The sequence below is a fragment of the Apium graveolens genome, chromosome 1 (genome assembly GCF_009905375.1).
Source record: "Apium graveolens cultivar Ventura chromosome 1, ASM990537v1, whole genome shotgun sequence".
NCBI classification, from domain to species: Eukaryota; Viridiplantae; Streptophyta; class Magnoliopsida; order Apiales; family Apiaceae; genus Apium; species Apium graveolens.
In genome coordinates this window covers 195,728,967-195,801,055 of record NC_133647.1, presented here as the reverse complement: position 1 = coordinate 195,801,055, position 72,089 = coordinate 195,728,967, and the positions used below count along the sequence as shown (strand labels likewise).

At 34.9% G+C, this 72,089-nt stretch overlaps 5 protein-coding genes across 7 annotated transcripts; 1 reads left to right on the top strand and 4 right to left on the bottom strand.

The window, feature by feature from the left end:
- Positions 1-789: 789 nt before the first annotated feature.
- On the bottom strand, positions 790-12,312 carry LOC141676129 (TNF receptor-associated factor homolog 1a-like). 2 transcript variants are annotated; one of them, XM_074482092.1, is made up of 13 exons: positions 12,114-12,312; positions 11,341-11,552; positions 9,575-9,686; positions 8,953-9,041; positions 8,789-8,860; positions 8,568-8,697; positions 7,138-7,296; positions 6,246-6,594; positions 5,418-5,530; positions 4,634-4,781; positions 3,387-3,835; positions 3,125-3,311; positions 790-2,461 (listed from the first exon to the last, which is right to left on the bottom strand). In XM_074482092.1, exons 2-13 carry the CDS (start codon positions 11,519-11,521, stop codon positions 995-997), a joined length of 3,456 nt encoding a protein of 1,151 aa, XP_074338193.1. In that variant the 5' UTR covers positions 11,522-11,552; positions 12,114-12,312; the 3' UTR covers positions 790-994. The 2 variants fall into 2 exon arrangements, with proteins under 2 accessions (XP_074338193.1, XP_074338194.1); XM_074482093.1 differs by having other exon boundaries at positions 8,792-8,860.
- Positions 12,313-34,548: 22,236 nt separating this feature from the next.
- On the bottom strand, positions 34,549-35,163 carry LOC141714790 (uncharacterized). The gene has a single exon (XM_074518290.1). The coding sequence runs from the start codon at positions 35,161-35,163 to the stop codon at positions 34,549-34,551; it is 615 nt and encodes a 204-aa protein (XP_074374391.1).
- A 17,020-nt stretch (positions 35,164-52,183) lies between these two features.
- LOC141676103 (ethylene receptor 2-like) lies at positions 52,184-55,379 on the top strand. Of its 2 annotated transcripts, none has more exons than XM_074482090.1 (3): positions 52,184-52,288; positions 52,580-54,528; positions 54,758-55,379. In XM_074482090.1, the coding sequence occupies exons 2-3, from the start codon at positions 52,750-52,752 to the stop codon at positions 55,298-55,300; spliced, it is 2,322 nt and encodes a 773-aa protein (XP_074338191.1). In that variant the 5' UTR covers positions 52,184-52,288; positions 52,580-52,749; the 3' UTR covers positions 55,301-55,379. The 2 variants fall into 2 exon arrangements, with proteins under 2 accessions (XP_074338191.1, XP_074338192.1); XM_074482091.1 differs by having other exon boundaries at positions 52,200-52,288; positions 52,775-54,528.
- Positions 55,380-62,349: 6,970 nt separating this feature from the next.
- LOC141676087 (UDP-glucosyltransferase 29-like) lies at positions 62,350-63,963 on the bottom strand. The gene has a single exon (XM_074482088.1). It carries the CDS (start codon positions 63,826-63,828, stop codon positions 62,500-62,502), a length of 1,329 nt encoding a protein of 442 aa, XP_074338189.1. The 5' UTR covers positions 63,829-63,963; the 3' UTR covers positions 62,350-62,499.
- Positions 63,964-64,642: 679 nt separating this feature from the next.
- On the bottom strand, positions 64,643-65,122 carry LOC141714783 (uncharacterized). The gene has a single exon (XM_074518283.1). The coding sequence runs from the start codon at positions 65,120-65,122 to the stop codon at positions 64,643-64,645; it is 480 nt and encodes a 159-aa protein (XP_074374384.1).
- Positions 65,123-72,089: the final 6,967 nt, after the last annotated feature.

Sequence of the window (72,089 nt, the reverse complement as noted above, 5' to 3'; positions counted from 1 at the left end):
TTATATCAACACATACGTACTCTTAAGTCTTTACTAAACTCTTGAGTCTTTACTAAAAATTTATGCATTATTATTTTGCCATGTTTAGAGTAGCTATAGTCACTATTGTCCTTTAAATCTCTTGATTGATTATGCTTTAATGACAAACTGGTCAGATGAGAAGTGTTTAATTAATTCAATGAACGAAGATTTTTACAGCATAGTTAAGTTTTATGTGAAGAAAATTACGGGTCAAGGTATTATCTCACTTATTTTTATTTTTTATGTACTTTTGTGCATCATTGTATATCACCTTATACCTAAAATACACATATTTGTGCACACACAAATAGAAGATCAAACCGAGGGTCTTTTGTGTAAAAAATCCTTAATATACCCAATTTTATGCGATATATACTCGATACGGTTGATAAAGTGAGAGAAGCTAGCAACAAACTTACTTTGGCACCAAATTATTTCTAAACAGTTTTTAAAGGAAAAAGTTATTTCCAAAGTTGTTTTTTAATTTTCAGAGCAACATTAGTTTGAAATGACAAAACTTCCCTTCCTGCATTTACAATTAAAGCCCTGAAAATATGAATATAAGGGTAATTTGGTATTTTCGCAATTTTTTTGCTCCGGAAACAAAAAAGAGCTCTGGAAATAACATTTCCCTTTTTAAACGATGCAAACTACTACGAGGCTAATGATATCACATTCCCACAGTTAAAAAGACCTCGTCTTCTCCATTAGCCCTAGTGATCGGAACTAATTTTTGCCAAGAGCATCAAAGAAAAACAAAAACCAAAATAACCTAAAGTATCCATTTGTATATTTGCTAGCAAAAGAAAGAAAATCAAAATCATCCTTTACATAATGGTTCCATGTAAAGAGGTCGCAGCCCCAGCTCCAAATCTAAACCAACACTTTTTCCTCCGAATTACATTATTTATATTCATTAAACCGGAGTTATAAGTCTACTTCGTTATGACGAGCTCTAATACAGTTAAGTTTATCAATGTCCCCTAGAGGGCCGGAATACATTATAACCATTAGCACCACATACCAAGTTAGAATACTCTGGAATATGATACGAGAAATTGCCATTCCCTGAACTTCTCATGCTTGGATAAGATAGATCAGGATTGCCAGCCTGCCACTGGTTTGGTATCAAACCATCGGTTCCATTCTGATATGGTTGTAGATTAGCTTGGTGAATCCAATTTGAGTCAAAATGATCAGAAGCAAAGTTGTAACTATGATAATATTCGTCATCATGGTAACTCTGAGTTTGCTCAAATATGGAGGAGCTGGAAGACCCAAAATCACCAGAAAGGCCAATATCACCAGGGAAAGTGTACCCCTGCTGGTTCAGATGATGAGGCCCGTTGCTTAAAGTCTGAAAGCCTGAACTTGTGGTTGCAGGCATGAAAATCCCATTTTCGTCATCAAGCAAGTTGTTAATGATGTCTAGATGTGGAAAATCATCACAAGATGCACCAGGAATCGGGCGCCTTGATGTAACAGCGGGAATTCCGAAAGGAAGCTGATCTTGAGATCTACATTGTACGGACCTGGCCATATCAAAGTTTTGAAAGTCATTGTGCACAGAACAATCGCTATTTACGCTTCTAGTATCCTGTTGATGGTTTTCCATCCATCGAGGCACATTCTGTATTGGATGACTGCAATCACTTCTGCTGCTGTCCATTCTATGGCTCTCCATCCAGTGAGGCACATTTTGCAGTATATCATGACTTACCATTCCGAATTGAAGGTCTGATCTGATTGGTGTAGATATCATAGCAGGATGCAAGTAAGTGTGCACCGAATTTTTTTCTGAATTTGACGAATGGGTGAGAGTGCTACCTGTTGAACTTGCAGTATATTGGCTTCCCATCATAGCATTGCGATACGACTGAGGTACATGACTAGTGGTTGCAGGTGATTGATCACGGTTCAATCGGCCTGCTGCACTCACTGAACGGGACAGGGACTGTGCTGTTTGGACCATAGGAACAACAGGTGTGCATACCTCGGTCGCTGGAATTAAGGGTGCACTTAAAGGCCTTAAAATGGCTGGTTGGGTTGCTGTGGGCTTCTCACTTTTTACTGGAACCCGCTGGGCTATGTGCTTTTCAGTTGTGCCTGACGGTTTCTCAAATTTTGACCTGTCAGATGAGAAAGGAACTTGCTGAGAGATTGGATTCTCAGTAACCTTTGGCATTGCACGTTGAGATGGAATTGCTGGAATGGCCATTTTATCAGTCTTTTGATCTCTAAGAGAAGATTGTTTACTCATCAACACAGTGTCAATGGCAGAAGCAGTCTTCGACTGTAATTTCGAATCAACAGCCGATGACAGATTCTTCAGTGGACGTCTAGAGGAGGATTGGGTTGATGTCGTCTTCAGTTTTATAGGTTTTTCCATACCAACCTCCTCTATAACAGTCGATTTTCTATCCATAACCACAACTTCCTCCTGTCAGGTAAGGTAAAAGGATCACATATTTTGATAAATACGAAAATAATGGAAATTTAAAGTAAAACAAGTCTGCGACTGATTATAAACAAGTAATGACAATTTTGAAAAGCATATAATTATATATTTAATACAAATGATAAACTTGGCAGCTTCAATATCAAATTAATATATACAAGTTGCCTGCTACCTCTCTACTTGGGGAGTACTACAGCCATAAACCTCACAATTTTTATATGTCCTTGATTACTGGATTAAAGTTTATTATCATACACCCATGACTCCAGTGAGGCTTAAAGCCTCAACCTCTTGTAACCAAGAAAAGAGCGGTATCAACTAGACTAAAATGGTACGTGATAATTTTCATGCAGGAATGTTGTGTTCTTTGACATCTGGCTCAGCCCTAAGAACTTGTTCGAAACTACAAGAAAACGTTTATAGCATATTTGGGTCATATGACTTTATATCTAAGTGATATGGGTACTTCGACCAAAAAATTCAATGCTATGATACAATTATTTAGAAATGAGCCAACCAGAACTCATTCCAGTTCTGATATCAAAATTTACAGCATCTTACAATGGTGTGTAAAAGACAGCATTTATTACTGGGACATAGATTAAAATTTTAAGCTCAAAAGGGATGTATGATGTATTATCTCACCTTCTTTGCCACCTGCACAGTCCGATGCTGTAATAAATTTGAGACAGCCTTCTCTGGTTCAGCTACTTTGCAAATTCCTGCTGAATCAATTACCTGCCCCACGTCAGAAGAAACATCTGATAGCTGGATATTAGTGTCATTTACTTGTCCATTTGCTCTAACAGCTTTAACCCTCTGATTTTTTCCTCTGAAAATATTAAAGACAACAGTTTAAGTGAAGCTGTAGCTACAATTGACACAACAATAGAGAGAAAATTACTACCTAGACAATGATTTTTGTTTTTTTTGTTTTACAAGTGAGCTTCCATTACTAGGCCCATTAGCTATTACTGATGGGAGTAAGTCTGTTGAGCTAGTGGATGAACTATCATCTATTACTGGACATTTTCTTTCTTCAATTTGAACAGATGAAATACCACTGATCCCACTGCTATTGGCTACTGTGATAGGATTAAGTTCTGAGGTGTCAGTATCCCAATTGACGGGGCTAGATTCTCTATGTTCAGAATTGGCCTGCGGTAATTCAAGAGAACAATCTATTGAATCTGACACATCAGAAACATCTTCAAATCGATGGGGTTTGCTAACAGGTTCTGCATCCACAACTAATAAGTCATTTGTTATACTTTCTAGATTGTCCCCTAGGACAGTATCAGGCTTTTCATATCTTCCTTTGTCCTTGACCTTGCGACTATTTTTCTTTTGCTTTCCCTGTTTGCAATCAAAAAGAAAAGAAATAGATGAGATGCACTCTTTTCCATTTATAGCACATGAAGTATCTCAGAAAAATATGAAAGTGAAGTACAGGAATCGGATTGTGCATATAATCACCATGTCCTGTCCATCAACGTAGATCAGTACCAAGGCAGGAGAATGTGGGAAAACATAACAATGAAATTTACATTATCAAGCGTATTCAGATCTCAAAGATCACAACTTTAATTCAAATTGAAGATAATGGTTTATCAGTTATATCTTATAACCTACAACGTTACTTTCATGAGTGTTTAAAATTAAAAAAAAAACATGAAAATTATACGTGACGTAATGGCCAAGGCAGATATTATTCACAGAAGACGAGGAAACATCAACACAGAAGTGTAGTCAGTTCCTGCTTTCTGTTGGAATCGTGCATCATGATGTCTTAAAAAGCTATTGCTATACAACCGAGAACAAAAAAAATTAGTTAGATGAAACCATGTAATTAGAGAGACAAACACGCCAATATTACTAGTGATACAGAGTACAAACATGCCTATTATGAAAGTAGGTGTTTAACGTTTTCTCCTAGATCTTGGCTATTCCAAAAGGCAGACTGAAATAATACCAAATTGCACAGCAGTAAGAGGGGAACACATGACCATAACACAAACACAACATATGTAGCATTTAGCAAAGGCAGCTATACCTTATACATAAACTGTATTACCTTAATCTACTTGTATATTAAGAAAAAAATATCTTATATATGAAAATCTACTTTATTTGACCATGCAAGTACTGTCTAACCTGCTTTTTTTTCGATTTTTTTTCCTTATCAGCTGTACCGCGTCTCATTTTCTGCTGACTTTCAGCTAACCAGGCTGCCTCCTCTTCACGAATGAGCTCCTCTTGTCTCTTCAAAGCAACAGCCTCCTGGTACGCAACTTCAATCTTACTGTTGCAACAATAGAGAGATTTATGAAACCGAAACATGAAGGCAACAACTCGGTGTTACTAATCAAACATCAAAAAGAATAAAAAAATAAAAAACGGATCAGAATGACACGATTATATTGAATGATGATGATTTAGTCAAATGATAGTAAGTCAGTTTCTTTGGATGATGAAATGATAATTTAGCAATTAGAAGCAACATTTGGATGGTGCGCAGTGTCTCTGTGTGTAGGTTCACATCCCACATATGTAGAAGCTTGGACACATGTAGAAGCTTGGAGTATCCCATTGATATTTAAATTTCATTGTGATGATATTCAGGATAATCCAAACTTATAGCGGTCATAAAAGCAATTTGGCTAGTTTTGTATAACTTATCTTGAAAGTAGCAAAACAAATGCACCATACCATCAACTACTTTATTGGGACAATATTTCCCAGCTGTTCACTATGAACTATTTTAACAAGCCAACAAAATTTACAATTCTCAAAGCAAAAACCCTTTCTTCCTTGGGAGCAGTGGATAGCTGTGCAAGAAAATTTGAAATTGGAAAAAGGAAATTGACACTCTTGGCAGAAAACTTAAACGCAAGATGATAAATTTATAAGCAATGACTCATTAAAAATTTACAAGTACCTGAAAATATGTGCTAGGACAAATATTTCAATTGTCCAACGACCAAGTTCAGTAAGACGCCTTTCATCACGCTCAATGGAATCTTTGGAGAAGTCTTCCCCATAACCACCATCCTACGACATAAGAGTAAAAAAAATTAGAAGGGGGGGGGTCACACTTCTTGTTCTTAAATTGGAATCGCTTAAAAACTGGTAATGGTTTTCATAAGAAGAGAAAAAATAAATCAAAATAGAGGAATATATATATATATGGCATTGCAAAAAAGAAGGGAGAAGTACAAAAAAATTAGAATAACACTAACAAATAGGTAACCTTTACGGGAGATGTCGACGGGACTGATAGTAAGTAGGTGTCAACAGTTTTACGGTATTCATTATTCAGAAGCTCTAGGTTGACCGAAGTGTTATTATCAATTTATCATGGCACCTAAACCCCCCAAGTACAACCACCTTATGTTTAGTTCAGCATTATGTATAGGGATAAAAAATAAGTTGTAGAAAGTGCACGGGAATACGGAACATAAGCAGGCTCTGGGAAAGGTCCCGATGTATGCATCTTTACCCTTATTTTTTATAGACGCTGTACCAAGGTTTGAACCCGTCAATTAGATTTTTGAACATCATGTTGCCAGGCACGGCCTTCATCTTATATATTGGAATATAATATGTAATGAAATTGTGATTGTTCTATTTTTTATATGAAGAATATCAATCAATTAGATAATCTTACAAGAAAACAGGCCATATATCAGAATCACTTGTATAATTACTGGAAACGGCAAAATTTTAATGTAAAAGAAAATATCTAAAATTTAGTTGGATATCATACCTTCGTGCGGTTCTGGGGACCTTTCTCATCTTTCGGTGGCAATGGTTCAACAGCAGCCCTCGTAAGTAGCAGCAAGACATCGTCCACCAAAATAAATGTGTCTTTCTCCACGCGAACAATTTGAAATGGTTGTTCTTCAATATCTAGATATTCTCCCTCAGCTTTCTTGCTCTTAGTTTGACCTTGGAGGGCTTTCAGCCCACTGTGCAAGGAATCCATGACTAAAGTAGATGTGACTTCCTTTTCTATAAAGAAATGTTTCACAACTACTTTGAGAACTGATTCTTTTTTCTCTCCAGACATGCGACGCCTAGCATTTGGATCAAGTCCAAGCCAAAAAGCACAGAAGCTGAAAGAATTGATATTAGTATGCAAAAGATGAAGACGTGTACTCTGAAAGGAGTATAATGCAAATAGTTGAGTTTTAGACATTTAGTTATGTCATCTATTCATTTTTACAGCGTAATTCTAGAACAGAGGATGTGTTGCATTACATAGGCAGGTCATACTGACAGTTTTAAAAACAAGAAACATTACGATAATCCCTTTATATAGCAGCAGCCTGCAGATTAATATATCCCATTTTGTTCAAACCTTTTGCATCTATGTTGTGCCATAAAGCGATAGGACACATCCTTCATAATAAAACTCCACAAGATTTTACTATGGTGGTTGTATTGTTTTAAATCTAAAATAAATTTACAGTGAAATGGTTTATGGTCTGAATTCCGCATAAGAGTGTGGTTGTCATGTTTATGTTGTCCTCCAAGTTCCATCCAAAAAAATGTTTTTACTATCTGCTTCTTATACAAAAAAAATCAACAGCAAAGTACCGATGTGTATTTCATACCAAGTGCATGGTCAACAAGACGTAAGAATTGACATTGTTTACCTTGACCATCGAGCTTTATCCTCTATTAATCTTATAAGTTTGCATCTTCTCTCATCCACAAAATGGCGGCAAATTTGCTCTACATTTGTCAGATATACGCGAACAAGTTCTCTCCTATATTGGCGATCAAGGCACCGAAAGGGACGATCTGCTCTTTCCCTATAAACAAATAGATTCAGTCAACATCAAATATCACAAGAATAGTTTTGTCTAGGTAAATCAATCGGATTTTATACTTTTAAAATCAATCAGGAAATAGAGTACTATTTGTCATATATCCAAGACTGGTTCGTGATGTAAAGAATAAAAGGAAAAAAAGAAAAATAACAACAGAGGATAATATAAAGGATTAAAAACTCGTAAACTTAATCAACTGGTTCCATCTCTTTCTGCTTCTTCATTTATAATGCTGCTTTGTTTAGGCACGTGAATTAGTAACATCATAGATCTGGTCTTCTGAGTAAATTAAACTCAAAAATACCAAAAAAGTAGTACATAGACAAATAAAAGTAAAAAATATTTAAGGACAAAAAGGCCTGTCGTTAGTTATTAATCCCTGCCATGCATTTGTTTACAAAAGAATTTATTCCCAAATTTCAATAAAAGGAATATTATACCTACTTATTATCGATAACTGACATTTTTTAGTTTTTAACAAAAATTATCACCACGCATTTTGAACCCACAAAATCATGAACAATGCCTATTGCTTGCTTATACCAAGGAATACATAATACTCAATGTGGGCAAATGAAAAAACCATCAGCATACACTCCATAATAAAGAGACTTAAAAGGAAAATTCAGTGGAGACACATATTGATTTCAACCGAGTTTTATCACATAAATCAATGAGAAAAAGAAATGGTAAACTAAAAAATATGGTCGCATTCAACCTAAAATATAATTACTATTACAAGTTTAACTGAGGTTAGATATTAACAGGTGATATGCCTCAACAAAGTGTGCTTAAAAATGATATAAACAATTAGTACATTAATTTATTTCACATTTTGGTTTCAGTTTGATACTATTGCGAAAAACATCACCTCATTCATATACATAATTAAATATAACTACTATTTCTGTCCTGAGCTCAGTAGCATAAATATGGTTAAGCATAAATTAGAGGTTAGTTACTACTATTTAACAAGTTTGTAATAGAACAGGGGACCAAAATGTAAGAGAAGAATAGAGAAGACTTTTAATAATAACAAAAAAATGTAGGATATAGTTAAGTTGAAAGATATATTACTTTGCAAGGCAAAGAGAAAATCTTTTGGCAGAACTAATATTGGATGAAGTTCAAATTTCAAAATGCTGAAGCATGCAATAGATGTAATATTTGATAGAATATTTATATAATGCATCTGCAATGCAACAAGCCAGCATACAGGTCATAAAGACATGTAGGGATGATAAGTATCAGACCTAATTACTTGGACCTGCGCCTTAATAATGAGAGTGTCGGCATCGACAAACCCATCCAAAACTTTTGACAGCTCCATAAATTTTTTCCATCCCCAATCATGCTCCTTCTTCCAAAACCGATGTAATGTATCTGAAAATAGTAACAAAGTGTAAGCAGTTAATATGAAAAAAAGAAGAAGTAAATCTGGTTACCACTGAAGAATATCTAGACAAGCACGAACTACCCGAATACTTAGATTTCTTTGGATCTTTATTCACAACTGCAATTGTAAACTGCGCAAAATGGCTCCATCCTGTTTTAATAAAGTTAGAGACCATAATTAGTATGTAAGGCATAAAAACAATATCAAAGCAACTACAAGGACACTCTATCCTGTCATTTTACCTGGAAGAAGCTTGTCATGATTGGCAACACAAAGAAACAAAGAGAGATGATTGCAGACATCACAGCCTTGGGGGTAAATCAAGATGTACCTGCCAAAACAAATAGCGATTAAATTATTTTTTCAACAAGATTTACTACACCAATGTCCTAAAGCATTCCAAATAACTTCTATTATCTGAAGTTGACATCAATTGTAACAAAAATAAAATCTTCAGCATGCTGCATGAGTCGTGTAACATATACCACCAGAGTCAGAAAAGAGCAAAAGATTTATTGTTATTCAATAACATAAAGTATTATAGAGGGCCATAATCTCTCTCTCTCACTCTCTCTCTCTCTACGTAAGTCCTACCTAATATTTCCGGAGGTCTTCTAATTTCCCTCAAAATTACTCATCTCTTCTTCACTACATTCAGTTAGAAACCTCATTTCATACAGTCCAGTAAGAGAGTTAACCTATATTCTATATGTGTATTCCTTCAAAACATCTACACCAATGCACAATAGAATTTGTTTTATGTATTGTAAACAATGTGAAGATAACCAATATACAAGATCTTGTTATAAGACTATAAGAGTAGGTAATATTTCTATAAATATAATTTGCTATGACAAAGCCTACCATTTGTAGCCGCCAACCTCAAATGCATTGCTACGAAGCTCCCTCTTGTTGATTTGAGAAAACTTATCTATCTTCCATGTATACCTCCCATATAATTCAGAAGGTTTTTGGCCTGCAATGCAGTAAAGGAACTCATAACTGACGCCATGCAGTAAAGGAACTCATAACTGACCATGACAAATATATTACAGAATTTGGACCAGAATATAGCAATAACAAAGGCAATCATACTAATTTAAGGAATGTGCTTTCAAGTTGTGCTTAAAGGTCAATTTAAGCTGTCTGTATAAGATTAATCGTATATCATGCTTTAAACAAACTATCTTGTGTAAAGATGACCTGCAGACCATCATAGAAAAATCTATCTAGGGTTGATATTTAGCCGATTAGGATTTCAGTATCATTAAATTTATGTAAAACCTAAATGGTCTTTCCAATCCAAAAAGGAACACAAAGTTACATATATTGAAAAGATTGGAACCGAAGTTCAATTAGTCCATCATTGAATAATAATACAAATAGTCTAACTTAAATTATTAGTAATACAAATAGTCTAACTTAAATTATTAGTTTTTCAAAACAATAATATATTTATATTAAAAAGGGAGCTATATTCACAGTAACAACTAATTAAATGACTATGAGAGATTCTAAAATCTATAGAATATGAAGAAAAGGAAAACCCATAAGTTTAAGAAAAATTATTTTGCTTTAAAAGTCTAGAATATATTTTATAAAAGTTTAAAACATATAGGGGCGATGTTGCTATTGCAAGATACTTGTTCATCCATATACAGATGAAAGTTTAATTAAAGGACTGCTAACAAAGTACGACGGTAACAAAAACAAATTTAGAAGTGAAATTTGTTATCAATTTGCTTTGAACACACAAAAGAAAGCTTGTACAGTTTTAAGAGTTTCGAGAAAATTGAGAAACCGAATAACATCTGGCTTATATGGTCCTGGAGGATATGCTTGGATTTAGTGGCCCATAAATAAAACTTCATTTGGCAAAATAACAGTAAAGAACTTACTGGAAAGTCGAATTCACTCAAAAAAGGAAAAATTTCTGCATAAAAGCAGGAAGTACTAAACTGGTATTCAGTATGTGATGCAGGAAATATTGGAATAATGATTCTATCTACTAAAACATTTGTAGATAAAAAGAGACAACTGTTTAAGAGTTTCTTCTAACATCAAGTACACGTGTTATGCAAGATTCTTATGATTCAGTGCAACATATGGCATTCAAATATGTAAGCATAAGAATGCATACTTTAATGTGAAATAATTAATCCAATCTTGTTGGCATCTATATTTGCAGAATTTTCGAGGTTCCACAACATTAGGCAATAAAGTATATATTTGCAAACGTTTACGTACACGGACCAGTTCTATCTTGTCAGTATCTGTTAACCTAAGCATAGAAAGTAAAGTACTTTCTAGGGGCTATTCGACCAATGGAACTTATTTCCTATGATCATAATAATATTGCCCTAAAACATATAAATTAAAACATGCAAGCTTCTCAAATATATAGTATATTCACAGCCATTATCTTAAATAAAACAACATAATACAAATATAGAAATATTTTATTGGCTGGCTTTAGTGCCTAATGGAATTATACGATGCTCATACTTTATAGAAACTAATGATTCACCAGAATCAGTGCCCAGATTCCAGAGTGCAGTCAAAAACCTATAACATAAAAGAAAGAAAAGATCACGAACTAAGTATTGCTAAAGTAGACAAATTTGACGTACCATAGTCATCATTATCATCAGTGTCCCAATAAGGAGGTGAAGTCGAAGTTAGTCCATTTTCCACTTGCTCAGAAGACCTCCACTCAGCCAATGCTTCACTTGATTGGCACCGCTGCTGCCCACTCGATAATTCCTGGACCGAGCTTCCACCTCCGGATTCTTCACTTGCAGTCCCAGCCATTGCCACTCAAACGCCCCCAGAATAACCACTCCTACAAAACACAACATCAACACATCAAAAATAAATCCAATAAACCGAATTTCCATAACAAACACATAAATTCAACAAACCAAACAACATTATCTCAATCCCCATCAAACACATATCTTTAAAAAACTACCTTTTTAATCTCTACACAATTTCCCAATTCTCGAAAACAACAAATTCAAAGTTCATAACAAACACATCAAACAATACTAACTAATTAATCATCATTCATCACCAACAATCACAATCACAAACACCAACAAACACTAATCCCAAATTTACCAATCAAACTACCCACAATTCAACCAATCACATTAATTCAAAAAACACAAAAACTCACTTCTAAAATCAAACACAAAAACAAAAAAACCCTTTTCATCAAATTCAATTCCAAACAAAACCCATATCACAAAAATCACAACAATCCAATCAAACCACTCAATCACACTACAAAAACACAAAAAACCAACAAAAAATCACAATTAAAACTAAAACTAAAACCCCACAAAACATACAATAAATTCAACACAATTCAACAAAAAACAGATCGAATTAGACCACTAACCTGAACCAAAGAAGAGAGATTTGGATTGAAGCAGAAGTAGCTTAGCAGAAGCTGATATAAAATTATATGTATAATGCAAATTAAAGCTTTATATAATGTAAATTAATTAATTATATGTATATATAAGTCTGTGTGTATGTATTGTATGCGTTTATATAAGGATGTTTGGGGAGTTCATGTACATCTAAGAACAGCTCGAGCGGATATGTACTAATACTAAACTCGAGACATCCGAGAATTAATTAGTTTCCTGTTTTTTTAAAGAAAATTACCAAATTTTTCTTTTTTTTTAAAGTTCGTTTTTTGACATTACCATGTTTTAAAAAATATTTGCAAAAATACCATAGCAAATAACGGAAGATGTAATATGTTTATGTTTTTTGAAAATTAACTGAGAGAGGTGTATTCAATTAAAATTTTGAAGAATTTTTTTAGATTCTTGAAATTAAGAGATATTCAATTAGGATTAAAAAAAATCTTTTAAAATATGGTGATATTCAATAATGATGAGAAAAAGTCTTTAAAAATCTGAGTGTATTCGATTTAGATTTTAAAAAGTCTACTAAAATGTAGCGATATTCAATTTAGATTTTTAAAAGTCCATCAAAATATGATGGTATTCAAAAGTCTGTGGATTTATTTTATTTGAAAACCTTGTGGATTTTGATGGATTTACTAGTTCATTATTAATTTTTTTGAAATCTATTTAAAATACATGAGATTTTGAAGAATTTCTGAAAATTTCACAAAATGCTAGACTCTGCAAGATTTTTTTTATCAACTCCGTCAAAATCCATGAACAATTAAAATCAACGAAAATCTTTTAAAATCCATGAATTATTATCAATCCTTTAAAATTTTAAATGAGTACACCCCTCTGAATTTTTTTAATTGATTGTGTTCGAGGTTGCGTCTGTTTGTATCAAATTGCAAAATCTATTTTTTTTTACCAAAAAATGATAGAATAGCTTAAAAATGTAATTTTATAAAAGTAGCGATTTATGTTTTGTTTTGAAAATTATTTTAGATATAAGATTGATAATTTGTTGTTTTTTACGTAAAATTGAATTATTAAAAAAAGTAACTATAACTCCCTTGGCAGGTTATATAGTGCCCGTTTGGGAAAATTTTAAATAAGTAACTTATATCTTAAAATTAATAAGTGGCTTAAAAATGATAAATATATAATACTTATAAGTTAGTTAAGTGTTTGGTTAATTTTACTTATAAGCCAGATTTTTTTAACTTAAATGAACTAAAATAAATAATTTTTAAATATAATTATCTTAATTCATGACTTTTAAATTAACTTAATATTTAAAAATATAAATTTAAAAACTAAAATTAATAAAAAAAATTAAAAATCAAAATAAGTTGAGAAAAAGTACGTCGTTAGTAACATTCAACTTATCAGCTTATAAATTATAAAATCAACTTATAAGTTGGGTTGACAAACATTAAGCAATCGAACCAAAAATTTAGATGTTGACAGTTTGGAAATCAAATCAAATTTGAAGTTATAAAATGGAATACAGGAATGTGTGTCAAAAATAATCTCAGAAAAATTCTCTTATTTTTCAGATGTATAATGGGTATTTTTTGTAGAAATTGAAAACAAATTTGATACCGGTACAACTTGTGATAATAGATTTGGTCAAGTTTTTTAGTAGTTTTCTTTCGTGTTTTCATTCCTTTTATTTACCAAAATTTAATTATAATTTTCACAAATATTTATTAATATTATAATCAATTAGAAATTTTGACATCATAATACAGTATTTACAATCAATAAAATAATAAATACTTGAAATATATATATATATAAACTAAAATATTAGTTTATATATTTGTATCATAAGTTAATAAGCAAGTGCAGAAAGAAATGTCCTATAAATTTGCTAAAACCAAATAAAAAAATTCGGCTTCTTCCCCTGCTCTTTCCAAATCCAAAATCGTTTTATTCTCACAATTATCTTCACTTATAATTTAACATATTAAAGAAATTCAATGTTTCTCATGAAATAAATTAAAAGAGCCGTATTCAATTGAGATTTTAAAGAATTTTTTTGGTTTTGAAAATCTTAGGATATTCAATTTGGATTCTAAAAAATCCTTTAAAATTTGATGATATTTAATAAGGATTGAAAAAAATATTTTAAAATTAGGGATATTAAATTTAGATTTTAAAAAGTCAATTAAAATCTGGTGGTATTCAACTTAAATTTTAAAACATACATTAAAATCCAGCGGTATTCAAAAGTCCATAGATTTTTTTGTATTTTATGAAATTGTGAATTTTGATGGATTTGCTAATGTATTTTATGTTTTCAGAAATTTTAGCAAAATTAAAGAGATTTTGATATATTTATAGAAATCACTACTCAAATCAGTAAGACTCTATGAGATTTATTCAACAACTCCGCTAAAACTCGCGCACAATTAAAATCAGCCAAAATAAAAACAATCATTCAAAATAAATGGATTATTATAAATCCTCTAAAATCTGAATTGAATAACCCCTAATAGTCTTGAAATTTTGATCAACTCATAAATTTGAAAACATAAATTTTCTTTTATAATTTAAATAGAGATAACACGTTTGAATTGTATATCACTAATGATTTTCAATCCCCGAAAACTTACACAACCCCCTCTTTTAATGAAATGTAAAATTTTCCATTAAATAATATGTAAGGTTAATTTCTTGGATAATTTTATCTAATTAATGAATTATTTTTAATAAGTTGCTACAATTTTTTTACAAGGAGGCCCAATTTGTTATTATGCCCATGGCTCAAAAAAGATCGGGCCTTGGTTAAGAACCAAAGGCACCAAGCCAGGAAATCCGACACCATTGAACTAGTCTTGAATCCTAATATCCTATAAACCATCCCAAGAATCATATTTCTCTGCTTCAACAACTGCATAAGCAATGGGATACATGCAGTTGTTTGGATCCACCCCACTGTACTCTAAATCTGATCCTTAAAGTGATTTTTAATGTGATATCCATCAAAATTCACCACCTTCCTACAACCTAGTTTAAATCCATGATTAAGGCCTGCTAGACAAATATAAATCCTCTTGAAACAAGTCCATTGAAAGAGATGTGTCCTAAGTCCAATCATGTATGATGATTTAGGAATAACTTTTATGTAATCTGTTTGATTTCATTGATATTAATAAAAGACTTGTTTTGGTTTTATTGTGGACTTTATCTATTTAAGTGTTTAAATAAGATATACCATAGTTTAGAGTAAAGCTTTTTATGGATTATGATGAAATCATAATAATGAGACCTAAAAGATGATAACTCTAAACTTAAATATTTCCTGGTCGTAGGATTACTAACTGGTAATTAGTAATCCGCAAAGATCGGTACATACTATGCTTGCTTCATTATGAAGGATGTCTGTTCTCATAGACATTTGTGTGGTGACACTATAGCTAGTATGTAGGTGCTTAATATAGAATAAGTTCACTGAACATGACTCACACAGCTGAACAACTGATGGAGTTCACTCACATGTCAGCAGTTGTTCACATAGTGATGGTTGTACAAGTATCCTTAGACTTGAGGTCATCATAGTCATCTTGTGTACACTGAACTATGTTTTGGTTTAGTTCTTAGTCTCCAGGGACAATTATAAGGGCTCTACTGGGTATAGAAATTTGTACACGAAGATAGTGTATAATCAATAAAGGATCTACCTTCAAGTGAAGGAAGAGAATGTTCAATTCTGATCCACTTATGCTAGTTCAGGAATCTCTGGCCAGAGTGAATGAAATTAGAAATGAGTTTCTAATTTACATTAAATAGAACTAAGCATAGTGAATGGGAAATCAAATGATTAAATAAGATAGGCTTGACACAAGTTCCATGCCTTGTATTTAATTGTGACATTGCAGGGTAGAAGGAATTGATTGTACGTTAACTACTCACTGAATAGGTTCTTGGTATTCTAAGCAGTGAATTCGTATTATCCGGATAGTCGTGATATGCTGAGAAGTATCCCTCACGATGTAGAATAAATATGATTAATTTATTAATTAATCATATTTAATGAATTAGAGAATCTATATAAATAACGATAAAATAGTTTTATTATTATTTATTTCTACTACCGGCTTAATATTGAACCTACAGGTTCACACCATAAAAGAGAATGATTTAGTGGTGGAGGAATTAATTAATAATGGCTGGTAATTATTTATTTGTGAAATAAATAATTAATTAGCAGATTTAATAATTGATTAAATGAGATTTAATTAATTCTTAATATTATTAATTAAAAATTTAATTTTGGAAATTAAATCAAGTGAGAGAATTATTTTTCTAAAGTGTTTAGAAAAGGGATTAATGATTAAAAGGTGTTTTAATTATTAGTTAATTGGTTAATAAGAATAATCAATTAAAGGGTTAATAATAATAATATTTTATGGAAAATTTTCAGCTGAAAATTTTGCCTATAAATATACTATTATAAACCCTATTTGCGAAAAACCCAAATAATTAACCCTAATTCTAAAGTAGAACAAGAGGGAGGCAACTAATTCTCTCAACCTCTTCCTCCTCCATCACATTGTACTCTTAGTGGATACCGGTGGAGTGCTTCACACTTGAGGAGCAGCTGCTAGGGATTTCCGTTCATCGTTCTTGGATCGCTATTAAAGACCTCCATATTTCCATTAACGTAAAGCTTCTTAAGGTAAACATACTGAACTACGAATTAAATATTATTTTTCGCATGGATCCTGCGGAGGGTTTCAGTTTTTTTTTTAAGATTTAAATTTACGTTTTCGTTGCGTTTATGTGCTAAAAACCCTTCATCCATTGCCTACATGTGAAATAAAAACATTTAAATTATTTACAGTCACAGCTATTTGAAACAAATGAAATATAAAATGTTGCATACCTTCAAAGAACTGCATTTTGACAGTAGAATCAAGATTCCTTTTTAGCAGCTCATTCTTGTAATCCTATAGCTTGGCATATTATTCTTCATTTGTCCCATTGATAATTTTTATGCACTTTTTTTTTGCTCTTCTTAGTACATGGGGCTTGAATGAAATGCTTAGATCTTTTTGTTAGAAAATGGAAATTTTGAGAACACATGTAATATGTCTTCTTGATGTAATTTTCGGTTAATAACAAGTGGAGGTTGTTCCTTACTATAAGAACATAAACTTTCATATTTGGATCTAAGACATTTTCTTAGTGAAATCCATGAAGAAATAAGAGCAAGAATGCTTATTTGTATAAGAGTTGTTTCGGTTCTAGCTGAGAAGCATATTGTGAAATTTATGCAAGGTTCAGGACCTGAGGCTAGAGGTACAGGGCCTGATGATGTGCTGAAATAAGTTTCTGCAATGTTCAGGGCCTGAGGTTGGAAGCTCAGGACCTGTGGTATGCTGAAAACGTTTCTGCAATGTTCAGGACCTGAGGCTAGATGTTCAGGTCCTGAGGTGCTGAAAAGTTTTGGTTTGTTTAGGGTCTGAGGCTTATGCTCAGGCCTGAACTGGAAGCCAATTGCTAAAACTATATAAACATGTTTTGTATAAATAAGTATATTATATATTAATATTTGAGTGAGAATTATTATTATTTTAATAATAATAATAATTAGACTCTTATATAATATATAATAGATCAGATTACCTACGTTACTTTTGTAGAGAAGAGCAAAAGTTGAAGTGTGTGAAAATCTGAGAGGGAGATAGATTGGGAAAAATAGATAGAAACCCTAGAACACCATCTCTCTGGCTCTCTCCCACATATACATACATATATTCATTGATTTTCTTGGTGAATTGAGGTGTTGGTCATTTTTGAGCCTTCTCGTATCTGTGAACGGATCGCTCTGAGCTGTTTTATCCTGGAAGTGATATTGCGGCAACCCATCACAGTGTAAGTGGGGCAATAACTCTTCAAGAACAGTCAAGTCTTCTCGAGGGCTTGGCGACTCAGCTGATTCTCTAATTCTGATAAAGCTTCATAGAGCTAAGTGATTTTCTCTAATTTCTTGTCAATTCGGTATCTAATTATATATTTTTTGTGTCTTCGTGTTGGTTTCGTTACTTCGTTGGATTTGCTTGTTCTTGTTAATTTGTTATATATAACTGTTCCATTGTTGCGCGTAGTGTTAGTTCTATTTAGAATTATACCCAACAATCTTGAAGAGATTATCTGTGTTATATATTAATTAGCAAGATGGTTAACGAAACTGAAGTTCCTAAGGTTGTTGAAATTGGTTCTGGTTCTGGTGGTACTGTTTCCATTGATTGGACTACGTACCGTTTTCCCCAGCCAATTGATTTATCGGGTATGCCTGATAAATTCGGTGGTGGAGTTTCTTTTTCTCGTTGGCAGTAAAAGATGAAGCTCTGGTTAACGGTTAAGGGTCTATGACCAGTGGTACAGTATGATCCTCCTGTGTTGGATCAAGAGAAAGTTGAATATGTTAAAGCTTATGTTTTATGGGCTGAGAAGGATGGGGTGGCTAGGGCAGACATTTTGGCAGCCTTGGAGAACACTTTGTTCGATGTTTATTCATCAGATGCCTATACTGCTAAAGTCTTATGGGATAAGCTGGACCAAACCCATAATACTGATTCTCAAGGTCTTGAGAAGTATTCTGTGGCTAGGTTTCTTGATTTCAAATTGGTGGATGGGAAATCCATGACTGAACAGGTTCATGAGTTTGAGATGTTGGTTCATGCTTTGGGTGAGTCCGATATGGTCTTGCCTGAGAAGTTTGGAGTGATGTCTGTGATTGAAAAGCTCCCTATGTCTTGGGAAGAGTTTGCTCTCTCCCTGAAAAGACAGAAAGGAGAGATGACATGGACTAACTTGATGTTGGACATCTTTGTACAGGAGCAGCACAAGTCCAAACAGGGACATGTGTTGCCTGTGGAACATGAGAACTCGAAGGTGAATGTAGTGACTGTAGGACAGAAAAGAAAGGTAGTCACTAAGAAGGCTAACACTAACCTGACAAGAACAAGTCTAAGAAACCAAAGGCGAACAAACCATGTTGGTCTTGTGGACAGGTTGGTCATTGGAGCAAGGACTGTCCAAGTAAAAAAAGCTAAGAAAGTTGGAGCGGTAGCTCAAGCAAATACCGTGCTTGGACTTGGAACCACGAGTGGGCCAGCAGCTAACATGGTCATTGGTGAGGTTGTTGCCTCTGGAACCGATGACGGGTATGTTACTTACAACCCTGAACTACTTTCCACTTATCTGTCACATGAGTGGTTGATTGATACTGGAGCTAATGTACATATTTGTGCTGATATTAGCTTGTTTGTATCTTATCAACAAAGTCATGGAGTGACAGTGACGATAGGGAATGCTAGTGTTGCACAAGTGCTTGGAATAAGGAACGTGGACCTGAAGTTTGCTTCTGGGCGAATTCTATCTCTCACTAGAGTGCATCATGTTCCCTCTATTCGTAGAAGTATTATAAGTGGAAGTTGTTTAGTTAAAAATGGCTTTGAACTTTTTTGAAGTGTAATAAAGTAGTTATTACTCATACTGGTACATTCTTTGGCAAGGTTTACTTGTCTGATGGTTTGTTTTTAATAAATGTTGAACCAGTTTTGGGTGGTTTTATTAATGATAGTGTTGCACCTTCTATTAATTGTATAGAATCATCTGATTTGTGGCACTTATGACTTGGCCATTTAAATTTTGGTGCTCTAAAGAATATGATGAATTTAGAGTTGATTCCAATGTACGCCATTGATAAGAAATCTAAGTGTCAAGTGTGTGTAACTGCTAAACAAACAAGGAAACCTTTTCATAATGTTATTAGGGATTCAGACTTGTTAGATTTAGTGCACTCAGACATTTGTGAATTTGGTGGTGTGTTGACTAAGGATCACTATAAATATTTCATTACCTTTATAGATGATTGTATTAGATATTGTTATGTTTATTTGCTTAAACATAAGGATGAAACACTAGATAAATTCATTATGTATAAAAATGAAGCTGAAACACAAACTGACAAAGTATTTAAACTGTTGAGGTCTGATAGAGGTGGTGAGTATACGAGTACCTTGTTTAATGAATTTTGCGTAAACAATGGTATAGTTCATGAGGTTACTCCACCATACACACCTGAGTCTAATGGGGTGGCAGAACGAAAGAACATAACTTTTAAAGACATGATTAACAGTATGCTAATTAATTCTGGGTTGCCTAAGTACATGTGGGGAGAGGCTCTGAATATGGCTTGCCATATTCTGAATAGAGTCCCTCTGAAACATATGGACAAGACACCATATGAATTATAGAGAAATCGTAGGACAAGGTTGAGTTATCTTAGTGTGTGGGGGTGCCTTGCTAAGGTGCTTGTCCCTGAACACAAAAGAAAGAAACTGGGTCCGAAAACTGTTGATTGTATCTTTCTGGGCTATCTTGAAACCACAACTTCTATGAGATTTTTAGTATTAAAATCTGACATAGATGGTATTGTGGAGAATACGATAGTTGAGTTTCGTGATGCAACTTTCTTTGAGGAAGTATTCCCTATGAAGACTGATATACCTTTGGGTAGTTCTGAGGATGATCCCACTCACACATTGAGTTCTATTCCTGATCATCTGGAAAAGATGACAAATGTGGGGGTGGATCCTAGTAGTAGCTCTACTCCTAACGAAGTAGAAAAACCTAGAAGGAGTAAGCGTGCAAAGGTAGTTAAGGACTTTGGAAGTGACTTTATTACTTACAATGTCGAGGATGAGCCATTAACTTTCTGTCAAGCCATGGATTCTTCGGAGTCAAGGAATTGGAAATGAGCTATAAATAGTGAATTTGACTCAATTGTTTCAAAGGAACATGGGAGTTAGTTGATCTCCCTCCCGGGTGTTCTACTATTGGATATAAATGGATCTTCAAGAGGAAGCTAAACCCTGATGGCTCAATAGAAAAGTACAAGGCTAGGCTAGTTACTAAGGGCTTTAGGCAAAGGGAAGGCATTGATTATTTTAATACATATTCTCCAGTTTCCCGAATGACAACAATCGGAATGCTTATTGCATTGGCTTCCGTACATGGTCTTATCATCCATCAAATGGATGTAAAGACAACTTTTTCTCCATGGTGACCTTGAAGAAGAGATTTATATGGATCAACCTGAGGGATTTGTTAATTCTGGTAATGAGATGAAAGTATGTAGACTAGTTGAAGGGTTTTTAGCACATAAACGCAGCGAAAACGTAAATTTTAATCTTAAAAAAACCGAAACCCTCCGCAGGATCCATGCGAAAAAAATAATATTTAATTCGCAGTTCAGTATGTTTACCTTAAGAAGCTTTACGTTAATGAAAAGATGGAGGTCTTTAATAGCGATCCAAGAACGATGAACGGAGATCCTTAGCAGCTGCTCCTCAAGTGTGAAGCACTCCACCGGTATCCACCAAGAAAACGATGTAATGAATGAGGAGGAGATGGAGAGAATTAGGGTTTTGTAAATATTTTTGGTTGAGCCAAAAATAGGGTTTATAATAGTATATTTATAGGCAAAATTTTCAGCTGAAAATTTTCCCATAAAATATTATTATTATTAACCCTTTATTATTCTCAGTAATAATTAAAACACCTATTAATTATTAATCCTTTTTCTAAACTCGTTAGAAATAATTCTCTCACTTTATTTAATTTTCAAAAATTAAATTCTTAATTAATAATATTAAGAACCTTTTCTTAATTAATTTATAATCAATTAAATCTCATTTAATCAATTATTAAATTTTCCAATTAATTATTTATTTCATAAATAAATAATTATCAGCCATTATTAATTAATTCCTCCACCATTAAATCATTCTCTTTTATGGTGTGACCCTGTAGGTTCAATATTAAGCCGGTAGTAGAAATAAATAATAATAAAACTATTTTATCATTATTTATATAAATTCTCTAATTCATTCAATATGATTAATTAATAAATTAATCATATTTATTCTACATCGTGAGGGATACTTCTCAGCATATCGCGACTATCCGGATAATACGAATTCACTGCTTAGAATACCAAGAACCTATTCAGTGAGTAGTTACCGTACAATTAATTCCTTCTACCCTGCAATGTCACGATTAAATACAAGGCATGGAACTTGTGTCAAGCCTATCTTATTTACTTGCTTTCCCATTCACTATGCTTAGTTTTATTTAATGTAAATTAGAAACTCCTTTCTAATTTCATTCACTCTGGTCAGAGATTCCTGAACTAACATAAGTGGATCAGCATTGAACATTTTCTTCCTACACTGGAAGGGGTAGATCCTTTATTGATCATACACTATCTTCGTGTACAAATTCCTATACCCAGTAGAGCCCTTATAATTGTCCCTTGAGACTAAGAACTAATCCAAAGCATAGTTCAGTGTACACAAGATGACTATGATGACCTCAAGTCTAAGGATACTTGTACAACTATCACTATGTGAACAACTGCTGACACGTGAGTGAACTCCATCAGTTGTTCAGCTATGTGAGTCATGTTCAGTGAACTTATTCTATAATAAGCACCTACATACTAGCTTTAATGTCACCACACAAATGTCTATGAGAACAAACATCCTTCATAATGAAGCAAGCATAGTATGTACCGATCTTTGCGGATTATTAATTACTAGTTAGTAATCCTACGACCAGGAACTATTTAAGTTTAGAGTTATCATCTTTTAGGTCTCATTATTATGATCTCATCACAATCCATAAAAAGTTTTACTCTAAAATGTGGTATATCTTATTTAAACATTTAAATAGATAGAGCCCACAATAAAAATAAAACAAGCCTTTTATTAATATCAATGAAATCAAAACAGATTACATAAAAGTTATTCCTAAATCCTCATACATGATTGGACTTAGGACATATCTCTTTCACTAGTCAAGTCCATATATGGCCTTAAACAAGCACCTATAGACTGGCATAAAAAGTTTGATGAAACTGTTTTAGACTTCTAGTTTTTAGTTAATGAAAGTGACAAGTGTGTCTACTATAAGATTAGAGGTAATGATTGTGTGATCGTGTGCTTGTATGTAGATGATATCTTGTTGTTTGGAACCAATATTGAAATTATTAACGAGACAAAGAGTTTCTTGAAGAGGCACTTTGAGATGAAGGATATGGGTAAGGCTAGCATGATTCTTGGGATCAAGTTGACTCAGTCAACTGATGGAATAACTTTGTCATAGTCTCATTATATAGAGAAATCTATACGTCAGAAGTACGGTTATTCAAATTGTAGAATCGCTAGTACATCATATGATTCAAAAGTTGCCTTAGTCAAGAATAGTTCAGGAGTTCCTGTGACTCAGTTAAGGTATTCTCAGATTATTGGGAGTTTGCAATATCTTGCTAATGTGACTAGGCCAGATATTTCTTATTTTGTGTCTAAGTTGGCTAGATATACAAGCTGTCCAAACAAGACTCGTTGGGAGGCACTGGATAGAGTTCTTAGATATCTGAAGGGAACTATTTCCCTTGGCTTGCATTACCGGAGATTTCCGGGCGTACTCGAGGGGTACAGTGATGCAAGTTGGATAACTAAGAAATCTGGTTCCAATGGAGTGACTGGATATGTGTTTACCCTTGCGGGTGGAGCAGTGTCCTGGAAGTCTTCTAGATAGACTTTGATTACTCGGTATACTTTTGAGGCTGAGTTGTGTGCACTTGATGCCACGGGGACGGAGGCTGAATGGTTACATGAACTCATGAGTATGTTACATGTAGTAAGCAATCCGCTTCCTGCCATTTTTGTTCATTGTGATAGTCGTACAACTATCGATAAAGTCAGAAGTGTAAAGTATAATACTAAAATAAAGAGACACATCCAAGTTAGACTAAAGTCTATAAGGATTTGATAACGGTTTTGGATCAGGATTTGATAAATTCTGATGGACCAAATACAATGTCAGAATTTGTAAACTCTGAATGGGTTCAAGTCGAAAGACGAGATGTTAGCAATACATCTTTGGAGATGCCCAGCTAAGCGAATGCAATTGTGTGGTCGCAATTAGAGGAAAGGGTTATTCCTTGAAGCATTCGACGGACAAGATCGAGACAAGACCATAACGTCTCAAAGCCGTAGATCTGGACCATAGCCTTTTGACTTGTCGTCGTCTATGGAGTGTGGTTACACCAAACGGATAGAGATTCAAGGTGAAACATTCCATCTATATCTGGTAGCCATTGAAGTAGGGGACTTAGGAGGGTTCAAACTCGAAAGGGTACCGACTCTGAAAAATAAGTCATGATAAAATCTGATATGCATTTCTGTATGGATTTGCGGGGGATTGTTTGAAAATAAAAATTTTGAGGACACATGTAATATGTCTTCTTGATGTAATTTCCGGTTAATAACAAGTGGAGGTTGTTCCTTGCTATAAGGACATAAACTTTCATATTTGGATCTAATACATTTTCTTAGTAAAATCCATGAAGAAATAAGAGCAAGAATGTTTATTTGTATAAGAGTTGTTTCGGTTCTAGCTGAGAAGCATATTGTGAAATTTATGCAATATTCAGGACCTGAGGCTAGAGGTTCAGGGCCTGATGATGTGCTGAAATAAGTTTCTGCAATGTTCAGGGCCTGAGGTTGAAAGCTCAGGACCTGTGGTATGCTGAAAATGTTTCTGTAATGTTCAGGGCCTGAGGCTAGATGTTCAGGTCCTAAGGTGCTGAAAAGTTTTGGTTTGTTTAGGGCCTGAGGCTTATGCTCAGGGCCTGAACTGGAAGCCAATTGCTAAAACTATATAAACATGTTTTGTATAAATAAGTATATTATATATTAATATTTGAGTGAGGATTATTATTATTATTATTTTAATAATTAGACTCTTATACAATATATAATACATCAGATTACATACGTTACTTTTGTAGTGAAGAGCAAAAGTTGAAGTGTGTGAAAATCTGAGAGGGAGATAGATTGGGGAAAATAGATAGAAACCCTAGAACATCATCTTTCTGGCTCTCTCCCACATATACATACATGTATTCATTGATTTTCTTGGTGAATTGAGGTGCTGGTCAGTGTTGAGTCTTCTCGTATCTGTGAACGGATCGCTCTGAGCTGTTTTATCTTGGAAGTGATATTGCGGCAACCCATCACAGTGTAAGTGGGGCAATAACTCTTCAAGAACAGTCAAGTCTTCTCGAGGGCTTGGCGACTCAGCTGATTCTCTAATTCTGATAAAGCTTCATAGAGCTAAGTGATTTTCTCTAATTTCTTGTCAATTCGGTCTCTAATTATATATTTTTTGTGCCTTCGTGTTTGTTTCGTTACTTTGTTGTATTTGCTTCTTCTTGTTAATTTGTTATATATAACTGTCCCATTGTTGCGCGTAGTATTAGTTCTATTTAGAATTATACCCAACAATTTCATGACAGTACTCGTAACTAGCGTTCAGTCTCGTATAAATGCTTCAATTTTTTTAAAGATATTTATAAATAATCCAACCGTACGGATGTTAAGATCTATATATTTTAGTGATATGACAAAAAATTTAGAAAAAAATAAATGTATCTGGTTTGTTATTTGAACAGTCAATCAGTGTTTTGACCTATACTTGTAACTAGTGTTTAGTCTTGTATTAATATTTTAATTTTTTAAAAATATTTATAAATGATCCAACCGTACAGATGTTAAGATCTATATATTTTAGTTATATGACAAAAAATTTAGAAAAAAATAAATTTATTTTTTGTGCTATTTTGACAATCAACTAATGGTTTGAACAGTACATGTAACTAGTGTTTAGTCTAATATTAATATTTCAATTTTTTTTAAAAATATTTATGAATGATCCAACCGTACGGATGTTAAGATCTATATAATCTAGTGATATGACAAAAATTTTAGGAAAAAAAGTATTTGATTTGTTATTTTAACAGTCAACCGGTGTTTTGACCATAATTTTTCATTTCAGCTCGGCCCGGTTCGGCTCGTTTTGATAGAGAAGGCTCGTGTTTGGCTCGATTCGACTCGGCTCGATTTTGTTCGATAAAAGCTCGTATTCGGCTCGTTTGGTAACGAGCTCGAGCTCGAACACGGTTTTCTGTTCGTTAAGAAAGCTCGGCTCGGCTCGACTCTGTTCGTCAAAAATAAAATTAAAGCTTGGCTCAGTTCAATAAAAACTCGGCTCGATTCGGTTCTTGAACAAGTCCAGTGAAATGATAGCACAATACGTGCCATTTTTCTTAAATCTACGCTAACTATTTTATCATTAGACGGTTTAGAAATCGTATGTTAACTACAATGTACCTCACACACGGTCAGCGGGGACCAGACCCTGTGAGCCCAAAATTAGAAGCCAACTGGCCAAGGGCATTTTAGGAGTTCAAAATCAAAGGTCACAACATAGATGGACAAGACATACATGCAGCAACCAAATAACAAAAGTTCAATTGATTCTTATTCATTATAAGAGTAGTACTACCAGTGCTAGTAGCTTCCCATGCATGACTTCCCTTCATATCATTCAACAACATACATAGTATGTATAACCATGCAAATAACCTCTATATATTCCTGTGTACCTAGACTTCTCTACATACAGCTGACTAACCTTGCTTTTATAATAGTTAATAAGTTAAAGCTCTCTGCTAGCTTTGTCCAAACACACATGTAATAATGAAAATTATCACAAACATCAAGAATTTGTGTAAAAGAGACGGCAATGTGTTACACTGTGGGTAAACCCTGCAGTTTCGACTAAAAAACCTACAAAAGATGAGACCTATATGTAGAAAGGCATGGTCTCATCTAAATGGCCACTAGTCTTTTACTAAATCTTGAGCTAAATGTGGAAGGATCTTTTGTTTGTTCTGAAAGTCCATGAAATATTCACTCACTTTTTTATGTAAACAAAATCTTGGTTCACTGAATTAACCTTTGTATTTCAAATCTAAGGCTACTTTAACTTTTATGATATGAATGAATGAATGAATCTATAAGTTTGATAGAGTCTGCCAATGTTGGTGATGACAGAGTCACCAGTGCAACAACTGCGCTCCAATGATGATTACATGCACTAGTGATTGATTTCTCTTGTGGATTTTCCGAACAAATTAATACTCACCCTGCTCTTTTACTTACTTTTTCTACCAAGTTAAAAAGATGTTTAATTTCAAATATTAATTTTAATTTTCTTTAAAAAAATTAATTAGGCTAAAATTCAATACCCTACTCTTTTACTTACTTTTCCTACCAATTTAAAAAGATGTTTACTTTCAAATATTAATTTTTATTTTTCTTAAAAAAAGTTAGACTAAAATTCAATACAAAAAATATACAAAAAGCGGAAGTTGGGAGGTACGAGTTAGAAATAAATCCGAACTAAATGTCATAAATCAATTAGGCTAAAATTGACCGCTCTTTAAACCGACCAATTCTTGTTATAATTGATCATTTCATTTAATTATTGGTTGTCATATATGTACAATTCTCATTTCAATTATCCCTTACTTTTATGTATGTATATATGTGTTAGTATAAAATCAATAAAAAAAATTCTCTATTTTTCTCTTTATCTTTTGTATGTTTTCTTGCTATGTTATAATAATATGTTCCGATTATAAATAGTTCAAGTTGATGATATATATTAGAGTTAATTGTACTTTACATCACCTAATTTTGATAAAAAATAAATGTGAATCAAGTTTAAGAAAATCAGATTTCACCCCTTAACTTATATCTTAGACGAGGTTCGGTATATATAAAATTAAAAGATAAAAACATTTGTTGTGACATAAAATCTAGTAGATGCAATTGTACATTTGCATTATATGTACTTGTACTATACACACACATACACAATTATTATTACAAATAAATACAGTAGGGAAGTGTAATGATTCAATTTTCATTAAGACTGGGGATAAGAAATTCAAAGAGAAGTAAAGGGAACATGCACTAGATTTAGTAAAAAGGTATAATCTGGCAGAACGAGGTGCTACAAATAGCAACTAATGGACAAACCTTGGGAGCATTTGCAGCTCAACCATCTTCCCAATGACCTTCAAATTTGATGTCCTCTCCTGCAAAATTCTTTAAATATTCCTACACTCTCACACACACATAAACAATCATAAAAATACTGAAGTCATCTATAAAACATCACATTAGTCATTAGCTTGTGTGGTTGAGTTCACTCCTCTCTTTTAACTCTTCATTTTTCATTCTTGATCTTCCAAGGTTCAGACTCCTTCTGAAGTGCATGGAGAGAAATAGTAGCTCCCGAAATCAGAGCATCTATCGCGGCACGAAAGATAGCACCAGCAGCAACAACAACAACAACAAGGTGTTGATGAGAGAATCATGGAGAAACATGAGTAGCATGGGTGAGAGAAGTCATGGTCCTAGAGAAGATCTGTTCCCATGGCCTCCGAGATCTTACAGTTGTAGCTTCTGTAAGAGAGAATTTAGATCTGCTCAAGCCCTTGGAGGTCACATGAATGTTCATAGAAGAGATAGAGCAAGGCTACTAAGACAGTCTCCTCCAAGAAATGGTCAGTTTTCCATCTTAAACCTTAATCTTGACCCTAACCAAAACCTTAACCCTAACCCTAATCAAAATCCTAAACCCATTTTCTCATCATCTACTTCATCAATCTTGTTTCGCCAGCCATTCACTTCTAATCTTCCTAATTCCATTTCTTCGTCTTCTTCTCTCGCAAATCTTTCGAGGCCCTCATCGACGTCTCAAATCAAGAAATGGGTTAGGACTAAAGATCAGTTGAGCATAAATAGCGGTGATCATAATGTATCAAATAAAAAGAGCACTAAAGCCTTTTTGGGGGTTGGAAAATTTGATGGTTTTTGTATAGATGGAAAAGAGAGTGCAGCAGAAGTTGTGAGGTTGAACTTGGAGATTGGAATAATTAGTGATCGCAAGAGTGATTTGGATCTGGAACTTCGTCTCGGGCAGTCTTAGATGAAGGCTTTAATTAAGTTTTTAGAACCCTAGCTTGTTCTTTAATTTGGTTAATGTGATTAAAAAAACTTTTATTTAATTAAGCAACATATTAAATCAGTTGAGATGCTGCTTTGTTAAGACTGCTCTTCCTTAAATGTGGAGAATAACTACTCAAAATGCCAGAAAATTAATCAAGTTTTATATATGTAGCTATATATTTTAATTAGCTAAGATATTAACTCTTTGATGTCACATTGCTTTATCTCTTTCCTTCACACAGGCTGCTTAAAAAATATTTACCTTGTGTATATGTTGATGATGTTAATTACAAGTAATAGCTAATTTAATTAACTGCATGAACTCTAATACAGAGTTTCGCTTCTTTGATTATTAGTAATCATAGTTATATATCTTTGGTTGAGCTCTGGTAAGAGCTCTGGTGTTTGCTTCTATAATGCAATAAAACTGATGCTGCGCAGCTGATCTGAGCGCATCACAAGTTTACTTTCGTATATATACAATACATGCTGTAGAAAAATCCCGTTTTTCTTGTAGACAGTCCTTCTTGTAACATATATAAGTTGATTTTAAAAAAATGATTAATTGTGTAAAGCTAGCATACAGTTAGGGAAATGATGAAAATTGTATCGGAACAGGTGCATTTAGGTGAAAAACATATAGTACTAAAAGAAATTAAAGCACCATATATGATCTTTTTTGATGCTCTTACTGATAAAGTTGTTACTTTCATGTACTACTCAAACTGAGTTGCCCCTTGACTAAATTACACTTTTCTTAATCACAATTTTTCTCTAAAAATTGTTACCCCCTCCGTCCTTTTGATTTGTTATCAAAAAGATTGAACACGGAAATTAAGAAATATGTATAAAGTAGTGAAAAATAGAAAGAAAAGTGGGTGAAGTGGCGGACCAATTGATTTTTAATGTATAAAAGGGAGATAGTGGGGTAAAATTAGTGTGAAAATGGAGGAAAAGTGAGGAAATGGAGGGACACATTAACTATTTTGTGTAAGTTTTGAAATGTAAAGAAATGGATGGGACATCCCAAAAACGAAAGTGTAAAGAAATGAAAAAGAAAGAGGGAGTACTAATTAATCCAGATTTTAAACGATTAGATTTAAAATCCACAATATTTTTAATTTTTTTTTTCTAAATAAAAGTTTTATGTTTAAATTTTTATTAAAAAAAAAAATTAAAAAAACATTACGAAACTATACTTTATAAAATTCTCGAAATACGTGAAAACAGTGCATGTATATAATACATTAGGACGGAGGTAGTAATTAATTGTAACAACCGATATTAGGCCTTTTCCGATCCCTTTTAAGGTGTAGTTATGTATTATAATTATTTTATTAACTTATTTTGTACCTCCATCATTTTCCTTTATTTTTTACCGTAAGACATGTATATGGATTTTGACAATTTCAACTTTTTTTTATTAGAGAGAAATTATGCATATACATATAGATGATAAGTCAAGAATAAAATGCAGTACATCAATAATCAATCAACATGACAAACGATTCTGTCAGCCTTCAAATAATTTTTTTATTTAATTTTGTCATGTTTGCTTTGGCAAACCAATCTTACAGTACAAAAGCATCAAATGCATATTCATGTAAACTTCTGTCAAATGGTAATTGCCAATAAAAAGAACAAACGGTGTCCATCTTTTCAATAAAGAAAAAAAAATCAAGTCTGGTGCAGTCTATGGATATGTATGTTATATTTCGGATAAAAAATTTGTATTTTGAATTTTGTCCCGTCTTTACAAATCGTTATAAACATTAAAAAAACAGGGTCATTTCCGCCGACCGTTCCGTTCTAAATACGACCGGACAATCAGAAGACAAAACCGACCGCCTGTCATGATAGTCGGTTGTAATACGAACCAAGAATCCGACTGAAGCTTGCTGTGGTCCACTTTTAAGCCCTCTTTATTTAATTTTAAAAAATCGATGAAATCTTATTAGTATTAATAGATATTTAAGGGTGGATGTTTTGAATTCCTGATTCCACCCGGTGTGCATATACATACCCTCTCAGTTCCAAAATACAATTATTTTTGACTTTTTACGCGTACTTTAAGGTGTATAAAAGTTATAATTCCGCATATTTTTTTTAAAAAAAATTATTTTCTTAAATTAGAGTATAATATGTATACTTTTATTCAGAAAAAAAGAAAATTTGAAAAATTATTTATGAAACTATCCTTTTAATTCACCTTAAAATATGTGTATGATGGTATCAAAATTACGATTAACCTACGGATATGATCGATAATATCTCAATGCTACGTAGTTTTCCCACCATCCCCCTCTCCCGTGTGTAATGCCTCTGCACGACATGTCACCCGATGAAGGGCCTACGCCTACCGATGGCATGGCTCGGTAGCCGTAGGCCCCTAACATTCGCAAACCACATGAACACTGAAAATTGTTCACATAGGCGTTATTTCCGTAAGCGATTGGTCCCACATCACGATCTTATTCTCTAACATTACACGTGTCATTCACTTGGGTACCAGTCATCTCCTTCCATTTTTTCTGTCTTCCACTGTCAGTAGCGTATAACAGTCACCTATCTACTAATCTAGTGGACAACTTGCTAGTAATATGGGAAATAAAAAGGAACAAGGAGGAGAGAGAAAGAGAAACACAACCGGACAACTAATAAATATACTCTCTACGGATAATACTCAGAAACTACAACCTACACCATCAGCGTAAAAAGTCAAAGAACTTGTATTTGAGATGAAGGGAGTATTTTTTTAAGCAAACAAGAGTATCTATGACTCATGTCCAAAGATTGTGAATGAAATCTAGTGAGGATGGAGGTTCTGATAACTGATGGGGGGGTTGCATTTCCTAAGTCTGATAGTTTGCATGTTCCCGACAATGTCTGGGTGTCAAATGCTATGATGGCTTTACCTTAAACAGAATGAAGATGCGTTTTCATTTTGCTGTTTTGGAGTCTCAATCAAATTATTACATTTACTAGTTAGGTTACAAGTACTGTTAATACCCTCATTTCTTTCCTGGATTAGCACTATGGGAATTCACATATTTGCCTACACTTCCCCACTCCCAACCTCTTCTGTCACCCACCATCCATCATTTAAACCAAATCTTTCTTCTGTGTTTTACTAAAATTCCTTCTATTAGTTTAAAGTGAGAGTGTTTCTAAAAAAAATATTTCACAAATGATATATGAAAGTCATGATTATTGAAATTGGCCGAATTTATTAAAATCTCCGATAAATTTTTCAAAAATCGGTCAAAAATATTTCCGATTTGACCAATTTTCGATAAATTACTGAAAAATCATGTGATTTTTAAATATCGTCTGATAAATCGAAAATCGATACATCAACCGAATAGTTCCGATTTCTAAAATCTACAATCATGAAAATCAGTATTTAAAGTTCTTTAAAACACTACCAGTTATCTGAATAATCGCTTAACCGTAATGAAAATAAAGTTCTAACACATTTTTGTATTTAAATTTCATTATCATTTCAGTTAATCGGATTAAATTCCAGAATTCAAAGGGATACATAATTAAGCTCCCATGATCTAAACGGACACGTATTTAAGCTGTAAGGTATTTTTGCGTTCAACTCTCTTATTCGAAATGGCAGATTCATATTTTGAGCAAAAAAGACCTTCACACTATCGAGCAGGTTTAAAAAGAAACGATCAAATACCGAATATACAGTAAAAGTTGTCAGCAGTACCAGTTTGTGTTAACAATTAAATCAAATTACTCCACTGTAAAACATGATCAAATTTTTGAAGCAGAAAAGATACTTCCATGTCAAAAATATAAGTCACTTTGTTTCTTTTACATGTATTAGGTGTAAAAAAATCATAGATCCACATATTTTTTTCTAAAATTTATTTTGTTGAATTAAAATTTAACATGTATATTTTAATTAAAAAAATAAAATTTGAAAAATATCTTGTAAATTTATCATTTTTATTGACCTTAAAATACACGTAAAAAATTAAAGGAACTTATATTTTGGGATGGAGGAGTACAACTAAATTTTGTGTAGAATTGGTTGGACAGGAAGTCAAACAGAAGTAGCTAGCCTGGTATATCAATTATTACTTAGGGATTGCTGTTAAAAATTGTTGTGGTGTCTGAAAAAAGTGCTCCTGAAAAAAGTGTTTTTGTAAAAATCAGATGACTGTTTGGTAATTTTTTTGATAAGTATATGTTTTGATGCAAAAAATTAAAAATAATAAGGCTTTTGGTAAGATTTGATGGTGAAATCAGCATCAACTTCCCACAACAGCTAAAAAACAGATTTTTCTAAAAGTACGAGGCACTAACTTTCACTAATAGCAGCTTTTAGGCCAAAAATACTTTTCCGAAAAGCAGCTTTTAAATTTTACCAAACAGTATTTTAACTGTTTTTCAGCAAAAAGAAAAGCCGCAGTTGCAGTCCCACAACACCTAAAAAACAGATTTTTCTAAAAGTACGAGGCACTTACTTTCACTAATAGCAGCTTTTAGGCCAAAAACACTTTTTCGAAAAGCAGCTTTTAAATTTTACCAAACAGTATTTTAACTGCTTTTCAGCAAAAAGAAAAGCCGCAGTTGCAGCAAATAGCAATAACAAAGCAAATAGCAATAACAAACACACTCTTAGAAAAGCTAATTAGCTCTGTAATTAATAGAGAGTTTTATTTGTTTTATTATTTTGAGTTTCCGATTTGGACAGTTCTTTCCGTAATAATCTGAATCGCAGTACTTAGTAGGATCGCATAACTTACTCTTTCCATGTAAAGTCCAGAGGAACTGAATGGCGATAAATTTAATACGCCAGTTCACTTGCAGAATCACATTATTTTGTGTCATCATTTTACTACTGCATAGTAGATTTACACCTAGATTTAGGGATGACTTGGATCATCATAACTCAACTCCGTTAATGGAAATACGAATAAAACTTCAATACATTTTCATTCCCGTTAATTAGGTTGAAATCTCATGGTTTCCATCATGTCATTTCGATGAATGCAACTCCTTGTATTTTCTTTTGCATGTTTACCAGAATAAAATTATGTGTATATAGCTTGTTCTTTGATCTATTAATCAGCTATAATATTTGGAAAAATTGTTGGTAAAAAAAAATTATCCAATCAGTAATTCGCTGCAGAACTTATGCATGGCGAATAACAGTTTAAACATATATGCAATAAAAATTAATGGAAAAAAAGATATAGAATTAGTCAAGAATCCAAAATAAGAATCAAATATTTTCATCATAATATCTAATTAACAAATATTAAACAAGCTTATATGTACTCTAAACAATTCAAAGTGCATCAAATGTAACCAATGTTCCATGCAACCGTCTCTGTAACCTCGTCTCCGCAAGCCTGACCTGATCATACTCCATTTTAACATTAAACTTCTCCCCAATTTTCTCGATTTTTCGATATGAATCTCTCTATACGGAACAATTTAATCAAGGATCATGTCCAAGACGAAGTTCCAAGTCCACTTCATGTTCAATCCTGTCAACTACTTCCTCTGCATTCTTCTCTGTCGAAATTTCCAGACTCAAATTTGTCTGCAGAAGCTCCTCTTGCATCTTCGAATCCTGCGAACTCGCGACATTCTCAATCGAATCAGATAGATAGTACGCGTACTGTGGAGGGCAGTTATTTACCGACAGTGGATGATAAAACTGATAGTTCATTAATGTTCCCCCCATATTTGCTTGATAATGTGCTTGCTCATTAGTAATAGGCACCACATACATTGAAGAATTTGAAACCTGATGATCATAATCACCCGAGGACCGGTTTAACGACGGATTAGTTGCTAATTTGGAGCAATTACTAGTCTGATTAGTACTTCCACTCTTTGGCTTGGACTTGGCCTTTTCTTTTCTGTGAATGTTCATATGACCCCCGAGAGCTTGCGCATTTGTGAAACCTCTTTTGCAAAATGAACACTCGTAAAACCGACCGATACTTGTCCCTAGTTTGTTATCGTCTTTAAATCTTTGCGACGAAGCCTTGTCGTTTTCGTCGCTCGAGGTTTCCGAGTTGTTTTCTTGTAATTTTCCGTAATCCATAATCAAGGATCGATATCTAGTCAACTTAGACACAGAAACAAATTTGAATGTATGAAAGTGGATATTTAAACAGATGAAAAGAAGGTGTTACGGAGAGGGTTATGTAATGAAATGGGAGTAGCTAGATAATGGCAATTACTATACTACAACTATACTTTATATAGTTTGCTCTCCATGCTTAGCTAATTCGTATGATAAAATTAATTGTATTAGCGGCCGGCGCTTTTATAAAGGCGAATCACATGCGCATTATATATGCAAAGAGTTCAGTACCAGGACATACACAAGGAGAAAATTGATCATCAATTAGGACAAACATCTTTTTTGGGTTAGGTTACTAATTATGTAAAATTTTAAGTGTCTCTTTAAAAAGTTGTAAGTTATGGTTTTTTAAAAGAAAATGTTATACATCCCAAATTTTTATCTCAAAAATTTTCTCAAATCTGATGTGTCAAATTAATAGTTGGTAACCTTCTGATAATAAAATGATAAAAAATGAGACCCAGCGTGCATTATTATGCGCCCACGAATTAGAATAAGTCATGTGTCAACCACGTCATTTGACAAAAAAATTTGGTAAAGATATTTAAGAAACCTAACACTACTCTTTTTTAAAAGAAAAATGTTGCCCGTACAAACGTGGGTAGAAATTTATTCGCAAAATTGTATACGTTAACTAAGTTTTGATTAAAATGCGCCCCTATATTCACATAAATAACATAAATTAAAACATGACATCTCACTTGTCATTTCGTTTTATACACAAATTTGTATCCGATTTTATACATGTAGTACTACTCTTTTTAAAGTCTCAAAATTTGATACTGATAACTAGATGAGAAAACTGGGCCTGAGGATGTACTCGGGCAACTTACTTACCGGAGGTTAAGTCCATTATGAATTCTCCATATAAAATTGTAATGGCAAATTTGTAAATATAAACACAACCCCCCTCATTTACAAAAATACCCTTATCTTACAATCATTTTCTTTTAATCTCAGGTAACTATCCTGAGGTCATCCTCGGGCACATCAATACCTAATTAAATTTATCATCTTTTTCGGAATTTATTTTTAAAAGAACTTATTCAAAATCTTAAAACCGATATTATGATTGTTAAAAAAATAATGTTTATCTTGAAAAGTGAAGCACCTTAAATATTCCGAATATAAAAAATAAAAACATTGTATTAATATTTTTATATTTTTTTACTAATTAAACACACACAAATGTCCCATGTTCAAACTCTCCATATTGAGACACTGTTATATCTTATAAAACCGAATATTTCTTATGTAACGGAAATGGATGGGACGGAGAGAGTTAATATACCTCGAATTGATGTTAAAATTAGAACATGACAGAAGACATGTTCCATCTTCCTCTCACCATGTCGCTATTGGCAACACATAGAGAAAGAGAAAGCAGTTAGAAAATAGTTTAACTTTAGTAACAAGAATTTATCCAATAATTAACATAATTAAGCAACTCTGCATGTTTTCATTATATTCCATACGTCTTTTAGTGTGGCAATGTATTAGCTGGTTGTTTTGAGATTAGTAGACGGCCATTACAGTTAAGCATTCCAAATTAACAGTTAATTAGGTTGAATAATTAAACTGTTAAGTCATTGACTTGACCATGTCTTGTGTTAAAAAATTATTAACAATTTTGTGAAATTCTTGGGAAGACAAATTAAATGTTAGCGACAAATGGAAGTATAACATCAACAATTAACAATTATATGAGTAGCATTATGCTAATATTAACGTTCTGTGATATTATAAATGTGTGCGTTTGTATAGGCAAAATTGTTGACGCAGTTTGTTTGAGGGGAAGGACGCAATGCTGACGAATGCATGACTTAATAATTTTTTTATATTTTTTTCTGAATAAAAGTTTAAGTATTATATTTTTATTCGGAAAAGGAAAATTTTAAAAATAAAAGTTATAAAACTAAATTTTCTATTTATTTTTTAAATACTTGTCGAACACTATCTCAGAAACGATTCAAATTGGGAGGGACGGAATAATAAATTGTTTTCTAATAAATTTTCTAAGTTTTTTTTTGCGATTTTACTATCTTCTGATTTTTTTTTTTGCAAAAATACGGAATAAACCAAAATTAACTACATATGCAACTAGTTGTATAAAGTTTTTTTGGTTGATTTGAGGTTACATGTAATTGTAGAAACTCGTCAAATGTTACATGCAGTTAATTTCAGTTACCAAAAAACCGTATTTTTGCAAAATTTTTTGAAAAATAATATTTTTGTAAATTAAAAAGTACTTTTGCAAAAATTTTAAAAAAATGACAGTATTTTTACAAAAATATTTTTAGTCTTGAATATTTTTAAAAAAATCCATAATTTAAAGGAGAGTAAAAGTATTGAGTTCACTCGGGGCAGCTACTTCAAAAATTGACCTACACAGCTCTTGCGTGATTGTTTGCATATGACTGGGCCGATTAAAAACGGGTATAATTAATATTTGGGCCCAAGCCCAAAAGTAAAGCCCAGGATCTTATTCCAGAAAACGGTGTATTGCTTTTTTTAAAAAAAATCAGAAGCAACTACGTGCATTCAAATCAACCACAAATATTACTATGAGACGAATATACGTTTTTGGACTTTAAAAAAAAAATAACTCGCCTTAATTAAAAACAAGATTTAATTTTATTATTGAACAATCACACGTTATGTGTTGTACCAGGACAAGACGGTCCAAAGGAATTATAGTTAGAATAATCACAATATATTATGTAAAGCCCAAGAAGGCCCACATTATAAGGATTGAGCCCATTTGAGACTTAGTATAAATAAAGGACAACAATCCCATTTGAGGGGGTTGGCTAATTAAGCAAAGAAGATCATCTCCTAAAACTATAGACTAATAATAATATTATTGGTACATCATTTGGCGCTAGAAAGAACTTTGCTTTAACAAGATCCAACCAGAAGATGATTGTAGAAGAGCTTGATCCGGGAACCGCCGGACCAACTCAGGTAAAGGAGTTGACGGCAGAAGTAGCCGCCGACCCCTCGACCCACGACGATCGCGAACTTCCAAAACAACCGGCATTGAAGCCGAAGTGTTTGTTCCCTCCACTTGAGGCTCCTCCAGAAGATCAATTTCTAGGATTGAAGGACTCACTCCAAAGGGACATAAAAAGAAAAGCTGTGTCAGACCAGCGTTTTAGAGTTCAAACATCTAAAGGAAAAAAGTTCTCTCGAGCGACGTTCGGCTACATTTGGAAAAGAAAGAAAGGCTAAAAGCCCAAAACCAAGGAAATCCAAAAGATTCGCTTGATTCAGATGAAGAACTCGAGTTTCTAGAGCGCGAAGCTCAGAGATTGCAGGCTAAACTTGAGCGAAAACGCGAGATTCACCGTCTCCGTCGAGAGCTCCAACAAACTACAATTCAAAATGAAGGACAAGATGATGAATTTTATGATGAGGATGATGCGGAGTACGAATATGAGCCCTCAGCGGAATCAACATATTCGCAACCTCGCGAACGTCGACAGAGGACGGTGTCATCTGCCGATGTCTCACATCAGACAGAATCCACAGAATCTATATCTCACGAGGAGTTCGCTAAAATGCAGGAGGAAATCGCCCAGATGCGTACCTTGATGAGAAATCAGGCAGGGTTTAAAACCGTTTCTGAGAGCCCCCTATCATTAGTGCTTGAGAAGGCGCGCATCGACAGGACGTTGAAAACGCCTGCTCTCGATCATTTCGACGGATCCTCGGACCCGTTAGCATTTCTAAATATATTTGACGGTCGCATGGCTTTCTTCGGCCACTCGGAGATCGCTAGGTGTCAGTTCTTCTCTACTTGCCTTCAAGGCACGGCTCTCAGATGGTACAGTAACTTGCCACCTCGGTCAATCGACTCGTGGACAACTCTGAAAAGCAAGTTTCAAGCCCGATTTTCCAGCAACTACAAAGGAATCAAAGTTACTGCATCCTTGATGACAATGCATCAACGCTCCGGCGAAAGTCTCAGGAGTTTTCTAACCCGGTTCAGAGAAGAGATAGCAGAAATTCCAGACATAATAGAACAGATGGCAGTCAATTTCCTGACAGCGGGCATCGATAAGTCTAGGCATGGCCTCCTTTTAGAAGAGATCTTTGAAAAAAGGCCGAAAACACTACAGGCTGCGTTCCTGATTATAGAACACCGCATGATGCTTCAAGAAGCGGTAAGCTGTATACAATCTCCACGGAGGTCGTCAAAGTACGAACGACGCCGAAGCTACAGTCCACGATCCCCTGCGAGGGAAAGGCGCCGAGAGCGACGTAGGTCGCCCCCGCCTCGCACATCGGACCTTCCCCCGAGGGATAGAAAAGAAAGGGATTGGCAGCCCCAAAATCGATCTGAAAAAGAGTTCACTAAACTCAACACTGAGAAAACGACAATTTTGGCGGTGTTGAAAACGGAACCGGACTATCGCCCTCCAAGACCCATGAAACCAGGAAGACCCCCAAGCTCCAGATATTGTGAATATCATGAAGACACCGGCCATACAACAGAGCAATGTTTTCAACTTAGCAATCTCATCGAAGGAAAAATTCGTCGAGGGCAACTAGTCCACTATGTGCAACACGATGATGAACCCAGACGTCACCATCGAGGCGAAAACGACCGTGTAATCGACGTTATTTTTGGCGGCGTAGCCGCCGGGGGCCTCTCCCACAACTCTCGCAAGATTTATGCTCGAGAAGTCTTTAATGTCAATCCCTCGACAGTTAAACGCCCTCGAGTGAATCCCTCCCCCGTCATCTCTTTCTCTGATGACGATTATCGTCTCGGTCTCATCGAAGGCCATCAAGATGCTCTCGTCATCACAACACGTGTGGGAAACAATATGGTTAAGAAAATGTTGGTCGATAATGGTAGCTCCGTCGACGTGTTATATCACCATGCTTTTTCCCGAATGGACATAGGAGATCGAAGACTCGAAAACTCCCGAACCCCGCTATACGGGTTCACAGGCAATGAGGTTCACGTTGTAGGAACCATCGATATGCCAGTGCTTTTCGGTTCCCCTCCCTGTCAGATTTGGAAAATGGTCAAATTCCATGTGATTAGAGCTTCCTCAAGCTTCAACGCCATTTTGGGACGAACAACGATCACCGCGCTCCGAGCTATAACATCTATCTCCCACTTGAAAATGAAGTTTTCCACAGATTTCGGCGTGGGAGAAATGATTGGGGATCAAGTAACAGCAAGACAATGCTACCTAACCACCGTTTCTCCAAGAAAAAAGACAGAGGAAGAGCTAGAAGTCAATCAAGTACTAGATATCGACCCAAGAGAATTGATTGACTCATCCACAAGCAATTCATGCTCCCCTCTCGAAGAAACAGAAGATATAGAAGTATTTGAAGGAAACCCAGATAAAACAACAAGAATTGGCAAAAACCTCTCATCAGATCTCAAAAGAGATATCACAAGCCTCATTCGGGAATTCTCCGACATTTTCGCTTGGGTCCCGAGGGACATGCCTGGCATCCCAGAGACCACTGCTCGACATTCGCTGCACATCAGTAAAGACACCAGGCCTGTGCGACAGAAACAACGCATATTCTCGGCCGAGAAAAGAGCAGCCATCGACCAAGAGGTCGACAGACTCCTCGACGCCGGCTTCATCGAGCCCGTGCAATTCCCCACATGGATATCAAACGTAGTTCTGGTTAAGAAAAGCAATGGGAAGTGGAGAATGTGCATTGATTATTCAGATGTGAATAGGGCGTGCCCTAAAGATTTTTACCCTTTGCCCAATATCGACCAACTCATCGACGCCACAGCGGGAAACGAACTCCTGTCCTTTATGGACGCCTTTTCGGGGTATAATCAAATTAAGATGGATTCCCATGACTGGCAACAAACTGCTTTCATCACTCATAGAGGGGTCTTTGGATACAAAGTAATGTCCTTCGGATTAATCAATGCGGGTGCTACTTTTCAGCAGACAATGGATAAAATATTCTCTTCGCAGATAGGAAGAAACATGCTAATATACGTCGATGACATGATCACAAAGTCAAAAGCTACCTCCGACCACGTGACAGACCTTCGAGAAACGTTCACCAATGCAAGGGCAAATAACATGCGACTGAACCCGGCAAAGTGTTCATTCGGCCTTACTGCAGGTAAATTTTTGGGGTTCCTTGTTACCCAGAAAGGCATCGAGGCCGATCCAGCTCAGACAAAAGCTATTCTAGAAATGAGCAAACCAAGATCCATTAAAGACTTATAAAAACTCACAGGGTGTATAGCCGCACTTCGAAGGTTCATTCCTCAATCTTCAAAGAGATGCCTCCCATTTTTCTCTGCAATGAAAAAAGCTTCCAGATCATCACAGTTTGAATGGAACGAAGACTGTGAAAAGAATTTCACGGAGTTAAAGATGTTTTTGACAAATCCTCCAGTTTTAACACGACCCTTAACAGGTGAGCCGCTACGGGTATATCTCTCAGCTTCCGACGAAACTGTCGCGGCAGTATTGGTCCGTGTCAATGAGGGAAAAGATATTCCTGTATATTACATCAGTCACTCACTACGAGACGCGGAAACAAGGTACCCTCAAGTCGAGAAACTCGTATACGCTCTCGTTGTCGCGAGTCGTAAGCTACGCCATTATTTTCAAGCGAGAGAAATCCATGTCCTGACCAATCTTCCTCTGAAAAGAATCCTGCACAAGCCCGACATAACAGGCAGGCTCGCAACTTGGACCATCGAGTTAAGCCAGTTCTACATCGAGTATAAACCTCGAACGGCGATCAAGGCCCAAGTTCTCTCAGATTTTGTCGCCGAATGCCAGTTCCAATCCAAGACGCACAAACCTGAAGAGGACCAGTCTCGTCCGTGGCTTCTGTTCGTTGATGGTTCCTCGACATCCGGCTCTGGAGGAGCAGGGGTCATATTAATCAGCCCAGGAGGATTCAAAATTCAGCAGGCTCTCAAGCTCGGGTTCTCCGCCACAAACAACGTGGCCGAGTACGAGGCACTCATTGCCGGTCTAAAACTCGCATCCGATCTCGAAGCAGAGGTCATTGACATATTTGGGGATTCTCAGTTGGTTTGCAAACAGATAAGTGACGAATTTAAGACGCATAATGAAAGGATGGCCCGATATTTAACAAGAACACAAGAGCTTCTTAGCAAATTCCCTTCATGGAAAATGTCAAACGTCGACAGGGAGGAGAACCAGTGGGCAGACTCTCTAGCCAAACTAGCCTCTTCCAACCTCCCCACTAATCTCAGCCCAACATACGTCGACATTTTGGAGACCCCCTCTATCGACGAAATATCAGTCAATCAAATCCAGGCTAGGCTCGATTGGCGCCAACCCTTCCTTGAGTACATTATCGACAACAAGTTGCCTGAGCATAAGTCCGAAGCCCGCACCCTCATGTTCAAAGCCAGGAACTACTGTGTCGTGGGTTCGGAGTTATACCGACGTGCCCTCTCTGAGCCTCTGCTCCGTTGCTTGTCTCCAGAAGAGGCCCTCCAAGCGATCGTAGAAATACATACGGGAATCTGTGGAGAACACCTAGGAGGGAAAACATTAGCCCTCAAAGTTATCCGACAAGGCCTGTTCTGGCCTACAATCCGGAAAGATTGTGAAGATTACGTCAAGAAATGTCAAGCATATCAGCTGCACGGAAATGTAAACCGTCGACCCACAACTGAGCTGAACTCTATTCTCAGCCCATGCCCCTTTTTTTAATGGGGAATAGACATTGTGGGTCCCTTTCCAAAATCCAAAAATCAGTGCCAATACATCGTAGTCGCTGTGGATTACGCAACCAAATGGGTTGAAGTAAAACCACTTGCTAAAATTCGAGAAAAAGAGATGATAGAATTCTTTATGGAATACGTTGTCTTTCGCTTTGGGATCCCCAGAATCTTAGTTTCTGATAACGGCACTCAGTTTGTAGGAAAGCAATTTGAGGAGGCCCTGCTCGAATTAAAAGTCCAGCACATCAAAGCATCTGTAGCATACCCCCAAGCAAATGGACTAGCAGAGGTAACAAATAGAACCATCCTACAAGGCCTGAAGAAAAGAATTGAAGAAGTACCCCGATGTTGGGTCGACGAACTACCGAATGTATTGTGGTCGTATAGGACGACTCCCCGAAGTGCGACGGGCGAAACTCCCTTCCGACTTGCATATGGAGTCGACGCTGTCATACCTGTCGAGATAAGTCTCACCTCACCACGGATCGACGTATTCGATCCTGCTCTATCTCTCGTCGGACTTCGCCTTCACAATGATCTGTTAGAAGAAACAAGGGAAGAAGCCCGAATGAGGATGGTTGCCCAACAAGAAAAAACTGCAAGGTACTTCAACAAAAAAGTCAAACCCAAAGACTTCAAGGTTAACGACCTTGTCTTAAGAGATTCCGCAGCATCACAACCCACTGTCTCAGGAAAATTCAAACCAGCTTGGGAAGGCCCTTATCGGATCTCGAGACTTGTAAGCACGGGGACCTATGAGCTTGCGCACCTCGACGGGAAACCCATCAAAAATGCTTGGAATGGAATTCACCTCAAAAAGTTCTATCAGTAATTTAATCTCAGTTGTAACTTGTTATCTTGAGGCAGTAAAATGCCATTTCAAAAACAAACCCTCGATGTAATAGGAGTCGTTACGAGGTTATGATGAACAAATTCCTTTAACTTGGAAAAAGCACAGACTCTCACTTCCTTCGCTCCTTACTTAAACTAAAAATAATCATTCATTTCTAGGCAAATGTTTATACAACCACTTCACGACGACAGTCTGGGCAATAAAATTTCTCTCATAATGTAAACACTCGACTACGAAATTAACAAACGGCTTAATGTTTCAAACTCGAGAAAAATAGATAGCAAAACCAGCCAATACGTAACTGCTTACAACATAGAAATAAACTTAAACAATGGATCGCATACCTTATACTTCCTACAAATCCATCATCCGGTGTTATCAATAAAGCTCTTAAACACTTAAAAATGTTCAAATACGATTACAAAAATCACAGGGCATACCCTGCCTTCATGCGTTATTACCCTTCGATGCCAGGTCACGAAGATAGTCATCAAAGGCATGACCCTCGACGGCAAAACCAGCCTCTTCCATCCGTCGAAGACATCGTCCATAACCGTCGCCCAGAGCACCAGCGATATCTTCAACGGCTTTCTCTACCTCTGTCTTCAAATCTTCATTTTCTTTCACGATCAACTTGTAGGAGCCATCCATTCCTTCGACCTGTCGAACCAAGCCTTGGCGCTTGCCTTTTTCCTCTTCAAGCTCCCTTTCCACCTCGAGCAGTCGACCCTCGAGTTCTTGTATCCTCCCACTCGACACCTGCTCGGTAGCCTCCATCTCAGCAACCTTTTTCGACAGTGCGGAATTTGCCTTAGACAAATCAGCCACCCTGTGCTCGAGTTCCGCAAAACCCACCGCAATCTTCTTCTTTTCCCCCTTCAAGGCAGCAACTTCAGCTTCGAGCTTGGAACAAGCCTCACCATCAACATCAGCCTTGTAATCCTCCAGTATATGCATAAAATCGGAAAGAAACTGCAAAAAAAAAAAAAAGGGACATGAAATCAGGGTCGGCAACTATGACTATAAACAACCATGACCGAACATGAAAACAAAGAAACATGCACATTAAAAAGAAAGAGAAGGGAATGAACGTACCCTACCAGCCCGGCTCTTACATCGATCAACAAGGTCCTCACGCTTCCTCCCATCATAAGCAACCAAATCCTGAGGTAAGTTAAAGAGGTTAAGTGCCCTCAAGGGCACAGTTGATCCCCCCGTCCATCGCTCCGTGGGCTGAATCTCGACCCTCATCACCTCTTTCTTCGATCGAGGGTCGACGGTCTTTCCATAAACCCTTTCCCCGGCAGTGGCCACATTTTTGTTCACACCCTCGACCCCGCCCCCCCGTCCTCCAACAGCTACTTCATCATCCTCCCTCCGAAATCGCTTTCGAGGGTTACCTTCCACGCGGATGAGATCTGAAACAACCCTCTCATTGTCTTCAATTACCTTGTTTCCCTGGTCATCAAGCAATTCAATTGAAACTGAATGAGGAACCCCCGACGGTCCAGCCCTGGCCGCATCAGCAGGCTTCCTCGCAGCACGCTGCAGTAACAACATCATTGCCTTGTCCATTCCTCCTCGAATCCCTCCGTCTAAAACCTTTTTAAGTGAGGCGCCTTCCACTACAAAGAAACAAACAAAACAATAAGTCAGCCATCCTATATATAAGCACTTACGAAAATTAAAATAAGCAAGAGCCGACAATGACAAGTACAAAAACTAAGTACGTAAACAAAATAAGGGCAATAACAATTAATACATCCCCCTTACAATCGTGCATCCCTAAAAATCCAGAGTCCTTCAAATCTAAGTGCGTATATCATGTCCTCGACCCATGAAACTCATCGAGGTAGGCAGTATCGTGCTTCTCCATGTTATTTAAATAATCAATCGTGCCCTGGCTAACTTTCCCGCAAGGCTTTACAAATTCCAAGTCAGGACCCCCAACGTACAACCATTGCGAGTGATAACCAGAATTCGATGACCTAACACTAACAATCTTCATCCGTCGATGTCGGGAGTCGAAATATACTTGGCCACCATAGTACCGCACACCATAAATAGAGAAAAACAATTTCAAAGTCGGTGATCGACCCTTATCACAGCACAGCGCCACGAAACCACTTAACTGAGCAACAGAATTTGGTGTCAGCTGCCCTAAACCACAACCGATAGCCTCATACATCGTCAGGAAGAACAGATGCATGGGCAAACGAAGACCAAACTGAAACATTATCATCGCAACCCCATGCATCCCGAACTCGGGCATCATTCAAACCCTCTCATCTGCTGTCGGCACTCGGTACCGGTAGCCGTTAGACAGTTCGATGTACTTCTCCAACTTACTCGCAGGGGGGTCGACGGTGATGTAATAACTAAGATAGTTTAAACTAGGTTTGCTCTCAAATTCGATCCTACGTAGTCGAAGACTTTCCTCGACCGTTCTATTCCTAAGTTCCAGGGTACGAGGACTTAAGGGTGGAGAGGGCATAGAACCTGGAGGCACCCCCTTCAAAAACTCATCGCTCCCTAAGAAATCAAAAGATCCACACTGACCTAGGTCCGGGATCTCTAGATTATCCAAGTTCAAAACAAACTCCTCGTCACCCTCCTCTAACGGTCGCTTCCCGGGGTCCCGGTTGGTGGCACTATGCGACGACGACGACGAAGGAAAGTCGGCCATTATAAACCGGTAAACTATAGATAAACACGACCGACCCGCAGATAAAAAGGAAAAGGAAGAGAGAGAGAGAGTAGAAGACTTACAGTGCGAGCCCAGAGCGCGCAGCAATCCCCTTTTAGATACCTGGAGAGGAAGTCGAAGAGGTTAGCCTGGAAACCTGCAAAAACAAAAAAAAAAACCTGGAAAAATAAATTCAAAAACACACATGAACGGATATATACCTTCAAAAAAAAAAAAGCATTATGTTTAATTCCTTTCTTTTTTCGGACACACACATTTGACTCCTATCTCGAATTAACAGTTATTTCTTATTTTTCTTTTGCTTCGTTCGTTCGTTTTTTCACTGATTTTTCCCTTCATTTCATTATCCTGTCCGGTCACTAACTTTATTCAGGTATCAAGACAAAAATCTCGGAATTCAAAACGCAAGGGTGGAGAGCACGAAAACGCAAATCTAAAGATATCGCGCAAAACAAGGAGGGGGACTAATGTTGGACCAGGACAAGACGGCCCAAAGGAATTATAGTTAGAATAATCACAATACATTATGTAAAGCCCAAGAAGGCCCACATTGTAAGGATTGAGCCCATTTGGGACTTAGTATAAATAAAGGACAACAATCCCATTTGAGGGGGTTGGCTAATTAAGCAAAGAAGATCATCTCCTAAAACTATAGACTAATAATAATATTATTGGTACATCATTATGATATCCTAATAATTTAGATATCGTAAAAATAATAGTTACTCCCTATATCTCATTGAGTTCTATACGAATGAAATGGACACGGACGCAAACGTACATTCGCACAATATATACCAGTATACCATTACCACCCAAGTATAATCAGCCCACAGCATATGGCTTGTACTACGTTCTTACCTAATTCGCGATGGGGTTCCAAAACCGAACATCATGTTACCATTGTCTCCTGCGGTTGGGTACTTGGGTTTAAATTCTATACGAATGGTCTCACAATCAAGATTGTAATTATTTGTTTATTATAAGTGTTTATTGATAAATTTTCTTGTCTGCGTAACCTCTTCTCGTATTTGTGAAATTTATGTTAGAAAAAATGTAGAAAAAAGTTAGTGACCCTATAGATTAATGTGAATTTTTAGTCGTACTAAAAATTGACTTTAATTTAGAGGGTCATGAAAAGAGGTTATGCTGACAAGAAAATTTGTCAAAATATAATAATAAAAATTGACATTAATTTGGAAGATCACTAATTTTTTTCTACATTTTTTCTAAAATAAATATCATAAATGTGAGAAGAGATTACGCAGACAAGAAAATTTGTCAATAAGCACATTATATAAAAAAACAATACAAAAATATCATCAAAATAATTTAATTTTCATAAAAAATAATTTTTTAAAATTAGAATCACAATATTAAACATTGTAAGATTAACTTATGCAACATAACATAGATTTTTGATTTAAATTAAAAGTTAAGTGTAACATAAAATTCCTTACAGAATCCGGTATATATCTTCAATATTTTTTTGTAACAATTAATTATGGGTATTAATGATATATTTGATCATAAATTATTTATTAAATTCAATTTTTATTAATCAAAAACAACTTTTTTTGGTGTGAAAAATAGAATTTAAATATGATTTTATATGTGATTTTATGGGATTTTTTTATATAAGAGTGTTATTCATGTTACAATAGCCATCAGCTATATATAGCACACACTCATGCTAATAATAATTTTTTAACCCTGAATCTGTAATGAAATTTAGAGGAAGTGAAATTATGATATAAATAAAAAATTATAATAAAAAATAATGGGAATAAAAAAATTACTACATTTTTAATTAGTTAAGAAAAAATATATAGTGCACCAAGAGAATTTAGTAACGGTCACTAAGACACGCGCCCCCTAAAATAAAATATTAATTTTTTTTACCATTCAATTTCTTCAAAATATATGAAAGTGACCGTCAAAAATTCGAAAATATAAGATGTATTCACAAAATATGGTCTGTTTCCCCGAGTTTAAATCCTCAAGCTGTCCCGTATACACTACTACAAATTAAAAAGATAAAAGAAAGAGACTGCAGCATGCAAAAATTGACAAAGAAGAGATTACGTCCGTGAAAGTTAAAAGTTCAATAACTCAACGAAATTTTCTATTTTATGATGAATGAAATTCTTTGTATGTGTGCAGATCTATGATCTATCTACATGCATATATATATAAATATCGTAGGATTCAAGTTCATGAACCTACCAACGTAATGGTTTGACGTAGCTTAAGGTTCACACCAAACGAGCTACTTTGAGATGGCTTTAATCAACAAAATAGAAGAAATGTTATATATGATACCAAGAGTATTGAGAAAAATGGCCCTATATACACTTGAAAAGTTATACAATTTATATTATACTCTAATAATAAATAGGGTGAAAAACCAAGATACCCACTATTTGGGGGTTTAGTGCCAAAAATACCATTTGGCGGAACGGAGTGCCCAAATTAGCTGTTGAATACGCATGTCCAACATGTGAAGTTTGTTTTTAAAAAAATTATAAAGGATACGCATGTCTGACATGCGTATTCAGTTTTTTGTTTTTAGTGAATACGCATGTGACATGCGTATTCCTTGTTTTTCAAAAACTAAATACGCATATCACACATGCGTATTCTTTACAAAAAAACTGAAGGTTGTATACGCACTGTTATAATGCGTAATCTGTCGGTATTTTGAGCCGTCCGCGCGCATCCGGGTATTCAGGGCATTCTTTTTAATAAATATGTAAAATTCTAATCTAGTTGATGCGATTACAAGATTACAAGTATATTTAAGGCGAAAACATATTCGTAGGGATGTAATTCGGGTCGATTCAAGTTTAAACTTATCAAAATTGAGTTTGAATTTTTTATTATTGAGCCGAGTCGATTTCAAAAATAATGGATTCTCAAAATTATGTTTGAACTCGACCCGTAAATTAAACGAGTTAAGTTTGAACTGTTCGCGAGTTTTCGAGTTTATCCTGTTTTTATCGAGTTTTCGAATTTTTAAGAGTTTTTAACTAGTTTTCGAGCTAATTGAGTTTTAACCAGTTCGAACTTATCAAATTTTTTTAACAAGTTGTCCGGTTTACCGAGTTTTAGAGCATATTATAGTTATTACTGAGTTTTCCATTTTTCGAGTTTTGACTTTGATTTCAAGAATTCCATTTGATTATATTATATTATTATTAAGTTCAACCTAAAAATATTATTGCATTTAAAATGATTTGAAAGTAATACAATTAATGTTTTCAGTTTTCTACTTTTTCAACTTGTACAATATTATAATATCATCTATTCATACATATATTAAAAATGTATTTTATTTTTCTTATGAATTAAACATCTTAAATAATATATGATAATAATAACAATAATAAAATTGCAATTTTAAATTTGATTTTTACTTCTTCAAAATTGACACCATAAACCAGGATCATTACTAATTTTATAAATTATATATACTAGCCTATGGCCCGTGACATGCACAAATTGTGTTTAACACTTAAATGATTTTTAATAATATAATTTATCTTAAAAATATTTATATTTTGATATATAGTTTTAATAGTTGAAAAATAAATTGAAAAATATAATAAGTTATAATAATAAATGTTTTGTGATAATTTGAGATTTGACTGAAAATAAATAATATAATGTAATATATTGTTCACGGGACTCGACCCTAAATCTATAGAAATTGTTAAAATAAAGAATATAAAAGTTTAATTATAATAAGTTATTGATGGGTTCGAACCCTGAATTCATGATAGCTATTTAAATATTAATATCATATTATTTTATTATTGCATCCAACGCTTTCCATCTATCTTACTTTAGATCCGACAGTTGTTATTTGTCGTACCAAACAACTGTACCGAACAGCCGACCAACAACTACCAAATATAGAGTGTTTTAGTTATAATATAGTATGAATACTATGATAATTTGTTGGTAAGTTCAACCAGGGGTTACGACTTAATAGCAAATTCGAGTGATTGCTGAATCGACCGGTCAAAAAAGATTAACCAAAGTAATAACTGAGATATCGGATACCGATTTTAATTATTAAAAAAATATATTTTCATTATAAGTTATATTATAATTTTAATATTTAAATTTAAGTATGTAAAAATATTTTATTTGAGTTATTGATCCATATGTACGTATAAATATAACTATGTAACTATTATATTCAATACATAATTAGCTTAAAGAAGTTAATATAATTTGATGATTAAGTATAAAACAAATATTTGAGAAGTGTAATTATTATGTAAAGAAATAAAAGTTTAATAACGGAAGTTAATATTAGGGGTTGGGATAAATAAAGATATTAAATAATTTAATTTTAAAAAGTTACCAAATTTACTAAAAGTATGATATATGAACAATTAGAAAATTATTTTATAAAATTATTTTTACTAGATTATTGGAAGACATGAACTAGCAATCACATATATATAAATATTTGGAAAATATGAACAAGTTCGGAGTTCGAGTTTATGAAGTCGAACTCGAGTCGAACTCAAAAATACTCAGCTCGACTCAAGTTTTTAATCGAGTCCGAAAATATGTCTAAACGAAAGCTCAATAACAAATTGAAGTCGAGTCAAATCGATTTTATCGAATCGAGTTCGAGGCGGCTCGATTCGAAATACACTAACCCGTTATCATCTTTCAAGAAGGTAGGGAGAAAAAGCACGTGCCGCTTATTCGATTCAAAGAATATTGAAAAACAATATGGCACCGTATCACCAGAAGTATACAGTTCGTACAATAAATTGACCATCTAGATATTTTATTTCAAAATTTCAAGTCCTGGTTTTCACAAAATAATGGTACAGTGGACTTTTGCAAATATTATACCAAGTCTTACATTTCAATTCTTAACAATTCGAAAAAATGAAATAAGTTTAAAAAAAAAAAAATAATCTTACCCGAGTCTTAAATTTCAATTCTTAAACAATATGTTACATGGATGACTTTAGCTTATTAAAAATCAATTAGATGATTTTAATTAATCTTTTCCAAGGTCTTTTTTCACTTTTGCATTTTACTAAAGACGCCAACTAAAATTAAAAAGTACTCCCTCCGTCTCTATTTACATGTCCATTTTATTTGTTAGTAGTCAAATTGACCAATTTTTTATTTAACATTAAAAATTATTGATTAATTATTTTTCAAATATAAAAGTTATGTTTTAAAATAGATTAAATATACTTTTCAATGATATATTTTTTATTATTTTTATTGTTTCGGTCAAAATTTGATCAACTTAACCGGTTAAAAGTCAAAATGGTACTTCATCCGTCCTACTGGGATGTTTAAGTTATTATTCGACACGTATTTTGAGGCTTTTATAAAGTATAGTTTCATAATGTTTTTTCAAATTTATTTTTTTTGAATAAAAGTTTAAACATAAAACTTTTATCCAAATTTTTTTTAAAAAAAAAATATTATAAAACTATATTTTAAACGACGAGCATTGAAAAATGTGCCGAAAAATAACGTAAACAATCTTGTGGGACGGAGCGAGGGAGTATGAATTAGACACAAAATAAACATAATAATAAAAAGACATAACACAAGTCCGTCTAAGTTCTCTGCATGTAAGATTGTGGGTTCCACATCATCATCCCTCGTACAAACACACTATATAACTTTTCTTCTTGCAATAGTTATACCATTTACTATAAAACAGCTGCTTTGAAATATTCTCCCTTTCCTAAACAACACCCCTGTTACAATCTTTACCTAGGCGCTTCATGTTCTTTGCTACTCACCAGCACAGTGAAAGCAGGTAAATTATCTCTTTGTTTTACATAAATGTTAATTAGTTTTTTTAGTTGATTTCTTGGTATGTTATGTTATTAAGCTAGTTATTAAGCTTGATTAGTTTTTGTTGAGATTGATACCTTTTGATTGTTGATGATTTATTGACTTGCCTTTGATATTTTGCATGATACTTGTGCTAATGATCCATCAATGTTTAACATGTTTTTTACTTGTTTTTGGAATTTGGATAGAATTAAAATGGTTATGTAAAGTGGTTGGTTTGTGAGTTGTGACCACTTTGAATTTCTTTTGGCAGGCAATGAATGCCAAAAGCAAGTGAATGTATATGCAGTTTTTAGGATTATTGTGTTCAATGCATCTTGGTATAAAAAGAGAAAAAGAGAAGTCATGTTATTAAAAATAAAATAAAAACAGGGTTGCACCTAGACATCGGTTTTGAAAATTTTAGATACCGGTGAAGAACTGATGTTTATTGACCCTTTTCCTGTAGTGTTGGGGGGTTTCACAATGTCGAAAAGAATTGTAACTAAGTTGTTAATTTTGTGGTTTCTTTTCTCTGTTACGGCTGCTGGGAATGACTTGACTGATTGTAATTGCGACGAGGAAGAGGGATGGTGGAGTGTAGAAAGTATAATGGAATTTCAGAAAGTGAGTGATTTCTTGATTGCAGCTGCATATTTTTCGATTCCTGTTGAGCTGCTTTACTTTATTAGTTGTTCGAGTGTTCCGTTCAAATGGGTAATTGTGGAATTCATCCTCTTCATTGTGTTATGTGGGATGACACATTTGCTTAATGGCTGTACTTATAGCCAGCAGAAGTTTCGACTAATGTTTGCTCTAACGGTTTTCAAGTTTCTCACTGCATTAGTCTCTTTTGCGACTGCCATAACCCTCATCACCCTTATTCCTATGTTGCTGAAAGTGAAATTTAGGGAGTCAATGTTGATAAAGAAAACTTGGGATCTTGGCCGTGAAGTTGGAATTATTAAGAAACAAAAAGAAGCTGGTTGGCATGTTCGTATGCTCACCCAAGAGATACGAAAGTCACTTGATAGGCACACTATATTGTACACAACTTTAGATAAGTTGTCAGAGACACTAGATTTGCAGAATTGTGTGATTTGGATGCCTAATGAAAGTAAAACTGAGATGAACCTTACACATGAAGTAAAAGGGGGTCATATTTCTGCATTATATAACCTTTCCATCCCAACTACTGATTTTGATGTTAGACATATTAAGGGAAATGATGGAGTGAATATACTTGATCCTCAATCATTACTTGCAGTTAGAAGTAGCCGAGGTACTGCTGATCCGGGAACTGTTGCTGCTATTAGGATACCAATGTTGAGAGTTTGTGATTTCAAAGCAGGAACCCCGGAAATAATTCAGGCTTGTTATGCTATACTTGTTTTGGTTCTTCCCAGTGGACAATTTAGGTGTTGGGGAAATCAGGAAATAGAGATATTAATTGCAGTTGCTGATCAAGTAGCTGTAGCACTTTCCCATGCTGCGGTGCTAGAAGAGTCACAGCTGATTAGAGAAAAATTAGCAGAGCAAAATCGAGCTTTGCAGCAGGCAAAACAAGACGCAATGATGGCTACCCACGCGAGGAATTCTTTCCAGACTGTAATGAGTAATGGGTTGAGAAGACCTATGCACTCAATTATGGGTTTGCTTTCTGTTATGCAAGATGAAAATTTAAGCAATGAGCAACATACTTTGATTCACACAATGGCTACGACTAGTGATGTCCTCTCGGTCTTGATAAACGATTTGATGGATACTTCACCAATGGAAAGTTCTATATTTCCATTTGAGATGAGGAATTTCAGTCTCCATTCAATGGTAAAAGAAGCAGCCTGCCTTGCTAAGTGTTTGTGTGGGAAAAAAAATTATCTGTTTGCTATTGAAGTTGAGAAATCGCTTCCGGATTATGTTATGGGTGATGAGAGAAGAGTTTTCCAGGTAATTTTACATATGGTTGGGAATCTCTTAAAAGGTAGCAACACATGGGGGTGTTTAAGCATAAGGGTATTTCCAGAGAGCGGTGGAAGTTTGGGACGGAATGATCAACAATGGGGAAACTGGAGAACAGATTCATTTGATGGCCATGTTTATGTCAAATTTGAGATTGGAATAAATAATAATGGTGCAAAAATTGAGAGTTCTAGTGATGAAAGATATCGGGACATGGGAATTGAAGAAGGCCTAAGCTTTAATGTATGCAAGAATCTAGTTCAGGTTTGTTCTGCTTTCTGTTTTTAGAATAATCAAGTGACATAACTCAAAAGTTATATTTTAAAATTTAACCGGCCATTTTGAGTAAAATTTTTTTGATGACTTTCGAAATGACAAAAGATTTAGCTACTAAATGTATTTTAGTTTTAGTTTTAGGAAGTTCTAGTATATATTTTTCATTTTAAGTTTTGGTTGTTTTAATGTTTAGTTTCTTCTTACATTTCATTATCAGATGATGCAAGGTAATATTTGGGTAAATCCGAATCCAGTAGGTTTTGATCAAAGCATGGCCTTTTTTCTTCCTCTTCACCTAAGGCCCTCAATTGCAGTCGGTACTGCAGAAACTGGTGAGACGTCTGAGCACCCAGATTCGAGTTCTCTATTTAGGGGGCTGCAGGTCCTATTAGCGGATCATGATGATGTGAACCTGGCTGTAACAAGGAAGCTACTTGAGAAGCTGGGATGTGTAGTTTCTATTGCTTCATCTGGTTATGAATGCCTTGGTTCATTGGCTCCATCTACCTCAACTTTCCATATCATTCTTTTAGATCTACACATGTCTGATCTGGACGGATATGAGATTGCTATGAGAATTCGGAGGTCTAGGAATACTAATTGGCCACTCATTATAGCAATGTCAGTGAGTGATACTGAAGATGTGTGGGAAAAATGTTTGCAGGTAGGATTTAATGGACTTGTTCAAAAACCAGTTCTGCTAGGAGGCATAGCTGATGAGATGAGTAGAGTTATGTTTGAAGCAAGTAATGTTGTATGATATCCAGAGAGCATCAAGATATGCATCTGAGACAAGTTGTAGACTTGATATCTTATTAGTGAATGCATAATTGAAGCTATTAGTAAATTTAATATCTTAAAGCTTTAGAAAGTTTATTATGTAATTGAATCATCATATGCTATGCAGTAGAGAAATGTTTCGTCTAGAACCCCATGTTTCTTGTAGTTTTAGATATAGACGATATCTAGGCAGGTCAAGTGATGGTTCTAGACGAAACATTCTTCTCCTGCATGTCGCTTGACAACGTGTCCATGAACATTGATATTTACCGGGATCTTATATTATTATTCTAACATCCTTGTCAAATAAATATTTATGAATGTACTAGTATTAGATGAATGTGACATTGATGCCAATGTTTGGTAGAGTAACTGAGGTTGGTGAGTCCTTCTGAACACCAAATGCGATGGATATTCTCACCTATATACACAGTACATCTTCACTCTCTGTTCCCCTCCGTTCTATTCATTTCCATATAGTTTTCTTTTTGAGACGTGTCATTCAATCGTAAACATTCCAAAAATAGGAAAAATTTATAACATAAAAATAAACTATATTCACTTATAACCACTAGTTTGTCAAGGAATCAGTTACTCTAAAATCTCAATGTTTTAGATAATGAGCCTTTTCAGTATTTTATATTATTATTCCACTACACCCATAGCCTAGAAGCCATGCTACGGTTGTTTTAAATATTTATTATTTTTATTTTAAATCGTATTAATTATAGTTGTTAAAAGGTTAAGTAAAATTTTTTTTAACCCAATATTATTATATCGACCAACGAATTATTTTTTAGTAATTTTTTTATCCCGGTTCAATAGTATAACTATTTTGATATCGTCAGTAGTATTTATTATTTTATTTTAGTTTGAACATTGTATATATCTACTCAAACATTGTCTTCTACTTACCTACTGTATCTGGTTATATATAACTTTGTTTCAGGGTTTTATAATTTTTAACGATAATATTATATAAGAGAGTTATGTAAAAATAATAAAGTAATTAAATGAGGGCAATTATGTAATTTTATCAAATACCGACTATCAAATTTTTAATATTTTTTCTATTATAATATAGTATAGACCGATCGACTACTAAATCTTATCAACTGATAAAAGTTTGTCCCAAAACCATAAAACTTTGAATTGATGCACTTGTTGAACAAAAATAGTTGTCTAATTTGATAGAGAACCCATATATATAGCTGAGAGACAGGTCCGTGCTTATAAATTATAAGACTATTGATTTTAATTTATTATTATTTTTTGAATAAATTTTATAAAATTTGAAGGATTATTTCGTAAAATCAGTGTAAGTCAAAAAATCGATACCGAAAGTATTTCTCTGTCATATAATAGTATATAGTATATATAAATAATCATCATTCATCGTCCCCGTAATAGCTAGCCGTTTGCTCTTTAATATGAACCTTGTGAATACCATTTAACCTATATCAGAGGACTTATCAGTCTTTCCCATGTACGTTTGAAAATAAAAGATAGTGATTTTGTCATAATAAATTTTAACACCGATTAGAATATATTTTAATATAAATTAAGTAAAAAATACATAAATAATTAAGCAAGCATAATTAAGTAATTTCATCAAGTATCGATCGACCGACTACCAAATTTTTAAAATTTTGTCTATTATAATATAGTATAAATATAAATAGATAATTTAGTATATATAGATAGATAATAAATCGATAGATATATTAGATTATTATTTAAATGTTTGTTTTAGGATTGAAAAAAAAGTAATGTGTTTAAGTTGAAGTAGATAATTTATTAAGTAAGAGTAATTATTTTGATTATTATAATATTATAAAAATAGTATAAAATAATTACATATCAATTTAACAGAAAAAGATATATTTAATTTTACTCTCCTTTCAAGTAAATTACGAACTTCATTAGTTTGTCATGACAATTGGCAAATATGTTTAACATGAATTATAGGTTAGGCTCTGAAGCTCTAGAGTAAGAGGGCTCTCTCTCGTGCTAGCATAAAATTTTCTCTAATTACTTGCTGAAATTTCGGTCAAATATAATATTTTTTGATTCAAATTAAAATAAGGATAATTAAGTAAAAGAAACAATATCAATTAAATAAGGGTATATAAGTAATTTCAGCGAGTATGACCGACCGACTACCAAACTTTTAATGTTTCGTCTATTATAATATAGAATAGATTATTCCACTACACCCATTTTATACATTAAATATTAATTAGTCTCGTCACTCAACCCCTTTTTTTACTTTTTTTCACTAAATTACTTTTTTTTAACCTCCGTGTCAAATAATATATTTTTTTAAAAAATACATTTACCAACTTTTAACACTGAATTATTGTAACTAGTAGTAACTTGAAATTTGTAATCCTCATGGGCTTAAATTATTGTTTACTGAACTTGGGATATCTATCCCACCAGGATCTGTACTGGGCCGTTTGTTCGGCCCAATAGTCTCTACGCCATGGCTCATGCAGATTGCAACATTAGTAATTCTCTTACCAATTTACAGTCCAAAACCATTAAGAAATAAAGAAAACACTACTATGAAATATAAATGGGTTAATCATGAGGCACAACTCACCCGATTTAATCATTGATCTCCTATTAATTTTCAGCGAGGTACTCAATTGATCTGATTTTTAAAATCCACTTAATCTTCCATTCAAAAAAAATCCAATTAATCTTTACAAGTTTTTCTTTATCAGGGTATATATAGCTATTATTAAAATTAAAATACTATATTCATTTAGTTATGAATATTATAAAAAAAGAAAACTAGGTCTGAGGATGCCTGCAAGTTATCCAGCAAGTTGAGATTAAGTCACTACTCCATATAAAATTTTAATGGCAAGTTTGTAAATGCAAACACAACCCCTTTTATTTACAAAAATACCCGGAAACTACACTAATCTATGATATCTATTAGTATGTGAACATGGGGTTTTACCTTATTTAGTAAATTACTTATATGCCCCTTTAATTTTATTAAAATTAGAATGAAAAATTAAAGTTTTTGAATGGAATTGAACCCAAGATCTCAAGCACTGAATGAAAAAATAAAGCTTTTGAATGGAATTGAACTCAAGATCTAAAGCACTTAAAGAGACTTAACATCACATCTACAACCATGTACCAACATAACAATTAATGAATTTCTTAAAATCATTACTACATTTCTAGGTAGTCCACTTAATGTGTTAATTTTAAAACTCTTTTTTAATATTTAAATTTGAATATATTATATAAATGATGTGAATATGTAATAATTAAAATTCAAGTTAGTCGAAGAATAACTTACGAGAATCACATATTAAATTTTATATAATATACACATGCATCATATCTTCTATTTTAATTGTTGTACAATGGCACTAGCCATGCTTTATTATATAAATATTGCTTTATTATATAAATAGAGCGATTGTTTCACTTGATGAACTGTCAATAGTCACATTTACCGACATTATGTGTAGTTAAAAGTGTAAGTGTCAGTGTTAAATATGATTATTTCTAACCAAGTATTACCACTTATTACGGAATGATTAAAATGCATCCATCGTGACCAATAATTTTTTTGATACAATTTATAAAAAATTAACACAAATTCAAAAAATTTAAAATCCCAGGATTCAAAAATATTAATCGAAATTTGTAGAGATATCATAAATTTAAGAGTAAATCATCTCATATATCGCTATTATATCCGTTATCCCACCAAACATGAAAATGAAGAATGTACGTATTTGGAAATATCAATATACATTACTTAGTAAACTAATTCATGTTTTTGGGTCGGAAATTTCGATTGAACTACTACTAGCAACCGACCTTTAATTAAATCGTGAAACATGAAGTTGATTAATATGGAAAATGAATCGGTCCCATTATAACATTTGCAAAAAAGTAAAAAATAAATTGAATGGGCCCGTGCTTTGCACGGGCTATCACTTGATGAGCTGCCAACAGTCACATTTACCGAAATTATGTGTAGTTAAAAGTGTAAGGGTCAGTGTTACATATATCAGAAATATGATTATTTATAACCAAATATTACCACTTATTACAGAATGACTAAAATGCATCCATCATGACCAATAATTTTTTAATACAATTTATAAAAAAATAACACAAATTCAAAAAAAAAAAATCCGGGATTCAAAAATATTAATCGAAATTGGTAGAGATATTATAAATTTAAGAGTAAATCGTCTCATATGTCGCTATTATATCCGTCATCCCACCAAACATGAAAATGAAGAATGTACGTATTTGGAAATATATATACATTGCTTGGTAAACTAATTCATGTTTTTGGGTCGGAAATTTCGATTGAACTACTGCTAACAACCGACCTTTAATTAAATCGTGAAACATGAAGTTGATTAATATGGAAAATGAATCGTTCCTATTATAACATTTGTAAAAAAGTAAAAAATAAAATTGAATAGGCCCGTGCTTTGCACGGGCTATCATGCTAGTTTTCTTTTAACCTCGGGGCAATCATCCTCATGCACATCAATCCCTTATAAAAATTATAATATAATAAATTTATATTAGTTAATAAATAACTAATACAATCATAATAATATAATTTAATATTATAATACATCCGATTTTTACTCCGATTAATTCTTCCGATTAATCTCCGATTTTCTATTAATCCTAAATCCGTAATTGTACCGATATTGTCATATTACCGATTTTTACAACACTGCTCATTGGGTACAAATCTTCAATTGAATCACTCATTACTAATTTGACTCAATTTGAACATTTATTGAAAAAAATCGTATCAATGAGATAACATTTTAATGATCTAGTTGATACAAAATTCTAATTTTTCAGTGATTAAGTTGCTATAAAATTTTAAATTATTGACTGAATCGAGTCAAATTTATAACGAGTGACCAAACTGATACTACTGGACCGGAAGAGTGTGTCTTTTGACATTAACCCAAATATAAATATGAAAAGATCAGTTATAAGTTTCGGCGGGAAGATTTAATGCGGAGAGACTTTGAATTGTTCTCGAATCACGTGGCACTGCTTTCATCGTTTACAAAGACATTAAACTGAGGTTTATTGTGGTAAATAGGTAATTGATTGTGTTGTATTATCAACAAGCGAAGATGTGTAAGAAGTTTGATTATACGAAAAAAGGAGGAGAAAATAATTAGTTACAGGAGAAGTACAGTGTTTCGACGAAGGATTAATTCATGTTTTCGAGATGTATCCGATTATGCGACATTTATGAATTGAGTTTTAGCTGAAATTATAGTTGCTTTTTAGTTTCGTGTTTGATTGTGTCTTCGATAATACTACTGGAATGAATTGTCTAATTGTAGAAACATAGATTTCAAGTAATAGAATGTTAAGTAGTTACTGTTGTGAGAGGAATTTGGTACAACATTCGGGGAGGTGGTTGCTGAAATGACGGAAGAATCGCGGAGATTTGGTCCGAAAATCGGGCGTATTGTGAAAAGATGTATACGCCTGATATGCCGGAAGTGGGAGGTGTTTGTGGCTGTGTTTGGCCTGAATTTGCAAGGATTCCGAGCGTGGTGGTGGAGTATTTCCTACTCAACCGTGGGGGGTGCCCGAAATTTGTCTCGCGAGAGCTCCACCGTGTGTTTTGGTAGAGAAAACGAGAGTTTAACCTTTGCAAATGGCCTAAATATCCTATATTTATAGAAATAAAGTACATATGTAGTTCTATAGCTTTATGACTCCGCCAAATAGGGCTGACCACATTTTTACCAAGTCCCAAGCCTTATCAAACTAGTTTTAGGCTAAATCAAGAGAGTTCTACTCCTAATATGCCACTAATCCATATTTATTCTTATATTATTGTGTTTATCCATCAAATATATGTATATTCCATACATATATCATATAAATCCGTTTCTAAGTAGTTGTAGATTGCTAGGAATTGTATTCATCTTCCTGTCCCATTGTAGAGTTTATTTCCAAAGTTTGCTCCAATGCATTGCCACTCTCTCAATACGTGTCTAATTAAAACTAGATATAATGATTTAGGTCTGTAACTAGATGTAATACTTTTTTTTTTCATTTTGAAAGGGTGCCAAAATATGATAACTTCGGTTGACACTCCTATCACTCCCATCACTCCAATGGAGAATTAACAAGCATGTCATACGACACTTTGACACTTTTTTTAACATCTCAATTGAAGTTTCTCTTATTGTGACAGCTGACGAGGGAAAGACTATCTTGCTCACCGTCTTAGAATTTCTTCTGAAATTAGTCTTATATTAAGAATTTTTTTCTTGATAATCACAATTGTACTCGTAATAGATCCCTACTTATGTACTCAGTTTCACCTAATACTATTAGCAATGGTATACTATATATACTAAATGTAAGTATCATATTAGAAATTTAAATCTCCATACACTGATGACTTTGGGTGAAAATTGACAATTCAAGATCATATGTAAATTTAAATTTGTTTGAAAATTCAATTAACAATCTGGTGTAAAGTAGTCTATTTTGATTTAGCATGATATGTGGAAATTTTACAATTTTGTAGCCTCCCCTTGAATTTAAGATGTGTTGACTGTTGAATGTATGTGATTTATGTATTAGTATCCTTGAAACAGTCTAGGTATTGTTTATATTTTTTTAGGGGGCTTTTAGGTCATATTAGCTGATCATGATGATGTGGACCTGACCTTAACAATATATTATATAGTTAAAAATAACTATTTAATAGAATTTAAACCCATTTAAAAAAAAAGGATTTAAATAATACACTCTTTCTGTTTTTTAATATATAACGTTTGACTTTCTGACACACATGTTTAGGAGTTTTGACCATATATTTAAAATATTTTTTTTCGAAACTTTTTTTTTGTGAATAAAAGTTTTGATCTCATATTTTTATTCAAAAATTTTTTTTCTTAAAAATAATAATTCTAGCTGTGGTCACTCTTTTAAATATGTGTGCCAAAAAATCAAACGTCATATAATAAAAAATAGAAGGAGTATTAAATTACATTAAAATATGTCCGACTTTTATTCCGACTAATCCTCAATTTCCGATTAATCCAGAATCGGCACTTCCACGACATAGGTCCGATTTCCGATTCTTACGATGCTCTTTAACCAGGCCATTTTAACTCCTGGTACTAGATTCTAGATATTACAAAGTTTATGCAACTCCTCCACAACTATATCTAAATATTTGTCTCCACTCTCCTTCTGGCTCTTGCTCAAATTTTGTGTCTTCCTCCTTATTTCATCCCCATCTTTGTCTGAGACAATTTTCTTTATAACATTTGCAATATTGTCACCTTGGAGCCTCCCATCTTCATCTCTCTTGACCTCCTCACCCAACCCAGCTTCATGCACTACTCTAGCATTCAATGGCTGATCATATTGCATCGGTATCGCGATTATTGGAACGCCATATGCCAGTGCTTCAGTCACTGAACCCCGTCCACAATGACTCACAAATCCACCAATGCTTGAATGCGTCAATATCCTGGCCTGCGGTGCCCATGTCTCTAAAATCATTCCCTTTTCTCCGATCCTTTGGCGAAATTTTTTGAGAAACTCCCCCATGAAATCTCCATCCGGAAACTTAACAAACCATATAAAATTTACACAACTTAGCTCTAGTCCAGAAGCAATATCCTCAATATCATCATTTGACAAGTGACACTCGGTCCCGGTTGAGACAAACACCGTAGATGCCTTATCTTTCTTGTTAAGCCACTCAAAAATCTCGGTATGGTCTTCTTCGTCTTTCCAATCAACAGATTCAGAAACAATCAGACCAGCTGGTAGAACTGTTTTCTCACACAGAGTAGAAAGATAGTTGATGTACTTTTCTTCTATCTCGTTACAGCTCTTGACTAAGACCACTTGCGATTGCCTAAAGCAAGAGAGGACACGTTCCAAAGTTGTCATGCCATGAGCATTTACTTGTACAGCATTCTCATGCTTTGATTTCTCATAGTCTGTAACATATATTTCAGGAAAGGGAAAAGGAGAGTGAGGGTTGATATATTGATGAAAGAAGTAACAGCATGTTACGGCACCTGATGTGATGTAAATGACTGATGGAACATTATGGGAAAGAGCTACCTCTGGCGCCCAGTATTGGAAAATATCAGATATTAGTAAATCTGGTTTTACGGTCTTAAGGATATCGGAAAATTCAGGGGCTGCCATATCAAAACCTTTCTTGAGAGTGGGCAAGAGATTTGGTGGAAGGCCATTTACTGTGTGGTGATGAGGAGGAAGTTCTTGAAAGTTGGTAAGATGGAGCTCTATTGTTTTTATTGAAGGATTGTTGACAAGGGTTTTTTTGACTGAGGTTAGATTCACTGGGGTTGAACATAGATATACTGAAACTCCTCTTCTTGCAAGTCTTTTGCCAAGCTGTAGGTAAGATGATACATGGCTATGGCCTAACCATGGTAGCATCAGGACAGTCATGCCTCTGTCTTTACTCTCCATGCTCTCTCTCTCTCTCTCTCTCTCTCTCTCTCTCTCTCTCTCTCTCTCTCTCTCTCTCTCCCTCTCTCTCTTCCCTCTCTCTCCCTCCCTCTCTCTCCCCCCGCTCTCTCTCTGAGTGTCAAGGCTACAACCCTGAACCACCTCTGTACAACTGTTTAAATACAAGGACCTGCCTTCATATATGCTTCAGATAAAATACTACATTACGTCATGGAATACATCACATAACATTAATTTATTACCGGACGGCAAAAAGCAAAATATACGAGCAGGGCTGGGTTTTAGTACATGAGACTGGCTAGAAAAAGACAGCAGAAGAAAGACAAATAACTTCATATATATTGTGGAGATATTTGTTTAAACTTGAAGACCTAGTGCAAGGACTTGTCATTTTCACATGTATAATAAAGGAGATGTTCCACTAAATTACCAATGCACTACATTAGCTGTTCTCTTGAGATTAATGGCCGCCAGTCGGCCATATAGAGAAAGTTAAGCATTCCAAGTTAGCAGTTAATTTGTTCGAATAAACTGTTGTAATTATTCTTATTATTGTGACAGGTACAGGGTGCTGATGAGGGAAAATACAGTTAAACCTCGATTAAGTAATATCCGATAAAGTAATAACCTCGCTTAAGTAATAATTTTCATCGGTCCCAACTTGGGCCAATGTTGTAAAGTAATATTCTCGCTAAAAGCATAAGATAATAAAAAATTCGAAAGTCATTAAGGGCCCAAGTAATATGTAAAGTAATAATTCCATAATTATATATATATATATATATATACTGTATAATGTATATGATTACAAAATTTAATTCTTATTAAAATATGAATCTATTGTAGCTTGTTTCTTCTTTCCACCAAAGCCAAAATTAATCTCGTCCTTGACTTTATGTAAAGCAAAAATAAATCCTGGTATGTTTTGCTCGTGTTGTAACAAGTAATTGTTCAAAGTGGTGAGTGCTTGAAATGCTTCCTTTGATGACACGCTTGGGATGACATTGCTATCGTCGGGTTCAGGATCGGTCCCTTCATCAGTGCTCATTGCCGACTCAATGATTTCTTCATCCGTAGGTGATTCCATAACCGCATCATTCTCGTTTGGATAGTTTAAGAGATGCTCGACATCCATCACATTCCTATATCGTAAATTAGAGATAACTTCATTTAATCCTTCGACAACTTCATTTATTTCTCCAAGTTCTTGTTCATCATTTTCTTCTGAACGAATCTTGCAATGCCGAAAACAATTTGCAATTGTGGTTGTTTTCACATCAATATTCCAAGCCATGTTAGCAAAACTAATAGCATTCAAGATATTAACTTTTTGGATATAAGTAATCATAATAAAAGTAATTTTAGATCAAATACATTGCATGTGATTAATTCTAGTTTTTATACGTACATTATATATTATACTGTACCACGTAAACATAAAAATTCGGTAAAGTAATAAAATATTACTTTATCGATAAAGTAATAAAATATTATTATATCGATAAAGTAATAAATTCGGTAAAGTAATATTTTTTCCCGGTCCCAAGGGTATTACTTTAAAGAGGTTTAACTGTACACTCTTGCTTATTTTATTAGGCATGCTAGGGCTATAATTCGAGCCGACGGCTCGCGAGCTCACCTGACTTGAACTTTTTAAGTAGACTTGATTCGACTTGTTTAGTTAAACGAGTCCGGTTCGGGCATAAGTTTCGGCACATTTAATTAAACGAGTCGAGAATGAGCCGCATCAACTCGGCTCGTAAAATTAAACCACTACAAGAAAAACCAGTACTGATAATAGAAAATCCGTTGGAATATTAAGCTAATATGTTGGTATTGTAGCTTGCCAATGGAATTATTACATGATTCATTGGTTGGAATAATCTTCGTCGGGAAGTCGCTACCAACAGAATTTCTTTCGTTAGAAAACTTACCAACAGAACAAGAACTGACTAACAACGGAATCTTACTTTTGAAATAACAAATCTACAACTAACATAATAACAGGTATTCCGTTAGTATTCTTAGCAAGGATATGCCAACAAAATTCCGGTCTAAAAAATTACCTGCACTTTTTATTAACACTCTAGTAACTGATATTTTTAACGACATGCAAACCTTTTTATGTTTTTTCAAAATCTGTACATTTTGACAAATTTCACACAAAACAGCAACTCATTGCATAGATAATTCAAATTCCAAATAATACTAAGAGTAGCTTCTCATTAACAAAAGTAACCATCATTACACAAGATGGCAAAAGAAGACTACAGGAGGAAAAAACGTGGAAATATCCTTCAAAGTTTCAATAGTAACCATCATTACACAAGATGGCAAAATGAGACTACAGGAGGAAAAAATATGAAAATATCCTCCAAAGTTCCAGCCTAAACCATACCAAAATACTAGAATCACATGCCATATCAAGTTCAAACTTGTCAAATATAATGGCTGTGAACTAGAACAACATCATAACAAGACTAGCCGAATCAGTTATTATATCCAAAATATATAGATCTTAGGTCAAAGTGCACCGTAGTTAACATACTAAATTAAATACTAATCGTCGTCATTTAAATCATCCAATCAGTAGGGGACTGCGGACGGCGGACTGAATTAGCCTCAATGATCATGGCTAACTGATTTTCAACCGCCTTCATCCGATCATTCATCTCAATCAGCTACTTCAACTTCTGATTTTCTTCTTCAGTCGCAAAGGATGTAGCGCAAGGAGTATTAGGCTGATAAAAGATGTTTTGTGATGAACCAAGCCCGTAGACCCTATTCTTCTTGTCAGGCCCCCCAAGTGCTCGGAGAAATAGGGCATTTTTATCTACTGGTTGGCAACCAGAGTTCTTTTGTTGCTCACAAAGTTCTAAAAATGTTTCCTGTGTATATCAAAAATATGACGGATCTTAAAAAAAAATTCTGAAAAAGCATAACAAAATTTATTTTAACACTACCTTATTATTACAACAACAAGAAGAATGCATAATATAAATTTAAAGTAAAACATATTCCAAGCAGGGAAAAAAATGAGCATAAAAAATAACTTTAGATGTATTGCCAGATAAGGTATATATTAGTGGAAAGAGAATACTTATACATACCATACTTGCTATCCTGTGGTAGAAGTATATATAAAGAATTGATCTAAATTGTGTGTAAACAAATAATCATACAGTAAATGTCTATATCTTCATACAATAATTATGCTTCCTATACATATTGCAAGAATACTGTACCTTTATCTTATCAAAGTTTACTACCATAACAGCAAATGCGGCTTTGTCAGGTTTACTATATCCAGTGAAAATGCATTTTCGTTGTAGTTGGAAGTGTATGTAAATTCTTGCCTTCCACCAGACATATAAGCAATTGTGCATATATGTCAAGCTTCTCCCTAAATCTTCACTTATGTGCAATTAGCGATAAAAAGGTTCACTTGCATAAAATCATACGAGAATAAGGTACCTCACGGGTATGTTTTATTCGAATTCATATGAGAACATGTTACTATATCTACTGTCATTCACCCAGACTCATTATCTCTGGTCCTAATTTAAATCCACCACAATCTTGAAGCACTAAAATTATCATCAAACTCTAACCATGTAACTAAAAGCTAGTCCACCATAGACAAAGTAATATGGAAACAAATAAAAGCACAGTAGATCAAATAATATAATATAGCTTCTATAATCTGGACTTGCATATCTATGAACTACAAAGATAAAGATATCTTTCAGAGAACTGTGAGCCTAATTTGCAAAATAAATTCCTAACATACCAAACAGTCAAGCACCAATTAAGCATGACAACCAAACAACTAGACTTATAACATAATTGCATGTGTTGCACTGATCCTGTTCTACAAATTTATTAATCCCTCTGCAAAGTTTTTTTGTTGCTCACAAAGTTCTAAAAATATTTCCTGTTTATATCAAAAATATGACGGATCATAATTTTTTTTTCTGAAAAAGCATAACAAAATTTATTCTAACACCACCTTATTATTACAACAACAAGAATAATGCAGAATATAAATTTAAAGTAAAACACCAATTTTTTTTAGTTCTGCTAAAGTATCTATACAATAACTCTAGTACGACAATATTTATTAGTTATACGCTCAGCTACATTTGAATTGGACTGCTAAAGTATCTACACAATAACTCCAGTACTTTGTTTTGATTTTGGATTGGGATTTAAATATCTGCCTTTTACATAAAAAATAAAACGAGAAACTCACATATATTTTTTGGCTTTTCTTGTCAATCCATATAACTTCTTCTTCATCAGCATCCTAGTCATCCATGCCATTTTCTTCTAAAACATCAATTGGATTCCTCTGTTTATTCACACGTCCAGTATGTGTATGGTAGAACAATTCATTGGCAATGGGGTCTCGACCAAACTGAATCTTCTGTAAAAAAAAAAATTACAAAAATTCAGACCACAAAAAGAGATAAGACACATGATACATTGTAAAGCATACCAAACGAGCTGCAAATGTCCCATGAGAAGCGGAACCGCTTGTATGTGTTGAAGGCCAGTTATCAACCCCGCCACTATGCCTATTTTTTTCTGAATCAAAGACTTTGTTTGAAATTTTGGGGTGTTCCAAAAATTAGCCCGACTCATATAGACGTTCTTGTTAATCCTATTATCCCTTCTGTTGTACCGTTCCCAATTAGACCGAGCTACACAAACAAGTTCAGAATACTTCCTCTTCACATTTGTTATCCAGCCACCATAAATGATATCATCTGATTGGCTCCACACAAAGTATTTCTATAATTAAAAAAAGATAAACCAACTAGCATTATTATTTAAGATAAAATTCTTATTGATAATTAAAAAAACAAGATGTCCTGACTAGTTTTTTTCATTTACAAGATTCAATATACAGGGGATATAGTTACCTTAAATTCTTTAAAATAAAAGTTTTGAGTTTCCATTGAAACTGACTTCCAATTGTATCCCTTACGTTCAACTCGCTCATACATGATTTGTCGAATCTTTGTAGAGCACTTATTTGAAGGTTTCAATCTTTAAAAAAATAAATGAGAATTTAGTGTCACTGCATGATATAGAAAATAGGAAAAAAATTAAGAAAATAGATATGTTTAAGAACAAGAAACTTACGTTCTGTTATAGCCAAAATTTGGATATGGATCATTTCGGGTCAAGAACGGGTCAATTGGAATCAAATTGGGGCAAAAGGATGAAGGATTAGGTTTTAGGCCGCAACACATGAGGGGATGACGTGCCTACATTTAATGAAATGCAAGATATGGACTATATTTGGGTTTAATCTATAACACAACATAAGTGGATGCATCCTAGGGGTAGGGCGCGCCCTAGTCAAGAGGAATGCACTACGTGGCTTGTTTGGATGAACGGATTTGTCCTCGCTCGGGACAAGGCAAAGAGATTATCCTCGCTTCGGGCTTGTTCTTGCTCCGGGCTTGTCATCGCTTCGTGCTTGTCCTAGCTTCGGGCTTGTCCTCGTTCCGGGCTTGTCCTCGCTTCGGGCTTGTCCTCACTCCGGGTTTGTCCTCCCTCAGGACAAGGCAAAGGGCTTGTCCTCGCTCCGGGCTTGTCCTCACTCAGGACAAGGCAACAAGCTTGTCCTCACTCCGGGCTTGTCCTCGCTCCGGGCTTGTCCTCACTCCAGGCTTGTCCTCACTCAGGACAAGGAAACGGGTTTGTCCTCGCTCTGTGCTTGTCCTCGCTCCGGGCTCAGGCCTCCAGGGGTATGCCTGATGACTGAAGGCCTCCTCCTGTATTCAACGGGTGTCCTCGTTGGGGATGCGGGGTTAACTCTGGTGTGTGCTCTGGGAACTCTGTTCTTGTATTCAACGGGTGTCCTCTTTGGAGAACTTTGGAGTCATCCTGCACTTTGCACCCAAGAGCTTGGGATCACCTGTCCTGCAATCTGGTGGGTTATCCTCATTCGGGGGACAGGGACGCGTCCGGCATTTGGGGTGAACCGTGGCTAAACCTGCGTCCGTAAATCAAGGGAGATAGCTGTAGCGGAGTGTTATCCTTGCGCATGGAGATGCACTATCCGTGAAATCCTGCGATTACGGATGAGCCTCGGGCCTTCGCGATTGGGCCTCATAGTTGGATATTCCTAAAGCTAGCGGAAGATGGATTCTGGAAGGGCTTCTACCGGGCCCAGGAATGAGAAGTCTAAGCCCATTAGATTTCTTGTTCCCCAAGAACTACGTCAGGCTTGATCCCTATATAAAGGGTACGTAGGCATATTGAGAGGGGTTAGAAGTTGAGAGCTAAAAAGGAGCCACCACTTGCCCTAATCAATCTCAGCCCCCAATTTATCACAACCACCACACTCTGCTCACTTTTCCGGTGAAGAACCACCATCGTAGATCTTGATTCCGGCGACGAACCTCAAACTTTGTTGATACCAAATTCCTCCGTCAACAAATTGGCGCTAGAAGGAGGGGTGCTGATTAAGATCATAGTCTTGGGAGGAAAAGATGTCTTACAATCATGATGGAAGTTCTTATGATGGAAGTGATGGCAGATCTGAAGGAGAGGGCGAGGGAGGCTACACTCGCCATGAACCCTACGTGCCCAGAAACATAGTAGATCCTCTGAGAGCTCCAGATGTGGGAGGAACGCCTCCAGTTCTCATCAGCAACGCTGATATCTTAGAGCATTTGTATTGCATGGGGGACACTCTGAACAACTTTCACTCGAGGCTGAGCACGGTGGAGCGTCGCAAAACAAGGAGGGGTCGTCGTTTGCCCCGTCGTGGCCACGCCGTGGGGAAAGCACCAGTGGTTGAGGAAGATGCCCAGGATGCCCGTGGCCAGGCCAACGAAGGAAACCTACGAATCACTCCGCGACGCTTGGAATACTCTGATGATGTGGAGCCTATTGTGGAGCTTATCGATGAGGATACTGATGGAAGAGAAAGGCCTGGTATTGGCAATCAGGTTGTTCCACACCCGCATAGGTCTGGGCATACGATGGATGAGCGTCGTCGTGCGGAAAATATTCAAAACCAAGATGAGGAACGAAGAGATTTTTCAACTCTAAAGAGGAGGCTGGGCATAAGGTAGGAAGACGACGATTTGAGAATGTTGCTGTTAGAATGGAAAAAGGAAGGAAATGGTGGAAAAGCGAGGCCCTCTGATACAACTCGTGTGGCCCCTACATATCCAAGGGATGATAGGGTGTGGCACCGTGAACATGAACGTGCCCCTCCACGAGGAAGGTTCGAAAATTACGACTGTGGCTATCAGAGGAATGAACGGGGAAGGATGAGATACCAACATGGAAGGGCGCCATATAATGGGAGACGAAAGGGCGCGCCCTCCACTGATGAAGCGTCTTTCATTGTTCATGTGGCTTCTCACAGTGCTACAGGCAATGGATGCGAGACACGTCCTCATTACCGGGACGATGTCCGAATTCAAGAAAGGTTGCAAAACAACAATGAAATACCGAGACACGGCCAGGAGGAACCTCGTGCGCCAAGGGAATGTTCAAAATTAAGATGGCAATATACCACAGCCAGAGCCTCAGGGCGAGAGGCGGCGAGATCCACCGGTACACCCGGGGGGTAACCAAGGGGAACAACAACAAGTTGTGGAGCAACCTCAACAACTCAACGTTCAAACCATTACTGGAGTAGGAAAATATAATGTGAATGATCTTAAGAGGTTGCTCTACCATCTTGAAGGAGGTAGGGTAACAACAACTACGCAAGCTCCATCCCCTTTCTCTGCTGTTGTAAGGGAAGCGCAGCTACCTGTGGGATACAAGAACATGACCAATGACTTGTGCTTTCATGGAAACTCCGACCCCGTGGAATTCTTGGGACGTTTTAACATTGAGATGGATGTATATCAGGTACCCGACTTAGCACAGTGTCGTCTTTTGGCGGCTACCTTTAGAGAAAGTGCTCAACAGTGGTTCCAAAAACTTGGCCCAGGAGTTATCACATCTTGGCAACAAATGAAAACCTTGTTTTTGACTCAGTTTCAAACTGCGGTGAAGTATACGCCCCCTGTTACCACACTGGCCAATGTGAAACAGAAGGAAGGGGAAAGCTTGACCTCATACTTCAAAAGGTTCAATGCGGAGTCTACCTCGGTGAGAGGCGCAACCGACGAAACACTGAAAATACTTGTTATAGCTGGTCTGCGCGTGGGAACAGATTTCTGGAAACATTTGCAAGGAAAAGACCCTGTGTTGTTAGCTGATGTACTTGCGCAGGCTGAGTC

Excerpts from the sequence above, each read along its gene's own strand:
- LOC141676129 (XM_074482092.1), bottom strand. The coding sequence starts at position 11,521 with ATGGCTGGGACTGCAAGTGAAGAATCCGGAGGTGGAAGCTCGGTCCAG. Across the intron at positions 9,687-11,340 it reads TGATGATAATGATGACTATG|GCCAAAAACCTTCTGAATTA; the intron begins GTACGTCAAATT and ends ACTGCATTGCAG. Across the intron at positions 8,698-8,788 it reads GAAATCTAAGTATTCGGGTA|ATACATTACATCGGTTTTGG; the intron begins GTTCGTGCTTGT and ends TACTATTTTCAG.
- LOC141714790 (XM_074518290.1), bottom strand. The coding sequence starts at position 35,163 with ATGGATTACGGAAAATTACAAGAAAACAACTCGGAAACCTCGAGCGAC.
- LOC141676103 (XM_074482090.1), top strand. The coding sequence starts at position 52,750 with ATGTTTATTGACCCTTTTCCTGTAGTGTTGGGGGGTTTCACAATGTCG. Across the intron at positions 54,529-54,757 it reads TATGCAAGAATCTAGTTCAG|ATGATGCAAGGTAATATTTG; the intron begins GTTTGTTCTGCT and ends TTTCATTATCAG.
- LOC141676087 (XM_074482088.1), bottom strand. The coding sequence starts at position 63,828 with ATGGAGAGTAAAGACAGAGGCATGACTGTCCTGATGCTACCATGGTTA.
- LOC141714783 (XM_074518283.1), bottom strand. The coding sequence starts at position 65,122 with ATGGCTTGGAATATTGATGTGAAAACAACCACAATTGCAAATTGTTTT.